Below are 72089 nucleotides of genomic sequence, written 5' to 3'. Positions count from 1 at the left end.
AAATACTGTTGACTACATTTCCTCGCTGGTATGCGAACATTTCATTCCACTAAATGAGAAGAAGGGATGTTAAAAATGGACATAGCCCTCTGTTTCCATTTTTGAGCAAAAGGACTTTTAATTGTTCGTTTTAGATTGACTCCCATACAGGAACTCTTTTGCAATATCCTAATTGCCTAATGTCAATTTTTATTTCCTTTTCTGTTAGTGAGAATTTTACATTTATTTGTTATTAGTGGAGGTATTTTTCCTTTCTCCAAAAAGAAAGTTGTCATTATATCACACATTTATCTCTATATGCTGTTAGATTTATTTGCTGTTTTTCAGTGATACATCTAGACATCAAGAGAGGCACCTACTAGCTTATTTGATCAATTTGTCTGAAGATGAAGTATCACTTCTATTGTGTAGCTTCTATTGTGTACACTTCTATGTGTACAGTCAAATCATGTTGATGCTGGGACATCTTATTCAGACCATATAAAACTGGCTTTATTTAAGGTATTAAGTGTATTGAAGGTACGATTAATTGATACATTACACGGTGAGAAACATATGCAATTGAACAAAAATATATGATTACAATTGACCTATTTTTTCTCCTTCTGAAGAACTTTATGTTAATTTTWTCTTTATTATGATATATATTTGCAATAGTTTTTCGTTTTTTTTGAACCATGAAACTTAATGAATTCTGAACTCTCACCAAATGCTGCTTCTGCGTAATAGTGTTTTTGCAAATTATCTTGTCACTKCATGGATTTTTTGGTAGTTGGATGATTTTGCTACATCAAAGCTTTTCAGTCTTAAAAGTAAACTCATGGACTATTTTAGCTAGTATATGGACTGATTTGGATATTTCACTTTAAAGTATTCTGAGCGAGATGAAAAAGTGAAGCTGAAACAAAAATCTGTGTCACCTTCCTTTATGAGAAAAGGTACAGTTTTTGGTCTCCRTATCATAACTATAATGAATTGCTATTTATAGTTTTTGCATTCTTCAAAACAATCTGCAACAGAGTTCATTGGACTAATCTTGCTCTTCAGTTTGCTCTTCAAAATGAATGCTTCTGATATGAGGCTACTTAACAGGAAGCATGACCTCATTCTGCCTCTATGCTTCTGATTGCACAGTCTGTTTTCAAAGGGAAACAAGGGACTTCATAGACCTGCCTTTCCGAAGACCCAGTGCTGTTCTGTTCCAGGAAGCTGCAGAAAGAGCACCCTGCACTTACATCCCAGAATTGTTGATGAGAAACTTTTTTGCACACGTTTGTTGATAGGGAAATGGATTTTCCAGGTTTGGAAGATTTTACACGTATTTATGTTTTAATACAGTGGTCAGCTAAGGAGGAACTAAGCTTTGGATTGATTTGCATTCTGCTGTCCAGGAAGCTTTGCATTTTTGTGAACGGTATTATCGCTACCTGCAGGGAGGGAAGACTAGAATACTCTTCAGAAAAGGAGTAATATATATGAAAAAATAAAAATGTTTCATGTAGACACTTATGTTTGGAAGGTATAAGAGAATGAAACTGGTTGCCTAGGCTTCTACTATTTTAAGTCAGCACTATATTTTGGTAGGTAATACTGTAAATATTTACAATGTAAACATGCACATGAGATTATTGGCCACCAATTGGGGGCATCATTGGCTTAAAGATTAATTTGATATTAGAGAGAAAGGTGATTAAAATAGACTATTTTGTGCAGTGACTTTATGTTATGAGACTGAATTTTCTGGGTTTTCAAGTGTTCTGAAATTTCAGAATAAGGAGTATTTTGCCTTAAGTTTTGATTTGACTTCTTGACATAAAATATTGCTGCATTTGTCTTAGATTTACTGTTAGTGAAATTTTTAAAGGCAYTGGCTTTCTGTTGTGCCTTAGTTCAAAGGTTCTGTACTGATGTTCATTTTGTGGGTTGCGAATATAATTCTATTGCTTAACTGTACAGTGGTGGTTGAGATACTTTGTTTTGGCTTACTTATATTGTTACTGTATCTTCTCGCACTATTAATAGCTCAGAAATGTAACCAAATATTAAATTAAAGCAGAGAATTTTGCAGCATTGTCTGCAACATGATATTTACTTGCTTCCTCCAGTGTTCATGTTAATCTAATTATGATTTTCAAGAATCCTATTCACTAATGTACACACCAAAAATTTTGACAATAGAGGRCAGAGAAACAACCCATTGAACTGCCTGTTAAGTACATGACTGTTTATAGAAGCTTGACATTAGCATTACTTAAAGCAGTTTAAAAGCAATTCTGTGTAAGCTTATGTCAGAGAAAAATGTTGCACTGCAAAATACAACTACTCATAAACTGTTCTTCAAGAGAGAAACTCATCACCTCCCACTGGTATATTTACATATGTATGAGATCTCTCACTTTGTATCATAAACATGTATTCTTTTTTACCTTAAGTTTTACCTCACTGGAGGGCAGCAGATAAACACAAGTCCTGCAAAGACATTCCTCACTTGCAAATTTGTGACAATTCAAATTAGCAATGGAAATATTGTGGTTTGTTCTGTCACTTTGTTGCATGTATGTCAATACTTTCTAATGAAAGCAGTATCCATGTGTGAGCTATTTTCAAAAGTTACTCCTTTTCAATGGTTGCTCCTTTGTATTATCATAACTAAGAAATTTGAATGCAGTATAATTGTTAYGGGTTTCAGCAGCTGGGAAGAAGTTTTACCCTCAGATTATTAAACAATTGTAATTAATTTAATTGATGCTGAAGCTCTTTCATTTTCAGACACATTTGCCCTGGAATCAGTATGGRTTTTACGTAAGGGAGAATATTCAGTGGACGATGGTATAACTAGAAATGTGAATTATATATCCTGATAGAAACCAAACAAAATAAAGTAGACCTGTCTTTCTTTYTGAACTGTTTTACAGATACTCTGTAATCCCAGGGTGTATGAAACACTCCTTTTCAAGATGCATGGGATATCACATGTTGTGTCAACACCAGCAGCAAGTAAATTTATGCACATTTATTTAGGCTTTTGATGAAATCTGATGTAGTGAGGACTTGAGATGATTGACAAAATTTGAGATTTTTCCGCCTTTAGTTTATACCCAAATCTACTAACCACCTGTTGAGTTCTTGCTGTATTTTCTTTTAGAGTTCAGATGAATTTCTTTTATGAGTATAATATTTTTGCATCATTTAAAATCATAACTGTGTACATGATTTTACCTAAAATAAGAAGAATTCTTTCAGGAGCTAGTTGTATGCGTAACATCAGTCTACAACATGTCAGTCTTTGAAGTACATACAGCACTCTCTCACTTTTTCTACTTTTTGCTGTGTGAGATTTTTACTAGTGTTGTTTGATCTCATTACACCTCCATCATGAGTTTTCTTCTCTCCAGACTGTTTTTGCTAGTGCTTCCCTTTGGAAGCACTCACGTATCTCACAGCAAAGTGAAATACTTTTCCAAAATGCAGGAGAAACAGTATGTATGGAARTAGGTAATAAGAGTGATCTGCAAAAAATACCCCGGAGAGTTTTACCTCCCTTCTTTGGCAACCTTGCCTGATCCCTAAACTGAGCCTGCCTATCCAGGCTATGACTGACAACCCCACTCCAAAGGAGGGTAAACAAGATCACTGAAGTGCAAACACTGATCTTTGTCTCTTTTCTTTGTCTCAGATTTTGATTAAATACTAGAAAAAAAAAAAAAAACGTAGACCAATCTCCTCTCACAGGTGAATTAATCCTTATTAATTCATTTACTAACAGTGTTGTAAGCATAATAATCAAAAGATACAGGAAAGGTAAGGTAATATAGAGAAAGATCGTATCTTTTATCATTCAGTATAAATACAGATATAGGYGGACAACTATTGCTTGCATTTCTTAAGACTGATTCTGTCAGATGCTGAACGTCTGCAGCACTTGACAGACTTGAATTTTGGTAATTCAGACAAATCCTGTTTCTCTGTTCTCGTGCCACGATATTATTGTCAAATCTTTACCGCTGTCCCTTCTCCCTATGCTTGTTGGGCCATGTCTGCAAATATCATCTGAAGAATATACTATAATGATAGTTGCGGCCCTTCCATTCCACCATATTACTCTTGCCAATGCATGTACTATTTCCAGCATGAACCAGATTTCTGGGAAAGTATCATTAAAATTACTGTAACTGTTACATGCCTGTGTCCCTAACTATTTTTGCCAAGGTAGTATGCTCTGCAGAGTACAAGTATTTGGTCATGGTTAGCTCTGATTCTGTGTTGTCCTTGTTGAGCTGCTATTAAACAATTTACTGTAAATGCTATATCTTTCATCTATTCTTTCCTCCTCCTTTTTTTTCCTTTAATCTCTCCCTTCCTTTCCTTTTTTAACTTTCTTTATACTTGTTATTTGCTTAAGGTATCTGTAAGTGAAGACTTGTCAACTGTTTGAGCTGTCAAGAGAAATGTAACAGCTTCTTGTTATTTGGCCTTTGCCTCTGCAGGTTCAAGGGTTTTTGATGGAGAACAAAGACTCAGCGCCTCAAAACATAGTTTTCCACGGTAGGGARTAAGATTAGACTTAATTAATCTTATTTTTATTTTGTTGGAGATTTCATAAAGTCCCTTCTGGGTCACTTAGGACTACTGTAGTGCTGATAGTAATTTAATTACTGCTTTAAATGGAAGCTCAGAAGTACTGCAGTGGAGCTTCAGAAGCGCTGGCTTTGCAATTATGAGGTTTTGTAGTATCTCTATTCCACTTTCCTTCTCCTTCACTGAAAGTGTGGTATGCCTCTCTGACGTGCCGTATGGGGTACTGAAACCTGCTACTGAAAMCTGTTTCAACCACTGAGTCAGTCCAGTGGCTTCCTGACTTCCATGGATGTCACTGTGTGCCCACTTGGAAATCAGAGTTAAGGAGAAAAAACTCAACATAAGTGCCTATCCAAGTTAAATAAAATTCCCATTGCAGAAAAAGTCTACAGTGTTTCAGATTCTTTCACCTCTGTCACTACTTACATCTATTTTAAATACCACATAATATATTTTTATGGGCTATGTTTCATTTCAAAATTAATTGCGTTTCAGTGATGGATGTAGTTGTCACTGCATGTAGACTTTATCCCATATAGTTATAGCTGCATAGTTTCTAGGAGCTGTGAGAATTAAAAGTCATGTACCTTTAACTCTTCATTGTGTATAGCAAGAGGATAAAGAGCACATCAATCCTGCCTTGATTCAGAGGCACTCAGGTTTACACCATGCACAATGACTCAGAGGAGCACAAAACTGGAATAGCTTTGGTGACTCCATGGATGTGGAGGTCTGGCAGTACTCCTGTATGCAGCAGTACTGCCACAGCAGCACTCCATGTATTTCTCAGTTCAGGCTGGCTCCATGCATTCATGCAAAGCTCCACTTGGTATGAAGCCCTACTCCTATCTGGGAAATGTGAGGTACATGCACTCTAGTTGACTGAGAACCTCCTTAGGTCTAGAAGTAATAGCATTATCCGTATGTTTTTTTTTTAATCTATGTTAATACCAGCCACCAGTAATTGCGAGTTGATGTAATTTATTATTACTAAATTGTGGTTTTGCGCTATCTAGATATTTGCTAAATTAGAAGGTTTCATGTCTCTCTTATTCAGTTGTGCTTGTGCCTTTCTGGATGATGAGAGTGGCGACGAGTGGTGTTCCATAAATCCTTTGACAGGCTCCCCTTTCACGTATCGCCGAAGCCCTCGGCTGCTTTCTAATGGTTATTACATTTTGACAGAAGACAGTTTTCTGTCTGATGAAGAAGGCAACATAACACTGACACCGTCACAAACAAGTGTTACATATAAGGAAAATTTAGTTCGGTAAGTGAACTATACACAGATTTTATTCAATGTTGGGAAGTGGCTCCACATCTCTAGACTCATCTAGAGATTCCTGTGTGGTTGCCCACATTTTATTTGGCATAAAATAATTTCTTAATTTTTCCTTTATTTATTTATTAGTGTTTCTTAACAGGAACATCTCAATTAATTTAGTTTAAATAGCACAGTGATTAAAGTCATTTGAATTTTGGCCATGTTACTGTTAAGAACATAGTTGCTGTTCTAGTTGGAGTTGTGTTTAATAGCTAGAAATAAGAGCTACAGCTCATTTTCCCAGTAAGGTGTTATGATGATAAGGTATAAGAAAAAAGGTGTGAAAGACAGGTTTGATCCTAGAAGCTTTAATCAGGAAAAATCTCARATTTAATTTCTGCACACATTAGAGGTCTGTTTCCTGCTCAGTAAGACTGATTAACTCTGTYCCTTGATAATGTTTCTTTTCTTCCTAGCGTATTCAGGCGGAGGAAGAAAATCCGTCGCTCTCTTGCCAGCTTGTTCAATCTCAATGCCTCTAATTCATTGCTCAACACCACTGTCCTCAGCAATATGGATTCTTCCCATGGAGATGATTCTTGGACTGATGGATGCAGTAAACTACAAGTCAGTCAGGGTGATATTGGTAAGTTCTGGCCAAGTACAAAGTAATTTAGCTAAAACATTATATTGTGTATTTAGTGGGAAGTGGGTATCTGTCTCTATAATTTTTGTATGGGATGTCTGCTCAGCTGTGAAGGTAAAGGGGTATGTGAAGGACAGAATTTTAATTGGTGAATTGAGCTAGTGGCATTCATGCCCAATGGGAATTTTTAGACTGAATTTGAATGCAAAGTCACCACCAGTGAGATTTATCCCAGTGTGATTAATAACTGGCACTTGCTATTTCTACCTGGCCATTTTTATAACTTCATCGTGTTACATTTTATCCAGTTTTGTATTTATTTTGCATGTTTTCTCCTGGGTATATTGAACCTGCCTATTCTCTACCCCAACAATTTGGAAACCTCCCTATGATTGAGTAATTTTTTTTTCTTAGCACAAATTGTCAAAGCCCTTCTTTTGTGYGTGCTAAGTTACATATGCACTTTTTGTAGGTGATTCAGATTTTTCTTCTGAATGTAATGGTCATGTATCACAAAGGCAAGCTCCATCAGCTAACGGAGCCTCTCTCACCAAAGACAAGGAGTTAATTCAGTCTGGGAAACCATTCTCTGCTTCACTATCTTGCCCCCAGTTTATGATAGATGACAGTGAAGATACCTTGAGCAGCACAGGTACGTTAAGTTCTTATCCTGATATGTATTCATACAGAGCATTCATGCAGAGCAGAATGTATTTCAAGAAATACAAATTTTAAATAACAGCTTAAAAATAATAAAATCTTAAAATGGATATTCATTTGTTTACTCCACTCCACTCACATTTTTTCCTCTCCGATTTTCAGTAATAAAATGGAAAAACAAAAAAGCAGAATGAGGAGTAAAATGGAGGAAAGGGCATGGGGACAAAACCTAAAAAAAATGCAGTTATTCAGAAAGGCTTATCTTATGAGAGCATTGGAGGGTATGGTCTTTCTGTGATCATAGTGGAAAAGGACTCCCAAGATTCACTGAGAGTATGAAAATTAGGTTTTCACTTTGAATAACCATAGGTGAATTTCTCTTAAAGTGAAGCTGAGCCTGGCCTCACAGGCTGAAGGTAATGTCTTGCAAGTACTTCCTGTTACATGTTTACTTTCGTGAAAATTCATGAGAATTATTTTCTTTATCTGCTTCTTTTTATTTTAGAATCTCATACAGTGCGAAATATCCTCTCTCAAATGGCTGTACTGATCGTGTGTTTAATCATTTCAGTATGTGCAAGGTAATTTTTATTTCTTTTTTTATTGCTATTTATATTAACACTTACTCCATTTCACCTGGTGAATAAAGCATAAATTWACGGTCACATTTGCAAAGCTCGATACGTCTTATTGTAAAAATATATTTGCACTTGGGAGTCCATGCAAACAAAGGCAAAAGATATTTAGTTCTAGGAGTTTATCCTCAAKAGCCTAGATATTTTAAAGTTTCAAATTCCAGTTCAGGTGGTTCATCTGCAAGAAATATCTCTCCTCTTTCTACTCAGTCTTCACCTATATCAATCAAATATACATCCATTTCATTTTCTAAATTTTATGGGTATTGTTTTGTTCTCAGATATTTTCTCGGAGGATTGTCTATGACTTTGTTGCTGATAATGTTGATTTGTAAGTATGGACTTTCTTTATACTTAACACAATACTTTACCAAGACACATCTGAGGATCAAACTCTGTCCTTAGATATATATCTACAGCTCTTACTGATGCTGCTAAGAGCAAAATGTGGGCATAGGGGAAAGAATGCATTTTCTTCAATCAGTTACAGATTTTTGCATTTAAACTTCACAGTTCTGTCGGAAGATACTGCTGTGTCGTCTTTCATCACTCTTGTCACATCTTTCAAAACTAAGTTTGGGTAAGTAGCACTAATGTCATGCAATGGCTAGAGGAATTTTATGTTAAAAAGAGCAGGGAGAGATTCTTTCTGCTGTTTTTATATCATAAAATAAAAGGCGTGGTCTGAAGTTACTGATAAAGGATTTAGCTTTTCCTCTGACTTACTGGTATTCATATAAATTTCCTGCTCATGTTGAAAAGCTACCTTTTTATAATTTGAAATAGCAGATATGTATTAGCAAAAAAGAAAGATAAGCCTAATTGCCATAACATAGACAAGCAAAGGTAGACCAGGGCTAGTATCTTATTTTGAATCAAGAGGTATGCGTTTGAGCCTTGCAGTGGTCTGTTCTCAGGCCACTAAGCTGTGCCTTTTTTGTTGGACTGGAAAAAGCAGAAGCAGTAAAAGTTGCTAGCCCCATCTCCAAGGACATCTCCAGGCCACATTCAGGGACTACAGAACTGATATGACTTGGCCCAACTAACCCAACACACTATTAGTTTTAGAGCAGAGCTTTGGCCTTGGCTTATACTGTAGTCTGGTAAATGTCACGGAAAGTAATATTAAATCAGTCTGAGTTGAACAAAGGTGATGATGTTGCTGCTCCAGCTGCTTTATTTCAAAGCTTTGCTTAGGAACTACAGCTTCTAAAGCCTTCTAGAGAAAAATACTTACACAGTAATGAAGTCTGAARTGTATCTCTAGAGCAGCTCGTATATAGACCTCTGTGCTGCAAGCATGTATGTAGGTGTTGGATTTATGAATTGTCATTCCTTTGACTTTCTACTCAGCATAAAACTCYTCTGAGTGTGTAAACATTTAAAATTTTGAAGAGACTAAATCCATTTGGGGTTATCTGATTTTTTGTGTTGTGAAAGAGAAGCTCAAAAGGACGTGGCTAATGTTTCTGAAACTGAGACAGGGTTCAAGAGTTTGATGTATCCTGAGGGCAACAGGTCAAATCTGGCAGACTTCTTAAAATTTAAATTCAGTATTTTGGAAGTTAGAAATGACAAAGCAAAAGCTGGAAAGCCATATTGCAACGAGTCTCAGATTTTCAATATTCAGGGGTCTTATCATTAAACACTACACCTTAAATACTCAAGGATAGTATGTTTCACTTTGTTGCTATGTCATTAATCCCAGTAAAATCAATGGCACCAAGTTTGGATGGTGTTGCTAGCATATTGCAAACTCAGGCTCCAAAGTAAAGCTTTCTGATTTCCTCAATAGCTTTGTCTTCAGTCATAAATGAAGCTGTTGTTCACCAAAGGAAAACAAATACACTGTGAGAGGTTTTTGTCACTGGTGTACAGAGGCCACTTCTTTTGTTCTTGTCACAGGTGAGAAGTCACCTGCTCAAACAAGTAGTCGTAGAGTGTAAATGCATCTGGCAAACAAGAATCTACAGTTACAGATACACTGATTATAGCACAGTGTGGTCTTAATCAGAACATATAAAAATATATGCTATGATTTTTTTCCAGGAAATAATTGGAAAGAAAGAATAATTGGTAAGTATATGTTTAAGTTGAAAAAGCTGAAGGATTTCATGCACTGTAGGGATTGTAGGATTTCATACATTKTAGTTTCACAACTCTCTATTGGGAAATAGAGCTCAAGCATGCCAGAAAGGTTCCTTGGAACTTCTATTTAAAAAAGTTTAGCTAGGGGACTCTTGCAAGCTTCCACTGTGAATTATTCCACTTTGCTGTCTAAAACTCCTCTTTGATTTCATTTGGATGAAATATTTTTTATTGTTTGATGACAGTTGCTAAAGAATGCAAGCTGTTAAACAACCACTACACTTTAGCCTAGAGAAAGCATGTTTTCAGTAACAGSTAAAGCAAGTCCTATTCTTTCAAAGTTTAAACAGAAAAGTAGGGCTAGGTGCTGAGCTGCTCTGATTTGGTACCACTCCACTGAATGAGTGAAGCAGCAACAACATGTATCAGTCCAGAGTACCTGGAAAACATTTGTAGATTCTTCTCTTTGCTATTTTTTTTCTTCAGTCAAGACTCACCTTCAGTCTCCAATCTCTGCTTATCAATCATTCTAAGCCTTGGAGCAGCTCAGGACCATAAAGCAAGACCGCTATTTCTTTGTAATGGAACTGGCCATCCCATTGCTGGCTCCCCTATTTCTCTTTTTACTTTGAAAAGATAAGAAGAAAAAAAAAATGGAGTCATGCACAGATTGGTATCYCTCATAATACGGATAAAACAGCTTTGTTCTTCAGTTCCCTGGATGAGTGCAGTTCAACTTCTGAGATGTAAAGGCAGCTGCATAGCTGCAGATGCAACCTGGAAATCCTTTGAGTTAGCCTGTAAGAAGAGGATGTTCATCCTGAGAACAAAGCATTTTAGAACTGTGTGCAGGCATTTGATCACTTCTCAGACTTACTAAAGCCTGTGATGAAAAATACATCTTACTCATCCAGTGTGCCAGACGGTGTTGCACCAGATGTGGCACTTCCTAAAGTCAGTGAGACTGTTTATATAAGGACAGCAGCACCAGAGCTGACTTGGATTTGGAAAGCCTGTATCAGTTTTAACCAAAGTAGGTATTACGGAATGGAATGCAGAACTCAGGATTGTGGCCTAGCAGGAACAAACTAAAATACAAGCTGGCACAGGATACTGTAAGACAGGACAGAGATTGTGGACAATTAGATCCCAAGCATTTCAAAATAAGCGTGTCTCTTGCYTTTTGTAGGCAGCTTAAAGGCAGAGTAGTTATTTCTGTATATTGCTATACCAGTTCACTAACGATTTTCATTTTTCCTTCTCCTCAAATATATTTTCCTCAGCTCTTCAGCAACAAACTACTGTATACCAACTTATGGCCACCATTATATATGTTCCTGTGGGGAAAAAAAATAGAATTGTCAGTGTTCTTCCTTAAAAATACAATTAATTTTAGCTTTATTTGGGTCCCTGTCAAAGTATGGATGAGGCCATTCTTCTTGGTGACTGCAAGCAGTCATGCAAAGCAGTCCCTGTAGCCTCAGTCCATTGCATCAATAAGGTGCTATGTAGACAAGCACTTTGATAGTAAACTGATGTTAAAAATTTTTGGCAATCCCAGCACAGGGCTATAAAGATGATCAGAGGGCTGGAGCACCTGCCCTGTGAGGAACRGCTGBGAGAGCTGGGCCTCTTCAGCCTGGGGAAGAGAAGCCTGAGGGGGGATCTKATCAATGTGTACAAGTACCTGAAGGGAGGGTGTCAAGGGGACGGGGACAAACTCTTTTCAGTTGTCCCGTGTGACAGGACAAGAGGCAATGGTCAAAAATTGAAGCACAGGAAGTTCTGCCTGASCGTGAGGGGGAATTTCTTCCCTGTGAGAGTGACGGAGCCCTGGCACAGGTTGCCCAGAGAGGTGGTGGAGTCTCCTTCTCTGGAGATCTTCAAGGCCTGCCTGGATGCAACCCTGTCCACCATGCTGTAGGTGACTCTGCTTGAGCAGGGGGTAGGACTAGATGATCCCCAGAGGTCCCTTCCAACCTTACCGATTCTATGATTAATTCATCTTTTGATAAATAACTGATATTTTCAAATACCTTCTGTATTATTTTTTTGTAACAACATGCTATCAAAGGTAACGGATTTGGATAGAGTTGGAGCACATGTGGTAACATATTTCAGAAGCTTTACCGTATCATGTCTGTCATTGCCTTTTGGCCTTTATGCCAATCCTTTTGTAAAGAGAATAAAGGGTAAAAGAAACATAAGAAAAAGTAAAAGTTAATAGTGCCAAATTAATGCCAGGCCAGATTATTAGAGACCAGGGAGGCACTCTTCAGAAAACCAGGGAATGGGAGGTAGAAAAGCAATGATGAACCAATATTACCTGGATTCAGGTAAAAAAAGAGACCTGCAGCTATTAACTTCAGAAACACTGAGCCCTATTTTTTATCTTGGGTCTTTGCTACTGTGGAGACAAAATTAAACATAAATCCTGTGGGTAATCAAAAACTACTATCTTGTGACTCCAAGCTTTTATCATCTGCTTCTTAAAATATCTCCTTATATGCCAGTTTAGCTAGGACAGCATGGATTTCATCTTTCCATGCATCAAAATGATGATAATGTGTGAGTATGCTATTGCCTACCAAATCATTTTATAACTAATGCTATTTCTAGTCTACTTGACCTGTGCTGTGCTAAAAGCGATGTTTGTACAGCCCCAGCTGGTAAATCAGATACGAAATATTGCCTGTGCAAGGGCCTAGTCTGCAGATGGGGTACAGTCAGACAGACTGACATAATGACAGGGACTTCAAGCTTCTGCAACGAATGCACACAAACTATAGGTTTTCATAGGAGAAAGAATCTAGAACAATAAAACTCTGCTGTCTGTGCATGTCTAACTCAGGCTCAAGCAGGTTATATATGTATTTCTAGGACCAGAAATCCCAAAAGTAAGAGAGTGAAGAAAAGAGTGCTTCCAATTAATTTAAAAAGCGTGTTTCTCTTTCGAACGGTAAATATAAGCCGGTTATATTTTGAAGCATCAAGAACTCAAGCAGGGTAATTTCACCCCAGTCACCAGTTTTGAATAGTAGCTTACTTTTGCCTAGTGCATTAAGCTGATCTCATATGAAGACAGGCCTTTCATTGTAACAACTCCATATTTTATAGTTTCAATAAATAACAACAGTAAAATGTCTTTTGTCATAAAACTTATGTAATTATAATAGTAGTTATAATATTCATACTCGTATTTACTTATAGTTACTACATTTGGGAAATTTTGTCAGTATTAAATATTTCTACTGCTTTGTTTACTAACTGTAGAATCCACTGAAAGTATGTATTTGTGTGATACTTATAAACACTTTGTGTTACCTACTTTATTGCCAGTTATGATAGGTCTTTTGCTAAATGCATTTTTTAAACTAAAGGAGTATAAAGATCATTAAAATAATTTCCTGGAAGAATAATCTGGAAATTGAAATCCCGTAATGAGAGAAAAGTCTAAAACTACAATTATRCTGCAGTCATAGAAGTGATTATGATATAAAGCAGGAAAGTCTCCTTTCAAAGTAAACTAATTAGTGCAGGTACATATCAAGTAAAGTAAAGGATGATTCAGCTTGCCAAAAATTTAATCTAAAATGAAGTGTTGTAATCTGTCTTTGAAAAAATATAAGTTGGAAATTAGAAGTATTCTAATCAGGAGAGGGGGGAAGTTCTGTGATAGCTTTGCAGTTGGGGTTGAATGGGTAAAAATGCCTAACTGTCTTTAAGATGCCAGAATATGCTAAGATCTGCCCTTAATTGATACTATTAATATATAATTAATTCATTAAGAAATCAGATTGGTTGGCTTTGACAATTCCCTTTCATATATTCCAGTGGACATAAAAGCAAAACTTGTATTGTTCTTCTGAAAAGGAGCACAATAATATGTTATATTCAGTCCTGTTGGATGAAAAATTGAACCCAATATCTGTCTGATGAAAAATCAAAGGCAACATTTTCAAACCTAAGTATTTAAATCCAGACTTTCAGAGGTAATCAATATATGCAGCTTCTGTTAACTGGAGAATAAAGCCTAGGATAATTTTAAACAGTAATTCTAGCAAAGAAAACCATTTATTGATTGTTGATTAACTGACGCATCTAGAAACAGAGGGATTTTTATATTTCYGTCCTCAATGTTTAAACTCTGACCCAATTTTAATATTGCACCTGAGTTTAAAAAAGAATTAAAGAAGAATTTCAAGATAAAGAATTGTAACTCCCTATACATTATCTCAATACCATTCATTACCATTATTTTTTATCGTTAGACTTTGTCTTACACTCTCCTATTTCTTGCTGAGTTCAGCTGAATTTCAGGGCCATTCTTGAGTATATATCATGTAGTACTTAACAGTGTGAATGTTCACATTAAATGAACAGAGGCAAGCACAATGTCTGATAATATTTATGGCATCCTGTAGCCTATAACGTTTCTAGTGTGTGAGCAAGTCTGTTTTGTATTTATCCTGAAAGCATTACACATAGAAAATCAAACTGTGGACTAAGATTTACTTTTTGAGTTAAATGTTATGGTATAAACAGCTCTGGTACAGAAAATAGCTATGGCCATTTAGCCCAGTTTTGTAGAATTTACTCCTTGATGTACTTTTTGTGAATTAGCTGGAGTGTTTTGTAAATATGTTTCTATATTTTTGTACAGTTTGTCTTGCTGCTTTTTTCTTATTATCCTTAGCATTTACATAGCCATAAAGATGTTGTTCTTACTGTAGAGTGTTGTTAATAATGAATGCAATTATTAGGAATTGCATATATTCCAATAAATATGTTATTTGTCAGCTTATGTCCTGACCTGTAGGTTGTGTACTCCTTGGGAAAAGAGTTGTTGGTACATTGATAAGAATGGGAAAGTTTGATTTTGCTATGGTTACTGAGTTCTACCACTGTAGAATATAGTGATAATAATAATAATATTTTAATTAAAAATTAATAGAAAGACATAGGGGCAGAATCTGAGTCGGTGTGAATCAGTTGGTTTTCATCAGCTAAGAATCTGACCTTAGCAACCAGCTAAGAATCTTTTAGCAACAAAGATTTGTCTGTGATTATCAAATACTATGGAGTGTGATCTTACCTGAGGATACCCTGATGCTGTGAGCATGTATTCAAAATACTTCTGATGCACTGTAATAATAATACTATAAAGCTTACTTTGTCATGAAATGGACTGATATTTTATATTGCACTGTTTTATGAATTTAACAAATAAACTTTCAATTTATTAAAATGGCAAAGTGAATTTATTTTGGGAGAGCATGCCAGATGGAACCACTTTTTCTTTTCCCTCAACTCCATTCTCCTACATTATTGCTGTCAKGTACACTGCCATGTATTTGAAAATAAATGAATTCTGAAGTCTTCTGAGAAGTTGTGCAATATAGTATCTGCAAATTTTCTTTATGTGTATTGCACTGATGTCCTACAGGCTGAACACTGTTGTATTAGGTGTATAGTAAAAGATAATCTTCATGCTGAAGAGAATATAGTCTTAATAAGGACAGGAAACCAGTGCTATTATCCTATTTTAGCATGTAGCATTGGCCCACGTATGTCAGGCGACRCAGTAGCCAGCAGGCCAATGCTGTGTCCATTTACGCGGTCCTGGTAGGTTATATGGTAACAAGCTCATCCCCATCCCTACAAAGGAGCACAGCAGGGGTGTCCCTAAAACCCACCCAGAGCCATGAGCGCCGGCCACCCAGGGCTGYCCCAGGAGTGCGTCAGCCCCTGGACCGGGGACACCGCCGGTGAGTCACGGCRGYGGCTCCCCGTCACCTCGCAGACCGAGGGGTACTGCTGAGGGGTTCGGGGCGCATCGTGGGATGCTAAGGAACAGCGTTCGGGGACTGCACAAGACTTGTTATGGGATGCTCAGGGCACGGACCAAACACGGAGAGAGGCAGGAACCGAGGTGGCTTGAGGAGAAACAAGCACGAGAAAAGAGAGGGATGAGGGGCTAAGGGGCCCCGTGGGTGTACCCAGACTGCCGGGCCGGGCCTTGCCTGGCCGTGCCCTGCGCCTCGTCAGCGCCGTCTGTCCTGTCCTCTCACTAAACTCCATTTCCAGCTATTTTCCTGGGCGAGGGACTGTTCTGCGTGCACAGGTGTGCGGGGAGGTCTGAGTGCCTGCAGCCGGAGCGGGATCCCGGGTCATGGGGCTCGTGGGCCTGGGTGCCAGAGCCCGGGCGAGCGAGGGTACGCATGGCAGCGTGCCATTGCCACTGATTAGCAAGCCGGAGCAGCCGGCGAGCAGGGGAAGTGGCCTGGGAGCCAGGTCTGTGCACGCGTCTCTGAGGAGACTTTGTAATTTAATGCACAGTTGATTTTATTTTACTTTCTTCAGTGCTATCATATAGAATCCCTGCTAAAGGCTGGAAAAATGTGCTTTTACATAAGGAAATAATTTAAGTATTTCTGTGTAATACAGCGTCGACACAGCATTTGAAATATGGGGGATAGCAAGAACAAGATTTTTTTCTCCTACTTTTTGAAATTTATTACCTTAAATACAAGCTATTATCTCAAATAAAAAATTAATAGTGTTGGTAAAACATACAGCTGTAACAGTATTCATCCCAAAGGGCCTGCAATTTTTATAAAGTAAATTAATAGGAAGAGGAAGCATTTGCAGTGTTGTTTTATCATTTTTTTTTTCTGTGGTTCTTGGGCCACAAGGTGGTGCCATCTAACCAACTGTGTAAACATGTTTGTCCTTCATGTGGACTTGCCACTTATGTGGTCGAATAGGCAAGGATAAATTAGGAATTTAAACTATGATTGTATAAACTACTGCCTACTCCTTTATGTCTCATTATCTCCACAAAACTCTGCAGCTTTAAACCAGTGACACCTCCTGTCTCTTATCTGCAAAATGGCAATAAAATTAGAAAGTTGCAGAGTGACCAGGGGGACATTCATGTATTGCATTAGAGGCACATGATTTACTAATGAATTCAAACATTTTAAAAAATAATCCTACCTTATTTAAACCTACGTGTGAATTTACTCCAGTAGAAGATGAGCTTGAGGTGTGACCTTCAGGCTAAGAAGACCTGTGCTTAGCTAACTTAAGTCTGAAAAAGACTTTATCATTGTATGCTCAAACACTATTTTTGAATACTTTTATCTGTGTTCAGCTGGACTGGTGATCACCAGATAAGGGTTAGATGAAAAAACTGTAAAGCTCGTTAGTGATGTCTTTAAATGTTTAGTCCCAAATACTGCCCAATGTCCCATCTCCCATCCAGCTTCTTTCAGGTTTAGGGTGTCACAACTTTACCAGTCGGGAACTAGTAATCAAGTATGTGAAGCCATGATACTTCGTTATATTGTCTGCAAAATAGCAACCGTTGGACATGACAATTTATGAGCTGCCAACTAACAGCGGTAGTAACAGCTGGCGCTCTTATTCTGTAGCTTTACTAGGTAAATGTAGAGTTACACTGTGGTAAATCAGGCAGGTGAGAGCTGTCGGCAGACTGCAGGGAGGTGTAGTAACCACGCGCCCGGCAGGACATATGCCCGTTTGCCCTGATCCGCGGAGCAAGGCCTGTCCGTGGTGAGAGCCCTTCGGAGGCGAGGACGCGCGCGGCAGCAGGAGGCCGGCTCAGCGAGCCCGTGTGGTTCTGTACGACCTAAAAACGCGCGCTTTTGGCCCAAAATATGACAGGCAGAGTAGGCGRTAAGTCAGCAGGAGGAGCACGAGGAAAGTGTGTTACAGACGGGCCGGAGGAGGAGACGCTTCACGTGTGGTGGAGCCAAATGAAGGGGTCCGAAGCAGGGCGACGTGGTGGGACCCCCGCTCACTCCGAGATTATAAAATAAGCCGTTTTTCGCCCTGCGCAGRCGAGAGGAAGAGCCCCGGCGGGGAGGATGGGGGAACCTCTCCCCTCGCCGCCACAGAGATGGGGGGGGAGGGGGGGGGATCTTCCCGCCCCCCCGCCGCGTTGCCATGGCAGCGCGGCGCGTCCCGTAATGGCGGCGGCGGCGGCGCGGCGCTGAGGCGGCCATGGTGCGCAGTGAGTGTCACGGGCAGCCGCCGCCGCCCCTCCTTCCTTCCCGCCTGCGCCCCTGCCCCGGGGACGGACCCCTTGGTGGTGGTGGGGGGGGTCCCTTTCCAAGGGAGCCGCTTCAGGGGACCGTTGGGTTGGGCCTGGAGCTGCGAGTGTTGTCCCAGCCCTCCAATTATGAATATCCAGCACTCTGTGGAAATTCGTTATCATTRTCATTATCATTATTATTATTATTATTATTAGGGAGACTTAGCTGAAGCAGATGTTTCATCAGTAACACAGGAAAAATTAAAAAAAAAACACAAATGCAAATACTATATATATATATATATATATATATATATAAAGCCCTTGAGTGAAGTTAAAATCCATCTGTTTGGCATTTAAATTGACCGCTATTTACGAAACTGCGATTTTTAGAGGTGAAATAGTAGGGCCCCAAAGGCCGGGGGCTCACAGGCGCCAGGCRGGAGAGCAGCTCCGGAGGAAGGCCCCTGCTCTGCGGCCTGCGCCCTGGTCTCCTTCACCGTCTGCCAGGGGCGCGRGGCCCTTCCTTGCCGGCCTAAGGAACTGCCGCTAATAAACGTCTCACAACCCACTTTCATACTGAGAGGTGGCTCGTGAGCCAAAAGTTAGTTTTTCACACATCGCATCTCAGGATCTTTGAAAACAGAAGGTACCAGCCCTACGAATTAAAGATTTTTTTTTTCTGCTAGTGATAATATTCCTTGTTGCTATGCCTGATTTGGCCTGAACGCCTATCCAGAAAGGGTAACTTTATTATAGTGTCAGTGAAAAAAGTTTGTATTTTACCATTGACTTGGAAATTCTTTTTTCGCTTTTATTTCRAAGTTACTGCTTTGTTTTGCAGACATCCTGTGGTATGTTTCCCTCAGTCTTCTTAACTAGTACTAAACAGTAWACAAAGAGTCAAATATCCATTCAGATCCCTACAGCCAGTCTCCAGAATAGCTCTCTAAAGTGCCACTGTAGCTTCAAGAGCAAAGGATTGCCTTTGCTTTGCAAGCCATCCTGGAAATGAAAGTGGACATTTTTGTATAAGCATTGCAACAATCACTGCAAACTTCTTTTTGACAGCAAAAGGAAATCTGACTCTGTCCAGAGGAGTTTGTATGAAGGGTATACAGCATAATATCTCACAGATGTATGTGCATGTGTGTGTGCAGACTATGAAACAGTGATGTTTTCTTGCTTAAACTGTTTTTGCTGTTTACACTGGAAATACTAATCTGCCACTAAACACATTAGTGAGCAGGCCATTCGTTCTGTAATTTACAACAGATTTGYGAAGTACATTGTTAGAAATGCTGATGTTTTTCGTATTTTCTGTGAAGACTAAAATATTTAGTCATGATTATTGCCACTTTCCTATTTTCTCTGTTCATTTATTCGAATTAGATCAATAGGATGTTAACAGAAAGATGGTTATTTAGATGCACTACTACTCTCCGACACTTCTCCCCAAAACGCTTATCTCTCCCAGTATGTTGGCTTTATGTGCAGGCGAGTGTCCCTCTTAGATCATTTTCAATATAGTGACGTTTACCCAAAGTACAGTAAGAGCTCATTCTTCGGAGGGATCTCTGTAATGAAAATAGTAAGCTGAAAATAAGTAATATAAGCAATGTCAGACTTTCCCCAGAGATAAGGCAGCTCTCAGCAACGTTCATCCTACCACTGTGTGGTTAAGGGAGATTCTCTAGTCCTGTATGCGGGTCATGATCACTGTTAGAAAATTCTGTAWGTCATGTGTCAGCTGGAAATCTGTCAAACAGAACTAAGTGACTTTTTAGCAAGGGGGGATCTAGCCCTGGTCATCTGTGTGTAATAAATTATGTAAATTAACCTGTTTCAGCCCTTTCCCAAAGGCTGTAGATAGAGGAGCTACATTGACACATGAATTTTGGCTGTATTGTTCAATAGAATTTCCAGCTTTTAATAGATCAGTTGATGTGCACATGTGCTGCCATTTCAGGACCAATAATAAAAAGAGGCAAATTGACAAAACCTCCCTGAGATAAATAAGCCAAGAAAGAACATTTTTTTATTTAATTGCATGGCAGGGACAATTTGTTCTCATATATCTCTATATTTATATGTGCTTTTCATTTTATTTTTCTTCAGAAWATTTTTGAAAGGTTAATCTTCCTTAGGTAATAGCATCTAGTACAAGACTAAGCACTATTTCTCACAGATTTGTTTTACCTTCCTTATACTGAAGATCTTCATTGTTTGAAAGATTTCCTAGCATTAAATATTACTACATGAAAATTATGAACCAAGATCTTTGGTGATTTTTGGCCACTAAAACTATTTTGCTTGCTGCTCATGAGTTCATAGTACCTAAGAAATATTTAGGATTAAATTTTATCCTAACACAGACAGTTATAAGCACGAATCAGTTGTGGCTTTGCCTCAGAAAAGAAAAAAAAATATCAATTTTCAGCATTCATCCTGCTTATTTCTGTGCACACGGTGGTGGTGGAAGAATATGATGACACACAGTAGCTATTTTATTTTTATTTTTTTACAGCTATCTGTGATGTGAACATCTGGCACTATGAAATAAAAGGCCATAAAGCACTCCATTCCTTGTCTACATTAATTAGTCTGCAACCTGAAATATACTGAAAATAGTGAATGCTGGATTAATTTTTGCAAGGGCTGTATTATACTCTTGTAAGACTCAGCAGTTTTCATTYAGATTTTTGAATTTTACAAGTGGCCTCGGGCTGTTTAACAAATTAGGTATACTGTGGCAAATGGGCTAAAGTAGTTGGCACTTGCTGCCTCATGTAGCACGTTTTAATTTTATTGGTGTTTTTTCTGAATACCTATTTATTATGTTGGGACAAAAAATCTAAATGATTTCATAAGATGTTCTTAAGTCAGATGTTCTCAAGTCTTAAGGAAAAATAACTAAAAGAAGATCTTTTCCAGCGACATCTAATATTTCTTTCAGTCACTGAAGATCTTGTTAGAAGACGTGCGGAACATAACAACTGTGAGATTTTTTCACTGGAAGAAATCTCTTTACATCAGCAAGAAATAGAAAAACTAGAATATCTTGACAAATGGTGTCGAGATTTAAAAATTCTCTATCTTCAAAATAATCTAATTCCAAAAATTGGTAAGTATTTTCTGGGTATGTTTCTTTTAAAATGTAATTACATACATAATTCTAAAATCAGAAAAAAAAAAAACTGTTTAGTTATATTTAAAGGACATGCAGAGAGGAAAACTGCAGAAAATTTCTTTGTGGGTCTGTTCCTACAAGATTTTGAGCATCCTTGTTCTGTATTATTTTAATAGATTGCTAGGAAGCTCAAAAATTTCCAAGAAAAATTTTAAGTGAAAAAGATTCTCCTGAGATACAAGTCACTGAAATATAAGTCTAGAAGACATTTTACAGATGTATTAAGATTAATTTAAATTAATTTAAATAAAAAAGATAAGCATTTAATACTTACCATGAACTGTAATATCAGAGCACTAGCTTTCCATATGCTCATTTTTCAATTCTGTTTTTGTACATATGGATTGTTTTTGTTAACACTAGAATAATTTCATTCGAATAAAGCAATTGCCTTTGTGCATAAAGATAACTTCTGTGTCAGTGGTCCTCCTGTACTACTGGAGAAGCTATAACTTCATACGGCCAGTGTTTTGTGGTGTCGTAGAAAAGGCTCAAGTGTTTGCTAGGTGCTGCGCAGAAAGATACAAAGGAAGACCTTGGTCTGGAAAAGCTTAGTCTCTGCAAGTAGTGTGCAGATCAAGAAGGGAAATTCAGAAGTGCTCCGGAAAAATGTTAGCATATCCTTTTAGAGTTCCTTAAGAGGAAGAAAAAGATAAAATTTTAGGGTGAGATTCAAGACTCATTGTCAAAGACTTTAAGGACCTCTTGGTCCTGCCCTACCCTAGTGAAGCTTGTCAGGAAATTTGTAGGGAGTAGCTGTATTGGTAACATCTGCGTTTCTTACAGTGGACGAATATTTCCCAGATAGAACAAAATTTTTGAAACTGTTTTTTACTGCTCTATCCCATCAGAAGAAGACTAAAAGGTGGATTGAAGTASATTGAGGTAGATTGAGGTGGATTGAGAACTAGGTGGAAGGCAGAGCTCAGAGGGTTGTGATCAGTGGCACGGAGTCTACTTGGAGGCCTGTGGCTAGTGGCGTCCCCCAGGGCTCAGTCCTGGGTCCCATCCTGTTCAGCTTCTTCATCAATGACCTGGATGAGGGGATGGAGTGCCTCCTCAGCAAGTTTGCTGATGATACCAAGCTGGGAGGAGTGGCTGATACACCTGAAGGCTGTGCTGCCATTCAGAGAGACCTGGACAGGCTGGAGAGCTGAGCRGAGAGGAACCTCCTGAGGTTCMACAAGGGCAAGTGCMRAGTCCTGCACCTAGGGAGAAATAACCCTAGGCACCAGGACAAGCTGGGGGCTGACCTTSTGGAGAGCAGCTCTGCRGAGRAGGAGCTGGGAGTGCTGGTGGATGACAAGTTGACCATGAGCCGGCAATGTGCCCTTGTGGCCAAGAAGGCCAATGGTCTCCTGGGGTGCATTGGAAAGAGTGTTGCCGGCAGGTCGACGGGGGGTGATCCAGCCCCTCTCCTCAGCCCTGGGGAGGCCTCATCTGGAGTCCTGTGTCCAGTTCTGGGCTCCCCAGTATAAGAAGGACATGGAGCTACTGGAGAGAGTCCGGTGTAGYGCTACGAGGATGATSAGAGGGCTGGAGCACCTGCCCTATGAGGAATGACTGCGAGAGMTGGGTCTGTTTAGCCTGGGSAAGAGAAGACTGAGGGGGGATCTGATCAATGTGTACAAGCACCTGAAGGGAGGGTGTCAAGGGGAYGGGGACAAACTCTTTTCAGTTGTCCCGTGTGACAGGACAAGAGGCAATGGGCAGAAATTGAAGCACAGGAAGTTCCTCCTGASCRTRAGGGGGAATTTCTTCCCTGTGAGAGTGATGGAGCACTGGCACAGGTTGCCCAGAGAGGTTGTGGAGTCTCCTTCTCTGGAGATCTTCAAGGCCCATCTGGATGCAACCTTGTCTACCATGCTGTAGGTGAYCCTGCTGAGCGGGGAGGTTGGACTAGATGATCTCCAGAGGTCCCTTCCAACCTTACTGATTCTATGAGTCTATGAAAATGAATTCTTTTTCTCTCTTTTGCTATGTCCTTTAGACACAAGACTTCATGTCATTCTTTGATAACCCTCTTATTTCATTCCTTTGGATTAGTGTGATATAGCACACTAGTTTTCAGATTAATGCTTTTTGGGCACAAGATATTTTTGGCAATCTTATTTTCAAGAGATTCAGTCTTATTCTTATGTTACTGTAATCTAACTGTAGGAGTTGGAAGAGCATATAACTTCCAGATTCCATATGTTTCTGTATAATAACTACTTTCCAAGATAACACTTCCGTAACACACAAAAATTAAAAAATAGCACTATATGAGTGCTGATGAAAAGGTTTGCTGTTGGGGATTAGCTTGCAAAGTATTGAGATTAGGAAGTAGTTCTTCCTAGTGGCTACCAACCTTTCTGTGTGGTGCACACAGCAAATGTCAGGTCCAGAAACACTTCAAAATATCGTAGTTGTATGGTTTGTTTGAGATCTGCTAGGATGTCTCTCTCTTGTCTCTTAAAAGGGACAGGATGCAGTTGTAAAGATCGGACTTGCCTACTGATCAGATAATAAATTGTAAGCAATCCATGTGCACAGAAGGTATAGTTGCTCARCTGCTATGACTGCATGGATGAGGCCTTGTTTTCTTTTCTATAAACAGCAGGAAAAGGGGAAAAATGCAAGATACCATTGGGTTAAACACTATCTCTTTCATATCATCATGTGGACAGACGCTRCCATCATAGAAATACCCTAAAAAAAATGAACAGCCAGCCTAATATAAATGAGTCCTTGCTGAGAAATTAATTTCATTATGCCTTAGTGAATTATGAAAAATATATAATTCCAAGGTCTTAGTAAACTAGGTGATAGGATTCATATAATCTAACTTTAGATATATATGTCTAAGGCAGTTACTGTAGCCTCCTGCTATAACCAGTGGAGAGGAAAGGGCATATTTTTGAGAATRGTTTGGTTCACTGGTTTTAGACATCCAATTTAAGGTAAGATAGATTGGACCTTGAAGAGCCTATTTTTCTTTATTGATTATAGAAGAGTTTAGATGACTAACTCGGCTATAGACAGGATCTGAGTTGGTTAGATGAATCTCCCTATTTTAATTTCTTTGCTTGTCTCAGCAGGGACAGTATGTACAGTGATTAATCAGTGCAGCTTGTGAATTAGAATATGAGATAAACTTTGTGATTTTGTTAGGTGGGGTTTTTAGTCAGAAGATCTTTAGAGATTTTCACCTGTCACAAGTTATACGATGCGTCTTGTGTCCAGTTAGTATCTCAGATGGGTCTTGTATCTCARATAGTATTTGCATTTTTCACTCACTTTTGGAACTGGTGTGGTGAAGTTACTTGCTGCCAAGTTCCTTCTATACCTCCTTTGTACAGTTGAAAAGGAGTAAATGTTATCTGTTGTGACAGAACATGCGGAAGTTTGCTGACCTCCTCATTTCAATTGCTCATGGTGAAAATTGTACATTTCAGATCCATATTGGGGTRTTTAGGGGGTTACCTTTGAAAAACATTCAAAAAGAGAGAAGGATATACAGAATGTTCCTGTCCTTGACTGGCACCTGTCTACTGTCTTACATTTGGCAGAAACAGCAGCCCAGTGGATGTACTGGGTTAAATGTGTCCTTGCTGGTACTCTGGTTTTATCACCATGACACTAAAGAGATTTATATTTGTATTTATATGATATGTATATAGAGAGAGATATTTATTTATATTTAAAAAGACAAACTTCACCCCCCACACACTTTGCTCATCTATTTCTGTCAAATTGTCTTAATCTGTCGGGGATGGTTCTTGGATACATTCTCTGCTAAATTTTCTCCTTGTCTCAAAAAGTGTAAAACTTTTCCTCGTGCCCCATGTACTATTCCATTTTAACTGCCTTTCTGTCCGGCACATTTTTTTCTAGGATTAAACCATACTTTCTACTTCTGTTCTCCTCTGAGAGCAAACATCAAATGGTATCTCTTTCTCTCCTACAATGGTTTCCATTTAGCATATAGCATCCTAAAGCTTTAAAACTACATTGTGGGAGGAAGTGCTGCAGGGAAGAAAAGTGTCGTTTACGTGAACTCAGTATTACCAAAATGTCACTGTAACATCAGCCCTGAGGAATCAAAGAGGTAGACCAGTAATACTTGTTTTCTAAAAYGCTAGTGCGTTCCTCAGGGTGGTTTTTCAGGTTTGTGGCAGAAAAGCAGCTTGGTTTAAGTTATTGTTTTGTTCGCAATTACTTTTAACAGAATTGTCTTTTCTTGTGTCATTGGCGTGCTTCAATGACGCTAATGAAAACACAAAAGATGGAGGAGAACCCATAATTGTGGGCCAACCCACTCCTGCTCCTCAGTTAATTGTATATTTAAGATGATGCTAGCTGAAAATGACATTACCTGGTTTTTTATTTCCTTAAAACTTTTCTAATATCAGATATTTAAATAAATCCTAAAGTTATCAAAAAAACTGAATTGCCACAAAAATTTCAGCTGAAAAGGCAGCTTCCTAAACTAGATTCTTATTATAATATAGTCATACTGTTTTACAGATGACAACTTTTAGATACAATGAGTCTGTGTTGTGTAAAGGCTTTATTTAAAACAACTTTAATTCTGCCAAGTATCATACAATGTGGATGTATTCCTTAAGTTTCTGGTATTAGTGCTAAAGACAAAAGAACTTTAAAAACTAAGTATATACTAAGGAAGCCATTTTTTTTGTATCAAAGTGAATGTAAAACAATATAATTTATAAAACTTGACTAAAATATGGTCTGATATCCCTGAATTTCATGATGAATGGAAAGTTTCACCATGCTTTTGAGCAGTCCTCTGGTATCTGTACACTTACATTTTGGATTTCTGATAAAAAATGTGTTAATAGCCTTCTTTGTTCTTTTTTTTTTATTATTTTAATTTGCATTTTTCAGAAAACTTCCCCTTTTCATCTTGATAGTGAYATTTAAGAATATGCATCTGGTAGTCTAATACATATTCTGGTTTGTGCATCACATTTTTTGCTTTATTGTTTGCTAGAAGCAAAGAAAGGCAAGTAAAATCATTGTCCTTCCAATCAAGAGAACTGATATAACAGAAGTATATTTGTTACAGAAAATGTGGGCAAATTAAAGAAGCTTGAATATTTAAATTTAGCTTTGAACAACATTGAAAGAATTGAAAATCTGGAAGGTAAGATTTTTAAACAAAATATTTTGTCTTTTCATTTTGAAATACATGAATTGCAACCTAATGTAGGAGGATGGAAGTTACCAGATACACCTACTAGTAATGATACTTAGTTAATGCTCGGAAGGAGTCTTTAAATTTAGTGTACAGTGTTTTAGTTGTGCTGCTTTCTGGCAAATCCTTCCAATGTTGAAATTTTGTGATTGCAGTTTCTTGAAGTTATTTTAATTTTTACTCTTTGCATATTCTCCCACCACCGTTGCCATCTATGACATCTCTATTTGTTAATACCTAAAATAATAGAAATTTCAAAATTATTCCTGAACCCCATACAGAATTAGTATTTCCACACCATAAAGATAAGAATAGTCTCTGATATACGTTAATTAGAATACTGTAATTTTTTTTTTAATGCTGTGTAAACTGTAAAAAGTGTTTCTCTTGTAATGTTTCTTGACTGTGTGCAGATTGCATTAGCAGTCCGGAGTATTTTTGTGGAGTTTTTCAGATTATTATTTTCTCTGTTATTACGTGAGGTCTTGTCTGTTTTATCTCTATTTAACCCTTTATCCCATCAATATAATAACATGTACAAAGATCTAGCATTTCCCATGATCAAATTCTAAGGTTTAAAGCCATCTGTAAACACATGTTGTATTATCTGAATCATTCTGACTTGAGTTCTTTTTCCTTCTTGACCTTGCTTAGGCTAGTTGCTATAATTTTTTCAAATGTCCACATTGGTGAGGGAACAATGAGAAAAAAGGACTTTTTTTTTTCTTTTTTCTTTTTTTTTTTTTTTAACATTTAGCAAACTGGTTGAAGAAGATAGATTAAACCATATGGAAAAAATAACAAAACAGGTTAAACATGAGTCTTAAAAGCTGAAGATACAGGCAATACATTACATTTATTGAGCAACTTGCATTAGTTCTCATGCCAGTAAATTTTAAGTTCTTCTATCAGGCTGCACATTTATTACTGTAATTTGTAATTTACTTAGAAGTCAAAACCTTTGGGAGCACATCTTGCAACAAATTGGATTATTTAAACCCCCTAGTAAATCATTTTGAATTGTTTATTCTCTTTCAGCTCCATTACACATAAAATACTTGCCAAATAGACCTGCAAAGAAAAAGATGTGGCTACAGTGATGAGTACAACAGTTAAGCTCGTGCTTAGCTGAACGTTTTTATTCTTAAAATAAAGGTTATTCTTGGATAGAGTCTGATAAAAGGAGAGTCTGAGAAATTTTTTTAAGTATTTTTCAGATGATTTAGCTTTGGTCCTAAAAAAAAAAAAAAAAGGAAAGAAAAGCCCCAATACTCCCCAAACTTGCATAATTATTGTAGTCAAGAAAGACAATGAATGATGGAGGAAACTTTCTGGGGATTTGAAGTTCCCCACTGACAGTTCATTCTTGTAGTTCATCTTTCAATAACCTGATTGTCCATTTTATTAGATAAGCTGGAGTTTATGTTTGAAATAATTGGTTATAAATCACATGTTCTTGCCATTTAAACAGTGATAAAACATTCATGACAATGGTTGAGTTCTTGAAGTATAAAACATTTGGAGTGAATTTACAGAAAACATAATTTCAGTGCCTGAATGATGTTAGCTAAGATTAACTCTGCTGAAACAATTAAACACTCATTTAGCCACATGGGAAAGATGCAGTTGAGGAAGGGAACCCTCCTCAGACTGAAGTTAACTTATTTATAAATGAAATGTTTAATAGTTGATCTAGTGTACAATCACTAACCACAAGGTTTTGATAGTGATAAAATTAATCATAAGTTTTCATATTTTGTATTTTAGGCACATTTTTTCTCTATATAAAAACTGTGATGTCAAAAAGTCATAGCTGTGAATCACTCTCCCACTTCTAGCTTGGAAAAGATGTATACTGATACTATGAAGTTAGTTTACACAAGACAAATGCAGGCAACAGTGTTATTGCCAATCAAATCTGTGGGTGCCTGTGTGTGTGCATGTGCRTGTGTGTGTGCATGCATGTATATGTATGTGTATGTTTATGTATGTGTGGTATATATATTTATATTATGCACAGAATGAATAATGATTTTTCAGGCTGTGAAGAGCTGAAGAAACTTGACCTGACAGCAAATTTTATTGGTGAACTCTCCAGTGTTGAAGTCCTAAAATATAACATACATCTGAAGGAACTGTTTCTAGTGGGGAACCCATGTACAGAATTTGAAGGTTATAGACAATTTGTGGTCGCAACTCTTCATCAACTGAAAGTAAGATTTTTAAAACTATATTTTATTTATGTCTAAATCAGTAACGAGTAATCATAAATGATGCATTTTCCTTTAATGATAGCATAGGCCTCATCTCAAGTCCTGTGTCCAGTTCTGGGCTCCCCAGTATAAGAGAGACATGGAGYTACTGGAGAGAGTCCGGTGTAGCGCTACGAGGATGATCAGAGGGCTGGAGCACCTGCCCTGTGAGGAACGGCTGCGAGAGCTGGGCCTCTTCAGCCTGGGGAAGAGAAGMCTGAGGGGGGATCTGATCAATGTGTACAAGCACCTGAAGGGAGGGTGTCAAGGGRACGGGGACAAACTCTTTTCAGTTGTCCCATGCGACAGGACAAGAGGCAATGGGCAGAAATGGAAGCACGGGAAGTTCYGCCTGACCGTGAGGGGGAATTTCTTCCCTGTGAGAGTGACGGAGCCTTGGCACAGGTTGCCCAGAGAGGTTGTGGAGTCTCCTCTGGAGATCTTCAAAGTCTGCCTGGATGCAACCCTGCCTGCCATGCTCTAGGTGACCCTGCTTGAGCAGGGGGTTGGACTAGATGATCTCCAGAGGTCCCTTCCAACCTTACTGATTCTATGATTCTATGATTGACTAAACATACTCATACAAAAAACAAAGTAAATGCATTAGGGAAGAATACTAAGACAACTTTGCTTACTGTCTACAGGATAGTACACAATACTGTTCACGGAATATTTCTGACCTTTTGCTCATATATTTTTTCTTTTAATTCAAAATRTATTTTTAAATTATTTTCATGACTGCAGAAAGTTACCAGTTTATTGGTACTGTACCTTTAAATCTTTTGTGAAAGCCAATACAAGGATAGAAGTTGATGGTAAAAAAAAAGCACTAGATTACAGTGCTTGTAAATAGATACTTTGAGAATGAGGTTTTGTGAAAAGAGTGAGCTGAGCTAATGACTTCCTGAAATATGGTCGCAGATTTTTCTTGGAGGAGCACTGGCACTTAGCAAACTTCTTACAGTGTAGATTCAACTCACTTTGTTGGCAGTACACTAACACAGCAAAATAATTTTCTAATAGTTTTGTAAGTGGAATCAAGGTGAGATGAACACCAGAAATGGCTCAAGGAACACCAGGAATGGCTCAGAGAAGGCAAAGGAATCCCCCCATTTAGCAGCAGCAGGCCATTAATTGACCCAACTGTTTTATGAAACCTGAACAACCATATGAACTGTTATATAGTTATTGTAAAAGATAACATATCTAAGCAAATCTTCCCATATGAGACCATTAATTTAAAGGAAAAGAATCATTTTATCTTGTATATACTGAGAAGTTTTTACACAAAAATAAAAAAGACAATAACACTTTCACAGAATATATGCTAAGAAGGGCATCATTATCTTGAGTAAGCTCTTTCTGCTGTGCATGTTTGGGAACTTTGGGATATTTCCTGAAAAATCAAATAACTTTCAAAATTTTTTTTCCTGAAAAGACAGCCTATTAATAAATATATGTGGTGTTCTCAATAGTGTGTTACAAAAATTGATTGAATTTAAATAATGCTACCAGGATGAGCAATGAAATAGTCACAGTATTTTTGAAGATGTGAAGGTTTAGGGAAAAGTGTAAATGGCAAGAAGAGAGGTCTAAATGGCAAGAGGCATGGAGAGAGGTTAGTCTACTACTTAGTCTAATTAGACAAACTGAAGTTGTTATAAAATGCGAAAAAACAGCTTTCAGGCACACAATATTATCTTTAGGCACACAGTAGTAATAGTCTCAATTTTTTTCTAATACAAGTAGAGCTACGCTGTGGATTACTTTTGAAAGGCATATTTTAGTTTTCTRAAGAAAGTCATCTGTCAAAAGCAAGCTAATGTTTAATGGATTTATTGATTTGAATACATATAAAGTTTCTCATTTACCTCTTTTTTTTTTTCTCACTGGGAAGTGTCTGGATAGTAAAGAAATAGAACGATCTGAGAGGATTCGAGCAGTTCAAAACTATCCACAAGTGAAGCAGAAAATCAGAGAACAGGAAAAAGCTTACCTTCTCAAAAGAGCCAGAGAGAAAGAAGATGCTCTAAGAAGGATGCAAGAAAGGAAGGACAAAAAAGAAAAACAAACAGAATCTAAGCTTGGAATTGACAGGTAAACAGTAACCAACAATGTTTTTAAAAAGATACCTTTCTTATAACATTTTTTTCTCCTCATGCATTTTTATCTCTAATGAAAAATATAACTAACTACAGACTTGCAGACAGTACAACAGAATTTTTGTCCCAGAATTACAAGCTAACTTTTACCAAAGTAGTACGATTGATAGTTTCCTCCAGTAGGAGAGCTGGAAATTGCTATGTAAAGCAATGCATATTTTCCAGTGGTTCCGGAGAAAGCCATGGTTCACCTGTAATTTCTATTGCTTTAGCATTATTAGGTCTTAAGAGTGAAACAGGATATTACAGATCCTTTGAGGCTATGGGATTTTGATTCCTACATTTCTTTTACCTAGTATTATTAAAATTAACTAGACAGTACAAGAATTTATATCTGGGGTCATCTTTCACTGCAGTTGCCATTCATCTTATTTTTAGTCCAATAGAGTCTAAGTTTCATAGAGATGGTTATGGAATTTACTATCATAAATTACAAACGTATCATGAATTTAGATTTAACCCTGTATAGATACAGAATTTCTGAAGATTGCTGGGGCTTATGGCTAAAGGAAAAGAGGTTCAGGTTCTGAAAACAACACTTGAGGAAATGCCTAAGTAAAAAGTTGCTATCCTATAAACTTCTGTTCTGCTGCTGCCTACAGTTGGGAATACTTAATCATCACAGGGACTGCAGGTTTTCTTTCACCTTGTAATTGTGAAGGCATCTGAAAATTCTGCCCCTGAAATTCTTCTGATGAAATATCTTTAGGCTTTCAAAGCATCACTGTAGTGTCATTTCTTAGTTGAGTTAATGAAATACATTCCATCTAAATATTTCCATTAGCAGTAAAGTTCCTTGTAGGATTTTTTTTTTTTTGATCAATGAAAGAAGACCAGAGTCTTCTATTGTAAATCTCTCAGATACTGTTACAGCTCAAGAGAAATTACACAGCTATATACATTGAGGTAAAAACAAATATTCTTCCAAGAATTCATTAGCAGCTATTATTCCATCATTTTATTAGAATAATATTCCATGTGATCTTGTATAGCCCAGACTACCTACGTGACAATGAAAACCATCGGTCGGAAATAGAGCAGCAAACATGGGAAGAAGTTGCAGATGAAGAAGACAGAAGATTTTGGGAGGAGCCTACACCGTATACGCCAGAATCTAGATTAGAAACTCACAGATACATTGAAGAAAAAAGGAGAGCTAAAGATAGTATCAGGTATATATTTTTGATATATTCTTTGACTTGAAGAAGTGGAATTTTGAAAGGAAAAGGGAAGAGGTAAACACCTATTTTGCAATGAATATCACTGAGAACTAGCAGCTTGATTCCCTGTTACTTTTGAAAATGTGCTTATAAAATAGAAATAGACTGTTCCTTTTATTTTATTCCATTTTCTAAAATATATGTATGATACCTGTTATTTTGTTTTCCTTCAAATAAATTTTTTTAAATATAACTTTTCTTCAACTACATTTTATGGACTTTAGAAATGTCCCTGTTCTGTCAGCTAACTAAGAAGTTTCTTGCAGTTTAATGCTTAATCTTGTTAAAAGCATTTATCAGGAGTGCAGATTGTATTATATAAAAGCCCTAAAGGCCAGTCTACATTTTTTTTCCCCCTATGGAAGTGACATTTCAGACACTATTTCTATGTATCTTACAATTTTTTTCACATATTTTATCAAAGATACCTATCCTGAGTAATAAGACTCTTCATATTATCTATTGGTACAGTGAAGCTGAAGGTGCTTGGCCCCGGTAATGCTTTACATTTTTTTAAGGTTGCCACTAGTTTTGGTGATCACTGAGAATCAATACATTCATTACCAAAAAAGTTATTTTATTGCTACCAAGCTTAAGTCATTTCCATAAACAAAGTAGTGTGCCCCTCTCTCCTTCTCTCACTTCCTTCCTTCCTTCCTTCCCTCCTTCTTCCCTTCCTCCCTTTCTTCTTCTCTTTATAAAGTATTTGCTCATCTTTAGATGATGCTTTTAATGTACAATTAGACATTTCATGTTACCTTTCTGTTTTTGAAATAACTTGTATCTTTAAAATCAAATATCAGGTAATACTTAGTCTATTGTCACCCTCTTCTTTCTTTTTTGCTGTTCAACATAGAAGATGAGAATGTACCAAAATATTTTTTTCTTTCTGCTTTTTTAAGGGAGTCAAAAAAGAAAGAGAAGCCACTTCGGACTTTAGTCACCACAGAAGGAAAAGCTCTGAATGTAAATGAGCCTAAGTATGTAAGGAAAACAATGCTATGAAAAAGTAAACCAATACTATTGTCTTTGTATTTGTTTTGGTCAAATATTTCAAGATATAAGACAATACAAAATTAGGAGGACCGACAGATTCTAATGTGCAGTATTATATTCCTACTGAGAAGTGATTGAACTGAAATTACATTCACAGGCTAGAGAAAGAATTAGTTTTCAGTAATTAAACTGTTGAAGGGTATTTAATTTACTATCTTCACCTCTGATAGTTGAAGAACTTGTGTTTTGTCAAAGACATAATGTATTTTACTCTTTTCCCTTCTATGGTAAGGTTCTCTTTCTTTGAGCATCTTGCTAATAGCAGAAAAAGTTTAACTGAAGTCTGACTGTTAAAGATAAATGTGTATGAGTAGCCACTTTAAATGTGGAAAAATATGTCCAAGTACTATTTCTGGACAAAACCATTCTGTCCTCTGATGATAATTAGAGACCTGGCAGAATTCAGCATGGTATGTAATTCCCTTGTTTTGTGTGAGATCCTTTCTTTGACACTGTGAATGGGGTCTGTAACAAGGGTATCTAGTGCTATGGGAAAATCTCTCAAGTTTTATTGTTGACAAAGGCACTAGGACATTCAGGTGTTTTAGAAAGAGTTTCCAGAGACATCAGCCATATGTTATCATTGGTTTCATTGGAACCATGCTTTCTTTTTCTAACGGAAAACAGGAGACCGAGTGCAGACCTTGCTTCCTTCTAGTGGCTTCCCAAACAGCCTCCTACAGGAGGCTGTGATCCAACAGTGGGCTATGAAAGGAGATATATCCTGTTTCCTGTCCTCTGAATAGGTTTTTCCATCTTAAGATTGACTTAGCTGCAAAAACTGAAGCTAAAAACATGTTTTAAATTAGTATGAGGAACACTTTTGAAATCTTGGAATTTTATAAATCCATATAAATTTAAGGGCTTCAAAGACTAGCATTATAAAATTAATGCATATTTTTGTTGGTGTAGGTAAAATTAAAGATAGTGACTGGAGAGCTTGTGTTTATTCCAACTATACCAAAATATGTTTACCATTATATTTAAGTACATTTTTTGCAAAAATGTGTTGACAGAAAGACAAAAAAGGATAATTTTCTAGTTCAAAGACAAGCATAGAATAGATTGAATTGTGTTGATAGGATTTAATTGTGATTCTAAAAAGCAAAGACATTTAGAATAAAGCTGTACTTGTTTCTTTGGAAGAAATATGATCCCACAGAGTTCATTGTTCATATCACTACTGTTCATTTCACTTGGGTCTTCTGGATTAGAATTTACTGTGTGGATTGTCTAAGTAAAGCCAGATGAGCCAATTTATACTGATATGGCTGCAACAAGAATATCACAGCTCTTTAATTCAGTGCAGTCAGGCAGTATATTAGAGACATGAATTAAGAGTTGCTACTCGGTGGATGACACTCTCCAAAATTTTTGCTTTATAGCCAAAGTCTAGTAAAGCAATGTCCAAACCACCTAATGTTCTTTTTGTAAATTAGCAAGAGGGATAACTGCCTGGTATTCAGAAAAGAAGGCTACTTCTCTTCCTTGTTTCTAGCTAAGCTTCCCTCAAGAAAATGTTACAATTCTCTTCTCATTTTTACCCTTCATGTTTTAGTGAATTCTCTTCAAAATCTGTATTGTTGTAAGAGAAAGCATGAATGTGAAACAAAGCTGTTTTCTATTCTTCTTTGCAATTTTCCATTAAGAAATATTCATAAAATGAAAGCTCCATAAGCCTTCCTGCAGGCTCAGTATATCAGAATACAGTAGAGCAAAGAATAAAAAGTATATATAGCAAATATTTATATTGATGAGAAACTTTAGCCAAACTTAACATCTCAACTTTTTTCTGTTTTTTGAACCCAAATCTAAGTATTTTAATATTCTTTAATATACCAGATAAATTAAACTAAATTGAACCTAATCCTAAAGTAACCCTAAGGATCTAATCTCTAAGTGGTTTTTAGTCTGAGATTTTCTCTGCTTTTGGGTGTTTGAGTGCTTGAGCAGACTTTGTAAGTCTTTATAGACTTTATCTCCTTACAGATAGTAATAGATGTGATTTTCAATTTATAGTTGGTAAGATTCTTTCACAATTTTAAGAACTCAGCCAGCAGATCCTAAACACGTATCTAACATGATCTACAGTCTCATTTTAAAAAAATGTTTTAAAGTTTATAGAAACAAGTATGTTGCGCAAACCACTCTTTACTTTGGAAATATATAGGCATACATTTATTATGCTATGAACAGTTTAGTTGCCATGAACAAATACGCAGATTTTTTTACAAATTATAAGGTTAGAATTACTGAGTTCTAGGATCTTCATGCTTTTTCTGACAGCATTAATACAACTGACAGATTTCAGCAGCAGGTGTCTCTCTTTCTGCATTGACAGTCTGATTTTAATTTAACTCACCTTCAGCAGTATTTTTATTTCTGTTTCTTGGGGATTGAGTGGGGAGAATAGAAAACTAATGTCAGACTGACCCTGGTTCAAATGCCAGTAGTTTTTCTGTTTGTGCAGTAGAATTGCAGCTGTTTCTAAAATGATAATACGGCATATTGTCTAAATGGTATTTATATTAATCCAAAATTACTAACAGTTTAATTTGAAGTATGCAGTAATGTCTGTTTATACACTTTACTTTTATTTATCCTGGAGGTGTTTCTTGTCTTACTAGGCTTCATTTCTCTTTGGAAGATGATGAAGAAAACAACCAATTCATCTTAGATCTTGCAGTTTACAGGTCAGAATTATTATTTATTTTTTCCTCTTCATTTTTGCTGATCTTAACTTTTGGTAGATAATATTTCAAATATAAGCCTCTTTATGCATTGGGACTTTGCAAGAGGAAAACAAATAATACAGGATGTAACAGAACCAATCTGGAAATCTTTGCCAAAGAAATGGGACTGTATAGACCAAGGACCCTTCAGACTGTTCTGTTTCCCCGAGTGAGCATAGTGTTTAACAGTTCTTTCCTGAGTTGGTATTTTCTGCAATCCATATGCAGATTACCTCTGCACTCGTCCATTTTCACTTCACAGAATCACAGAGTCTCTGAATGGTTGAGGTTGAAAGAGACCTCTGGAGATCATCCAGTCCAATCCCCTGATCAAGCAGGGTAACCTAGAGCATGTTAGACAAGATCGCATCCATTTATGTAAAATCCCTTCCATTCTTCGCTGGCAGATTAGGATTTTAGGGAATGGGGTATTATGCCAATTCTCTGCCCCTAAAAGTAGTGCTACCGTACAGTTCATGATGTTCTGGTTAAATTCTTCTCATCCTCAAGGCAAGATGGCCTTGGCAATAGTGCCTACTGGGAAGAGTCCATGGCTCATCTATTTCCCAAACCATGCCAAGGCCTTGTCCGGAAAAAAATCTGATGAACCAAGCCAAAATGTGACAAGAGATCCAGCTAATTATTTGAAGGTATAGTACTCCTAAGCAGTACTGTGGCTTTGTGGTAAGCGGTAGCATGCCCAAGGACTGGTTAGAAACCAACTAGCTTATTTACCCCTAATAGGAACTTGTAATAATAAAGCTTCAACTGGTTTTCTAGCACAGAAATGTTCCTCATGCCAGGGCTTGCTCCATCAGAGCTCATTAATTTGCCTCAAAATAGACCTTCTCTATTGTTTATGAATTATGAGTCAGGTTTGGAGCCTCAGAAAATCTATTCAGTGCAATAAAATATTGGATATGGTATAATATTCTGTGCTCTTTTGTAAGAAATACAAACTAAAAAGTCAGAAAAATTCACCTGAGAAGTAATATTTTAATGGAAAGGAAATAGAGAATACATATATTATGCTTTCACTAGGAGATCCCAGGAACAAGAATGTATGTATTGCATGATGAAGAACAGATGTTAGAGTAGAATTACGGGTCACTAACTTTATTTGACAGTATTGAAATGTAAATATACTGATTTTGTAGGAAATAAAAAGTATTTCTCTTCAGGGTTTTGCTGTAAATTCAGTGCAAAAAAGGGAATAGTAGGGTACTTTTGCAATTTTAAATTGAAAATTGATGAGCTTTCCTGTGAAGTAAAGTGTTAAGCTAACAGAAATACACAACTCACTTTCGATGAGGGTTTTGAATTCTTGGAGTTATATACTAGCTGTACTGAAGTACCAGTGTGGTAGATTTGACAGAATTTAGATATTATTTTGTTTGACAATCTGCAAACACATAGGAGGAGTATGTCCTTCTCTCAAAAACTTTAAATCCTAATAATATTTCATATAACTTAATAACTGAAGTAGCAGTTTGTAATTTACAATCATCAAAAGCATAATGAAACATATAGTCCAAACTGCTTATTTGTTGGACTGTATTGTAGATTATATTTATTTATTTATGTTTTATTCTGAAGACATTTGGACACTTCTCTGCTTGATGTTGATGTCCAGCCAACTTACATACGAGTACTGGTGAAGGGAAAGGTTAGTGTTTTCTTGCTATGAGTTATGCTTATAGTACTATTGTTATTTATTTTTATTGTTTACTTCTGACTTCTTACAGACTGTGTTCCACAGAATCGGTAGAGGCAACTTTAGATTCACAAGAACTTATTTTTGTTCATTGAAGTTTGATGGCATTTTTTTAACTGACTTCAGCAGACTTTGTATCTGACTTTCAGCGGTTACTAGTTATGTGCACTGGTACAGAAAAAAGCACTTTCATAGTTGCATTATTTTGGACCACACAGATACTGTGGAAGTGATAACCAGAAAGGGTGCAAAAGCTGAAATAAAATTTGGTTCTCTCTTTCTCACCTTTTCTCTTCTTTTTTTTCCCCTAACAGTGTACATAATTCACTTATGATGAGAGCTTACTAGTTACCCTAGGCTAGAGTTTAGCAATTTTATAATCTGAAATTTATAGCTGACAGAAAGAAATGGATGTATATTCTTTTGAAAGGACCTTTAAGGTATCATTCTGTTTTATTTCTCTTCTCAAAAGTTTTAATTTTATGTTCATTTAAAAAAATCAAAGTACTTTTATAGTAACTCAAAATCTAAACTAACTGCATAAAAAAACCCTTCAAAATTACTTTACATCTAAAATAGACTGGGTAGTCATTCTCAATTAATTGCTAATATAAGTCAAGAATTATTTTATAACCTTCTTTAGAAATGTAACTTCAGGAATGAAAGCAATTCAAGCATATACATGTACTGTACTTGTAAGTAAAAGCTGTTTAACATGCTAATTGTTTATTAGGATTAGCAATAATATATTTAAAGTGGGAGGATTTAGACCTATACTGTGCTAAATATCAAACTGTACGACAGTGATGTTTCTGCATATGTTCTGTCCAGGTCAGAAGGAGATTTTCAATATGTTACACTTCAATCTCTCATTTTCTCATAGCCATTTCAGCTTGTGCTCCCTGAGGAAGTGAAGCCAGATAGTAGCTCTGCTAGAAGATCACAAACAACTGGGCATTTAGTTGTCAGCATGCCTAAGGTTTGTAAAATAATTTGAAGAAGCATCGTGCAAAGGTACTTAATGTGTTGGGGGTAGCATCTGGCTAGCTAAAGGGATTTGGGCTAAACCTTCTCATCAGAATTTATTTCCCAAAGAAAGAACTTTCTATACAGACAGCTAAATCACTGAACCAAAACCTAAAATTAAGGATTCCCTTAAAGTAACATTATGAAAGTCAGAATTAATATAACTGTTAATATTTTGTTTATTTTCAACAAAACCAGCTTTTTATATATGTAAATATTTCCTGCAAAACATGCAGTATTGTGGGGCCATGTAAGAAGATGGATTTTTAAAATAACTGAAAATAAGCAACTTTACTTTCTTTTCCCACTTGTGTGAAATAAATAAAAACAAATCTATTTTTCAAAATATATGTATGACATACATATGTATGAAGAGTACATTTTGGTTTGAGTACAGGGATGATACGCTACTCTCAAGTCTGAGGTGGTCAGAACAAGACTTGCTTGATTCATTTCCCCTTCATGCCCTCCCTGCCTGGGAGTGATTCACTGACTGGCATACCCAGTCAGAGTGAGAGAGCTGCAGCAACCTGGTGCTTCAACAGAAGTGTGCTGCAGAGCAGACTGCAATCCTTTAAAAAGTCTGGATAGAACTCATATTCCCCTAATATTTCTAACTCTCTGCCCTTTCATGTCACCTGTGTCCTGAGGTATATGCATCAGATGTTTGCATATATGGAGTCATGCTGATCAGGATTTAAGTCAATTGAGAGTTCTGCTGGCAAGTAAGAGCARACAGGCTTAAAGTGATTTTTGTATCACCTCTTTTCCCTGCTCAGTTCTTGCAGCATAAGTGAGAGCAAACTGAGACAAGGTTTGCCAAACATGTAACTTTATATGCCTATGCTGCCTTTATTTCTTCTCCTATGCATGTGTTCCTAGGATTTTAGAAAATGTAAGAAGTACTCTGCATATGTAAATGATATTTTACTTTCATGGGATGACATAATGAGAAGGTGATGGAGAGTCAAAGGCAGAATCATATCCTATTCATTCCCACATGTCTTCCCAAAATTTAGAGAATAGAGAAGGGGAGACCAATAAGGAGGACTGTTCAAGGCGGGGGGGAGGTCAACTTACCTTACTGTAGTAGCCAGTAAGAGAGGTAATGAGTGGATAGCTGGCAGCTAGTGGAAGTTTTATGGGTGTTAGATATTAAATACAGGGAAGATGTAGTAGTGTGGAGCCAAGGGATAGGGATGAGTGGTGAATCTGAGTTGCAGAAGCATCAACAAATTTGGGGCAGCATAGGCGGTTTGCTGACAGAAACGGGAAAGCATTTAAATTGGGATTAGATATTGTCCGTTGCAGGACTATATTCTTTGACCTGTGGGAAGAGCAGAGGTGGGCTGAAGTTCTTGGGGCAAACATAGGGAGCTGGAAATTTTAGGAAGGGAGAGGTCTCACATAGTATATAGTATATAGTGGGGTTCTGGGAGATGTGAAAGAAGTTAGTCAACTTGCCCAATCATACTTCTTTATCAAACTTCAGCATCATGCTCTTCTGCCATTATGCCTTTGGAGGTTTGGGCTACTCTTAAGGCTTCTAGGACTAGGTAGTCTCTTTTGTCTTTCAGAAATAGGGTAGCCCTGCCAAAAGATAGTTGTAGGAAAAATGAAATTCTTGGTGCTCTAGTCTTACTCTTCTAGCCTCAGAATTTTCTCTGATATGTAGGAGCAGTGGGACATGGTACTACATATGGATTTGCCGTGGTATACATCAATCACAGCATTTTCTTTTGAAAGGAATATAAATCAACAATGTGATTATTTTCTCTTAATATTGTGATTGAGAATTGCCCTTACCCCATTATTAACATTATTATGTTATTAATTATACATTAATTATATTATAATTAACATTGTAATGTTATTAATGTAAACAATATATTCCTTCTGTGATACCTACATCTACGTATTTTAACTATCGTGAGAGCCTGGAAGCTGTTTCATCTCTGAAGGTCATAATTCAAAGATATTTGTGAGACCTGAGAAGAAARAAGCTCTGCAGAAAAGTCTGTTGATGCTCTGAGTTTTTCATTGGCTTGTTTCAAAACTACCTGAGTAACTGGGACACAGAGATGTATGTATGCTCTACTATCTTTGTTGTCAACGGATCCAAACTTCCTGGATCTGCTGACAAAAAATGCATATATCTTATCTTGCAGCAATCCACTTAGTAGGTACAGAGATAGAATCTGTTCCCTTTCTCCGGGACTGAAAAGAGTGCACAACCTATATTTTTGAGATACGCATCATTTTCAGACTTTGTTTATCATAGCAGATGTATTAACATTAATAAGAGGTATTCTAGGAAGCTAAGTCTAATGATTAAAGATTCGCAACAACTGGAAGGCCAATAGGTATTTTTCTTCCAGAACATTATGACCAACATTATCATTAGTATGTGAGAGTGCTAATTTGATATTCTCAACTCAGTATTCATTCCTTTTAGCTAGATGATAGAAAAGCGGAGTTCATGCAAGTTCTTTCAGTATGTATCAGTGATAAGACAAGCCTAATGACTCCATTCCACTATGTTTAATCTTTCTGTTCCTGATAAACAGTTATTCTCAAAATAAAGTTGTTTATAACTAGAAAAATGGCATATCTCATTCCTTAGGTAACTGAAATTTTAAGAATATTGTTAACTTAAAAATAGACTCCCACGTTAGGCTTCCTGCAGTACTATGAAAAAACCTCTTTCTTATCAGTAATAGACCAAAAGCTAACTAAATTCAATAGGAATGTTTTTTTTTTTACTTCCTTTAGTGAGTTTCTGATTAGGTTGCTAAACCTTTCAAAATTCATCTTCCAATCTAATTATAGTTTCCTATTCTTTAAAATGAGAAACAAAATCTCTTTTCTTTCCTGTGTGATGACTTTGCTATACTATAGATGTTGAAGATAGTAAATTCCACATGAAATAAAAGAAAGCATTTCATTTTCACTTTTTTCCAGAAACATTTTTCATAAATATAATACTTATTGCCCAGCAGATCATTGCAGAAATAGCTGTCTTGTTAAGGCAGTCTCTACCAGTGTTTTTTGGAAGGTCACAGAATCACAGAATCGGTAAGGTTGGAAGGGACCTCTGGAGATCAGCTGGTCCAACCTCCCTGCTCAGCAGGGTCACCTACAGCATGGTAGACAGGGTTGCATCCAGGCAGGCCTCGAAGATCTCCAGAGAAGGAGACTCCACAACCTCTCTGGGCAACCTGTGCCARKGCTCCRTCACTCTCACAGGGAAGAAATTCCCCCTCACGGTCAGGAGGAACTTCCTGTGCTTCAGTTTCTGCCCATTAYCTCTTGCCCTGTCACATGGGACAACTGAAAAGAGTTTGTCCCCGTCCCCTTGACACCCTCCCTTCAGGTACTTGTACACATTGATCAGATCCCCCCTCAGTCTTCTCTTCCCCAGGCTGAAGAGGCCCAGCTCTCACAGCCGTTCCTCATAGGGCAGGTGCTCCAGCCCTCTGATCATCTTTGTAGCCCTACGCTGGACCCTCTCCAGTAGCTCCATGGCTCTCTTGTCCTGGGGAGCCCAGAACTGGACGCAATCCAGTCTGGAAAACGCACACAAAGGATTCAACATTTAGTGAAATGAAATAGTGTAACTTTTCAAGTGCAATGTTTACACTATAATAATCTTAATCACCTCTGTAGAGATTTCGCATGACTAAATTGCTGATCGCAATTACATTGCACATGCTTCAGTTTCTGGGAAAAACGTTTGGGACATGAAGCTTTTCAAACTTTGACCCTCTGTGCTCTGGCTGTGCTATATTTGCAGATGATGCAGGGAAAAAAATGATACTTTCTTTAATAGAATTTGGCCAAAATCAGCATAATAAATAAGTGATTTTTTAAAATGTTATCAGTCAATTACACCAATGGCATTTTAATTAATCTTTGTGAAATGGCATTAAAAACAATATTTTTAGGAAACATGGCATTTATTTAGGATTCTGAGACATTCTGTGCCATGTTTTACAAGGTTAAATAAAATATAAATCATCAAAATAAAACTTTACTTTCATTATTTTTGTTAATCAAAGAGCAGAATTTAGATATTTTGATTTCTACTTTATTATATAGAGCCACAAGTGAATTCTAACAGTTTTTAATATCTTAGGTTCTCAGAAGCATTAGCAACTTAAAAATCAATGAAAGTTAGATTCTATAAACGTTTTCAAAATTGTGAGTTATACAAGTCAACATATGGTTTATTTGACAGAATTTCATTATATAATTTTCACTTATCTAGGTATGAAATTTTGGTAATATTTCATTACCATCAAAGACATGTTGAGACATACAGCTGTGGAACCCTAGAAATCTACTCATCCCTCATAATAAATGTTTTAGAGAAACCCTTTTACTCAGTTGTATTCACCCTGTAGAAAAAGAAATCCACTATAGGAAAAAATCGCAGACTGAAAAGATGACTCAGCTTAAAAATACTGTTTTCACAAATTCTTTCTGTTTTCTCAAATATATTCCAACTTTTGTTTAAAAAATCAATTTCTAGAATTCTCTGGATGACGTTCTTAAAAAGACTGTCCTTTCTATTTTCCAGTTAATCCAAATAGTTATAGTTTTATAGAATTAATGTCAGAAATCTTTATTTATTCATGTATTCTGTCTTCTTGTATATCACAGGCCTTAAATTTTATTCAGTTATTTTTCTACTGAGCCCAAAGTCTTATGGTTGGCCACAGTTGAGGCTATGGAAGTTCTGTTTTTGAGAGATGAATAGTCAACCACTGTCCTGGTGAAGCTCACATATCATTGTTGCATATGGGGATGTGTTTCAAAGACAAGAAAAATATGAAAATATCACTTCAAATTTCTCTTGGGTCACAGCAGGAGGACATCTTTTGAGCCAAAGAGATTTTGAGTCAAATGATTTTGGATAATTGATAATACATGTTCTGGTAGGCAAATCCTAATCATTGCCTAAGTCCCAAGATTGCTTCTGGTCAAGGAGCACTTTCTGTGCAGAATCACCAAATTCCAATAGAACAGACTTTACTTCAATCAAGTATATACAAAATCTGATGGGACCAACTCCTTGAAAAAGCATTTGAGAAATGAACTACAGAAACCTCTTGCATGTTTTGGAACTAGAAAATTTATATTTACAAGTGTGTTGGAAGAGAATATCTCTAAATCAATTGTACCAGAAAATAGTGAATAAAATGGACTATTAGGTACAGTTCCTGTCCTCCTCCTTCCTTTCAAATACTTCTTAATGAATACTTCTCCCATGATATTGCCAAGAGGGAAACAGATACCCTTTTGCCGCAGGAGTGGCAAATATATCTTTACCTTTACCAGCCAAGGTCTTGGACATATATTTTTGTGAGAAAGGGAATTCATTTGGACTTTAAACTTTAGATTTTGTTTTAGCAAAAGAGCTGAGGGAGGTTGTGGTCACTCAGGTCTTTTGTAAGGAATGAAAGAGGTTCATATTGCTGCACAGACTAACAGATTATTTTCTTTAATAAAATGAACGAGCACAGGGATGCCAGAAATGAAATACAAGTGTGAACAAGTTAGCTACTGAGGGAATCAGTGAAGTGCATTATTACATGGTACTAAAAAAGACAACATATATTTATATACTTGTGTGTATATGTATGTATATATATACACATGTGCTCTGTATATATTTAAATATAATTTCACTGAGATCATTTGGTTAAAATTGTCTTATGCATGTGTTTCATACTGAGTGAGGAAGCACCAGAAAGTGTTAAAATTTTCTATTTTTGAGAGATTATTTAAATGCTTATGAGACTAAATCTCAACTTCTTTGCAAGAACTGTGGCTGTGTATTTTTATTTCAGGCTAAAGAAATAATCCTGGCTAAGCAAAAAGCATCAACTTCAATTAAAACTTCTGACAGTAATACACTGCAAAAAAATGCAAGAAGGTAATTCCATTTTTCCTTTCCTGTTAGTTTTATTCTTTTGTACGTTAGTTATTCACTTGCCAGAAGTATGCTGCCTATTGAGTAAGTTACTGTTGAAAGTATGAAAATATTGATCTGTATAGAGTAAAGCTACGTATAAAAGCTTTGGACTAATAGCCTGTCAGGTACTGTTTATAAAGTTATCTACTCCAATAGCAGAGCCAAAAAAGCACTTATTTCTGCAATCGGTTTTGCACCATCAACACTCTCAGATTATTAAACTAGCATACACTAAATCCAAATCACCTACTGTGAATTGCCTCTGCAGAGCTCCTTACTGTGTTGCCTAAGTCTTTATTTAGAAAGCAACAATTTCGAACCTCTCTCATGGAGTGGTCACTGCTAAGATATACTAATTGAGCCATTGCACTAATAAATAGGATCAAAAAGCAGTTTGGCAAGGTTATATAACATAGATCCATCCTATTAAATGAAGTGTAAGCTCTAGCTTTTGGCATCTTTCAGCCACTGACTGCCAGAGGCAAGCAAGTCTTAAGGATGCGCTATTTGTTAGCAAGTGTTATGGGCCATTGCTAGAGACAGACACTAGGGCAGATGGGCACATGATCTGAGCAGGTACAGATACTATGACATATATTCTAAAGTTTTTCCTTTTTTTCTTGCTGTAAGCGATGGCATTCATACCAGAATAAGCTATAGTAACAGTAAAGTTTGTTAAGCATTAATGTTTGAAAGGCTGTATTTTTTTCCTTGTTTGGTTTCATTATGGTGCATATTGGTGGAAAAGCTAAATAGTCAGTAAAAATTAGCATTATGGATCATGCAGGTTCTTCTTGGTCTCATGATTTAGGACCATTAGTCAAGTGGCTCTGCAAGGGTCGCTTGTGTCATTATTTCTGTTTTTTTTTTTAATTTCTTACTTTTAAAAAAGATCAATTATGTCTTCTTTTCTTGAATGACCTGCATGATGAGCAGGTGATAGAATCTGTGAAGATATTGCTAATAACACAAAAGCATTGCACCTTTCCTTAGGCAGCAGTGATTATGACAGTGCCCCTTCTTGATTATTGAGGATTTCTAATATATTTTAAAAGGTCCAAGCCAAAGTAGTGGATACATACTTTCCAAAAGCAATGGCTCTTTCCAGCAGAAATACAGCTGAAGGCTTAGAAATGTTTAAAGGAATCAATTAACAGAAATGTCTCAGTTTTTCTCCAAAGGAAAACTAGATCTTCCTTCTTCAGATACTAGACAAAATCTCTCTTCTGAACAGATTCTACCAAACAGTAAAAGCTCTGTCAAATGGTAGCTGAGGGATATATATTTTCTTAGTACCCTCTCTGAGCCTTCAGTTTTGACTACACAGTAAATAATTAAACAGAAGTAACAATGGAGACAAGTCCCCTTTCCTGCTAGCTAATGAACTAAAGCTACTCCATTGCATAGCAGAAGGACAAGTTATTGTGTTTGACTTCAGTACAGTTTTGAGTAATTATGAATTTGCTTACTGAAGTTTTTGAAGCAAAAATACAAATTTTACTGTTACATGTTAGAGGAATATACAACACAAATGTTGACTTATTTAGCTGGAAAGTCACTGACTAGCCAGATGTTAAAATTTGTTGAATAGTTGTCTCTTAGATTACAGAAGAACATTCATTACAGTGATTTCACTTGACAGCTCCAGATATCTTAGCTAAATCTCCATCAGACATAATCTACTAAACTATTATTCAGTGCTTTAAATATCTTTGAACTCTTGTTAGCTAGATTGCATGATGATGCTATCATTACTTCTGCCACGTAAAAGAGATTTCTTCAGTGATTGTCTTCAAAATTGTATTTCAGATTTTCAAAGAGACAAGGAATTCGACATACTGATTTACAAAGCCTCTATTAATATAGAAGCTGCTAATGCCATTGTCTTTAATGTACGTGTCCTCACAACTCATCTGTGAGGTATCAAAGTTGAGGTTGTCACAGTTTCACAGGCAAAACTCAAATATAGGAAGGAATTGACTTTTCAGTCATACTAGAAATTTTAAAAGTAGCAATTACATGAAGTTGATAATACTTATCTTATACCCTGAGCATCAAACTATTCTTCCTTTATCATGTTGGAAAAGAGAAAAAAAAATAAACTTAAACTGTCTAAATGTAAATTTACACACGCTTGAATTTTGCCAGTAAAGAAAGGGGCAAAATATAAGAGATTCCTTATTCCTTGTTTTTTATTGTAATTCTTCTTATGCAGAGGTAGAGAAATACAGCACAAGTGTCTTGTGAGTTCATTTAATGAGACACAGAACTAAAAATAATCAGCAGGTTCTGATCTGTACAGGGCTGTTGCAATGAATGATTGAACATGTAAAGCAGAAGTAGTTAAAGCGTTGCAAACCTTACTGTTATGTCTTTCTACTCTTAGCTAAGATTGCACTGTTTAACTAAGCTAGCAGCAACTATAGACAATACAGCATAACCCATTAAGTTAGAAATGTGGTTTACCTTCCATTAGAATAACTTCTTAGTGGCAGAGTGTAATTTATGGCTTTTTTGTTTTTTTCTTAATTTTCTAAATTCTTAAGAGGGGGAAAAATCTTATGTTACTGGAACATCCACCTGTATATCTGCTAGTACATCCACAACTCAAACAGGTTATCCGATTTCAGGCAGATTTGACTAGTTGGGAGAGACATCAAATATATAAAATTTCTGTAGCTTTCATTGAACCCAAGACCAGGAAAAAATGGATATTTTTAATCCTTTTATTAGATTTTAATTCTAACCTTTGTCTAAGAAGCACTTCATCGTAAGGCTCATTGATAGAACTTCTTTTATGGGTTATGATTTCACAATGATGTACAAGAATTAATTTACTTACCTTGGAGAATTATTTCTTATTCTTAGTTCAGCTCTTTTTCATTTATTGACAAGCCAAAAAAAAAAAAAAAGGCTGATTATTTCAAAAACTCTGTGCAAGTCTCTCACTGAAGATCTAATAGTGTCATTGGAGATAAGACCTTCTGAGAAGCCCTGATTTACTGAGTGACCCTGAGCTTGCTTCATTTTGGTGGAGAGGATGTAAAAAACAAATCTGTTGGAGAAAACCATAGATGTAAGGGTAGGAATCTTTTTTTGTGTATGAGGAGTCGTAATTTGACTGCTTGAAAGAATCCTTGCAAAGTGGAGAACTGCTCCCATCTCTGTCCATGGACTTAATGGCTGAGGATCTCTCTCCCAGTCTTAGATTTTCTACAAGTAATGGAAAGGGATAGAAATATGACAAGCTGGAAAGGAGAGAACGTGATATTGCAAAGGTACAAGCAGTAGAACAAAATGAACAATGTCTCAAGACTGGGAAGGTGAGATAAGGTGAAATCAGTACTTGAGTGGAGGCGTAGACAAACACAGCTGAAGGAATGTTAAGAGGATTTACCTGATTGTTCAAAACCCCAATTCACCATCCCTTCTACTCCTAAACCAAACATGGACATTTTAATTTGAAGAAAGCTTAGTGTATCTGGAATTTGGCCTGCACAAGAGATGGATAAATATGTGGAAGGACCACAAATGCCAAATCCGTTATGTGCCCTACTGACATATAATGTGTTGTCTCTATAAAGACATGGCAGTATATTGCAAAACTGGAGAGTTGAACAGCATTACAGAAATATCTTTTCAGGTTATATAGTTTGTTAACTGTTATGCAGACATGAACTTTTGCCATGCATTTTATGTTGTCTGAGAAGGGAGTTCAACTGACCTCGTAATCAGGAAGTGGAGTCAGGTATGACTAAGCAACATATTAAAAAGGCTTTATACTCAATTAAGCTTAAAGTATAGTTTCATTTGCATTCTGAAAAAAGCCCAGAGCTAATCCAGGTAGAGGGAATACATCTCTATCATTTGATTAATGAGGAAGATGAAAGGTGGGGCATCTAAGGAATGATTTGAAAATTCATTTGCACACACAAAGATCTGGTAGTCCACGAGGATTTAAAATAAGGAGCGCTGTTCTGGAAGGTAGCATTCTCTAGAATACTGTTGAGTTAACCTTTGATTAATACAATTTAAAGTAATCTTGAATAGCCTGTACCTGAAAAGGACAAAAGTTCAAGGGCAGATATACTTTAAAGTTTCTTTGCAACTTTCCATAACTTTGTAATCAAAATCTTGATACCTTACTAGAATAAAGTATGTTTGCAATGTAAGCTTTCCTAATATCTAAACTGGACTCAACTGTGACTGACAAATTAACAATGCTTTAATTTTTCTGAGATAATGAAATAGTGATAATAAGTTGGTATTATAGACAAACCCAGAAACTCGAGGTAAATTCAGGAATTGTGGGAGTTGAAGGTTGTTTCTTGCCAACAGCCACGGTCAGTTTTAACTTTAGTATCTTTAAGTGACTGTGAAAAAGAAGGCAAGGGGCAAACTTGAAAATAGGTAACTCAAAAAAAAAAAAAATCCGTATCAACAAAGCGTATATACAGAAGCTATAAAGGGGAATTAATGTCAAAGCCTCTAACATCATAAAATTGCTTCTGAGAAGCTGCAGGTTGGTTTTGCTGGTGTTGCTTAATATTGATATTATCACAGCCCTAGTGATGTTATTTGGGACAGTGGTCCATTACAGTAGGCACAACAGACATAGAGCAGAAGTTATCTTTTCTATTACCTGCAAATTGTACCTTTTTCATTTCCTGTTCAGAAACAATATAATTTTCTTGCTCTAATCCCTGTGATATGCAAGGTTTCTGCTGTCCACAGAATTCTGATCATGATCAGTTTATGAAAGTGAGTGTGTGCTCTGATTTCCTGCAAAGATAAGGCACTAAACTGAGGACCAGAGAAGTTCCTTCCCATCTGGTGTTCTTACGTACCACCTTTCTAATAAACGGTGCTTTGACCTCCGAAATTTACAGTCAGGAATATAAGTTACTCAAAAGATGATGAGTTTAGAAGTTTATTTTGGTTAGACTTGAAACCTTCACATTGACAAAGCAGGGGGGAGGTCTAGATGATCTAATAAGATTCCTTCAGGTTTTGTTTTCTGAAAAAAAGTTAAATCTAGAGTTCTAGTTCAGTGTATTCACCTCAGTAGTGCCAAACATGAGTCTCACAGTAGAAATGAAAACTTGGAAGTTACAAGTCTAAAACTTCCACTCATCTCTAAAATGTCATGAATTTTTTTTCCAGTCAAACTTTTCAGTTTTCAGATGACAAATTCATATGGTAGCTATCATGTATATTACTTAGTGAATTCCCAGATTTGCATTTCAGATCATTATCCTATTTAATATCATCTCAGTAGAGATGAACTCCAGAAGCTGTATGAGTACGGTTGAAAATGTCACAGTAATTATAATTTTCTTTGTAACTTTTATGCTCTTGGAGGTTGGTATTGCACATGTTCTTAGTCTGATGATTATGATTATGAGAAGTATTTGTCTTTTAGAACAGGATGGCCTGGACATCAACAGCATTTTGTTTATCAAAACTTTTTGCTATTGATTTGTCAGTTCTTCTTGACTGTAGTCTAGTCCTCAAAAATTGAAGTTAGTTCCACCAATCGCTGCACACTTATTTCTTCCCAAGATTCACTGATTCTGAAGACTCTGAATTTCTACTGAAAAGTTGAGGAACTTATTGCCATTTCTTTGTTGTGCAGTCTTTTTATTTTCTTTTAAAAGTCATTGCTAAACTATGTAAAACTATAAATAGCCTTTCTAAGAAAAAAGATATGATTTATATGTCAAAGCTGCAATGACCTCAGTATAACTGAGTGTTAACATCAGCTAAAAATTTATATCATCATAGTACCATGAGGCTATATGGTAAGTTTGGATACCAAAGAGCTACTCCTTCTACAGGAAAGGAACTGCTTGCTTTCATGTATGGAACACAACTTGACCCTACTTCTGTGGGGCAGTGTGTTGTTATATAAGGGTAGTATATATTTCTACTCTGCTGTACTAGTTTTCCATTATTATGGGGTTTGTTAAGAACTCTGTATCAGTCGCACAATTTTAGAGCTCTAAACAGTATCCAAAGCAGCATCAACTCCTAAAAACCCATCTGAACAGTATACATTCAACTCTGATGTCAAAAGCTATGATTTACCTATCTCCTTCCTTTTCTTCACCAAGAAAATCTCAGCCTAGAAAAGAAACTAGTCCTAAATTTTTTGCAGGCCGTTTCAGAAAGATCTCATTTGTCTCATGCTGTATTAGCATATCCAAAAATGATAATCCAAAAATGCAGTCTTCCACAAGTAGTCGAATTAGAAACAAATATAGAATATTTGATTCTCTGTATATAAGTACATGACAATAACATTTTTTTTTGGATACCCAAATCCCATTACTTGATTCTCAGTCTTGCCTGTTGTCAGTCGCTAATAGACATTTGTAGATAACATGCACTGATTAAATTTTGAGAATGACTGATGTGTATAATCTTTTCATAGCTTATTGACATGGCCTGTTACTAATGACACTCACTTTTAATTAGTTTCTTGTGTATTTAAGCATATTCTTCTAGTAAGCAATAAGCTATTCAAACTCCATAAAGTTTATTGTATTTTCATGAATAGTAATTTGTAAAATTTCATAGCTGTTGAACAAATGCAATATATCACTACTAATTAAAATACATCAAATCAAGGAAGATCTTTTCTACCGTGTGACTGAAGCACATACTAAGGCTAATGCTAATTAATTTTCATATTTATGCTTTTTTAGCTTTTTCTGAGGTGCTTCAGAGTGATAAGTTGACACATCGCAGAAGCAGAGATAAGATTCTGGACAGAGTGTGTTCTTTTTGGAGTCTCCTCAATAACTATTAATAAAGTGATTCAAGGTCACAGCACATGTCACAAATTACACAAGAAACAAAAGCATGTACTGCCTCTTGGGAATGAGCATTTTCTAGAATGTTGCTACAAAATGAATCCACTTTTATTTCATGAAGCTGTCTAGTAAAACAACCATATGAATTGAAGAACATTCAGGGTAAAGAAGTAGGAAAAGTTGTATCGCATCTGTGTTCATTACCACTAAAATTCTCCTCTGAGTAGTTTTTGTTTGTTTGTGCCATTTTGGGGAGAAGGATATCCAGATTATTAAAATAGGAGGCTTCTCCAGTTGTCTCCTGCTCAGTAAAATGAGCAAATAATTCCCTTAGCACAAGAAAAATCTAGTGGCATAAGGCTGACAGAGGTGTGTAGGCTGATTACCACCTCTTCTGCCAGTCACATTTCCCTCAGCATTTCCCTCAACATTTGTTCCTCTGCATTTCTCCCCTACTGGGACAGAGTCATGCACACAGATGTGCTCTGGGATGTCTGTTCAGGCCCCGTAGGGTTTTGATGGAGCAATGCTCCTTTTGGCAGCTCCCTGGCAAAACTCTCTCTTTGTTCTGACATCTAAAGATAGTGCACTCCCAGATGTTCTCCTCAGTAAATATTCTATTCAGCTAAAACCTTTTAATACAGTTTATTTTCATATTTACATCAAAGAAATACATTTTTTTCATCCTATGGCTTTGCTGCTCTTTCCTTTATTCTAGTCCTATTGAACCTTTCTGATTCCTGGGCAAGCATGTAGTTTTCTCACATCTTTGAAGAATGATGTGCTTAGTGCCTTTTGCAACGCTGAGCTTACAACTTTGACCCAATGTAGCACACAGTATAACAGAAAAATTACTACTGGGATGTACAAATCATGTTGGAATTTGCAGAAATTAGAATATCATTATACAATTACATATCCATTTTTCCATTTTTCCTATAAACAGTTACAAATTACTTGAAAATGGATGAGCTTTTTCCATGCAAGTGTTTTAGCTCCTCTGTTATAAAAAACGGAGGCTTTACATACTGCAAGACAGAAAGTATAGGAATATTTAAAATTTCTCATTGTGATTCAATATATGTTGCCTTATTGAGTGAACTGTACACATGTTTAAGTGCAATTGAATATCCATAATATGATTTGAATCAGGAAATTCTGTTATAATTCTGAATAATTTTGAAGGTTTAATCTGTCATGTAGAGCTTAATAAACATGTCCTATAGAGGTACTGAGCTAAAAATGAGCAACAAAAAGAAAGGAAATACAGTTAAGCTCAAAACCTGTCTTACATCAGATGCCAACCATTTATAATATGATGTCAGCAATCACCTTGTTCTGAATTAAAACAAATCATAGATGCCAAAAAATCAACTTTCAGTATTGTTAGGCTAAGGTTTCTTTTCTACAAAATCTTAAAATGAGTTTACACTGACTTTCTAGTAACAGTCAATTTACAATTAAAATCTTTAAGTCCTTCTTTAATTGTACTCAGCAACAAATCTCATGTTGAAGTCAACAGCCTGCAAAATAGTGTTATTATATTTAACACTGAAATTAAGAATTTGCCGTTTATTTCCCTCTTGTTACAGAAGTGGACAAGTTGAGAAGTTAGAAGTGGATCCCAGTAAATATTCATTCCCTGATGTGACAAAGATAATCCAAGAAAAGGAACAAATTGGACAGGGACCTATTAGGTTACAACCAGGAAAGATTACAGAGGCTCAGAAGAGTTATGCTGATGTTGAAAATAATGAAGATGTTCCACCATTAATTTGAAATGTTCTCAAATTAGGCCTGTGTGCCTGAGCTGTTTTCATGATTCTATATGTAATGTAAGTATAATGTAYGCTGAAGTTGGAGAATATTGCTACAGTTCTTGTCATAAACTTTGTTAATCTTGTGTTTTATGCTGCTTTTTCTTTTAATGTATTGCTTCTATAAATTCTTTTTTTCTAGACTGTTTACTTAGTAAGTCTCAGAATAGGGCTCTATAAGTCAGATACTGTCATTGCTCTGCAGAATTTACTGTCTAGCTTAAAATATAACATATTACTGTAGAAAAAGAGAAAAGGAAGGAAGGAAAGAAGTACTTATTATAAGATACATAATTATTCTGACTAAACTGAAGCTAGTTAAAATCTCTATGGATTCTTCCAGTGTTTTCTTTTTTTCATGAAAGATAACAGTAAAAGAAAACTGCTTTCTTGGAATGAGAGACATTGCTGTAACCTAATATACATCAGTGAATTTTCCAACATAACACAGAGTTGCTGGGTCTGGAACTGGTACAACAATGCCTCTCCTTGAAGATGCTGGGAGAGGTTAATGCTGAACCAGAGATCTGGCACCATAGTGGAGCTGGGAAAGATCAGCAAGACCATTTTAGTTACTTCTCATGCAGCTTTGTAAAAGGTTCCAGCTTCTTCAGGCTGCTTCAAAAAAAGCAGTGATGTTAGCTGAAGTCTGTAATCAGTTTTGGGATTAAATTAGGATAAACATCAGGAATGGCATGAGCAGCTTGTTCCTTACCCTCTTACCATTTTTAGCAATTGGATTCCTTTTTTTTATTTTTTCCGCTTCTTCTTCTTCTTCTTTTTTTTTTTTTTTTTCTTTTTTTTTTTTTTTTTTTCCCCCTCAGCTTCTAGATTGGCCTATGAATGAAACAAGCTGCATCAAGGAACAAATATATTCTGGGATACCATTTCATGGGGAAATTATTGCAATCTGATAAGACAGTTTATTTTATTTGTGCCTGATTTCCTAAGGAAAAAAAAAAAAGGTAAATATTGAGAAGATAGTGAAATTTTGCAGATGGAGGATCTCACCAAATATTTTTTTGATTGAGTGGTTGAAATGAAGAATATATAGGGGACCTATGACTTAAAACAATATGAAATTAAACTTCATTAGCTCCATTGTCTAAAGAACAATGTGTTTAAGCATATTTGTGCTTGAATGTCCTTTTTTGGCCTGTTAGTTAGAGATTTAGCATAAATGCTATAGTAAAAAACCCTTTGTTCATTTTTTTGTTTTTAAAATTTTAAGACCATTATTATTTAAAAAAACAAAGAGAAAGCCCAAACCAAAAATAAATAAATAAAAGGGAGGGAGGGAGGGAATCAGACTGATGTACATTGCCTTGTTAATGAACATGAAACTCTCTATAAAGGAAGACTTTTTTCAGTCCCATGTAATCTAGAATTTACTTAGTCAGGATAGAGAATGAAAGTGCTCCTGATTCAAAACAGTGTGGAAATGTAAAAAGCAGCTTTTGCTTCTAGCCAAATGGGACAGTATGAGCAAATTAAACTCAGGAAAAACCATCGAATATTTTGTGGTTGTGTCTTATTCTCATCTTTAAGGTGGAAAATGAATAAACTGTATTTATAACAGAGGCACTAAAACTCTACTTAAAATACCTTATTAGAGTAGCAATCTAAATTCAGATAGTACTTGCAATATCCCTCAGTACATTGTAAAATTCATGATGTTTTCTTTGATACTGCTRTATCTCTAATTGTGTAAAACACCATGAAAAAACTTCAGTGGTTACCAAGAAAACATTGCTATTGAATTCTGTTGTTTTTAGCGTCTCTGAAGTGCTTTCTGGCTCTCTATAGATGTTTAGTATAACATAAAAATAAATGGTCTCTCTTAAAGTGCACTGAAGAGAAACAGAATATATCCATCAACTTAGGCTGATGGATTTTAATTGATGCATTTTCTTCAGTTGCAGTTTGAAAAGGAGATGAAATTTAAAAAAAAACAGTTTCATACTACTGCTACATATACAGAGAGGTGAAAAGAAAATACATATGCATCAAAGACTAACAAAAGTTGATTTGGGGCATTATGTGATCTATTATGGTATCAATTTTAATTTTTATTTTCCCATCTTGTGCATTGACTTAATTTTTCCAATTTCAGAGTAAATTAATCCGTGATATAAACCTCTCAAACCCTGAAATCTCCTGAGTCAATTCTACTCTGATAACTGGCGTATAAAAATGTCAAATTCTTTTCCAATAGACCACTATTCTCTGTAAATTCCTTATTATTCCTGCTGACTAAACTGTGAAATAGGTTTATTATAATATCCCTTTACCTCTTTTTGGTGTCATAGAACATTTATATATCCCTAAGGACAAATATTTTATGCTTCACACATCAAAACATGTAAATCTGAGATGTAAAATGTTAATGTGCGAGTCAAAAAGGACATTGTTTCACTTTCAGATCTTTGGCAGAATTTTCCTTATTGGTGGTAACAGTGATGAGAGGAGAAACTTGCTTGCTTTAAAAAGTCTCAGTTTTTATCATAAATTGTGTGATATGTGCATTATTCTGCCTCACCCTTTTCACTTCATTGTAGTAATATGTGGATTATAGCCACAAGAAATTGTAAAGTTGATGCTTTCTTATATAACTTTGTAGCCCTCAGAAGAAAAGTGACAACTAATGTAATTTTTAGCATTCAGCTAGCAACCTTAATGTTTTAATTCCTTTCAAGAGTACTTCCTTTTTTTGTGTGGAGGTATGAATTTGGCTCATCTGGAGACAAGTGAAGAGAAAAGACTCCAGAACCACCTTAAACACAGAGATCAGTAGATTTGTTGCCAGCTGATCCAAAAATGCATTTTCTATGGCTTTTTGATGTTCTGATGTTTCTAATTTGGATGAACCTGTCAAGAGGTTCAGAAATTATGGAAAACAAATAAAACATCCATACAGTCTGATCATTTAGGATTGTTTCATTTTTCCTAGGTAGAAAATTATAAAATCTGCCATCAAATATGATTATTTGATCTAATATAATTAGAGCTTTCCCCATTTCAGCATAGTTCTCTATTTCATCTAGTTTCCACTGGATAAATAATGCTTCCTTTTGGAAAAATATCCATGTTGAGTTACAATTACATTTCAGGGGAAAATTGACTACTGAAGAAACAGCTGGTCCCATGATCTTGAGATCCAATTTGAGAATGAGGTGTATTCCGAGAGTCGCTCCAATTGAATTATCTACGTGTAGGGGGGCCATCGAGAACGCAAGCATAAACACAAACCACAAATTATCAGTTACTGTCATTAAATGCAACCTTGAGAGCTGGGTAAAAACAGCTTCAAGGCATAAAAAAAAGAGAACAAAGAGTATGTAGCTGGCATAGATAAAATAACCTCTATATGGTGAAAATCCGAAGAAGATCATGAAAAGGTATAAAAGAGAGTCACAGCTTCCACAGGGATAAAGGAAGAACGAAGAAGAATTAATTCCAACATTGTCTCCCCCGGTTAAGGATGTGACACCTGATCAATGCTGTGGATTTTCAGTGAATCTTCAGCCCCTTCACTTTCAGCAGAAAAAAAAATGCTGTTTTTTGATTTGCCGTTTGCCTCTGCAGACTTGGCAGCTGTGTGTATTACTATATAATTGGGTTGAATATTTCAGAATTGTAAGGTGTACTCTCCCCGCCTCTGTGTGTGTGTGTTGCCATCATTCACCTCTAGCTGGATGGCAGGATGAATCTAAGCAGCTTGCAGCAGATGGGTCTATTCATCATTCAGTATGCAGATGATATATGGAGATAATTGCAATTTCTAGTAGTATTGAGAGTAATGACTATGTACAGGTTCGGGAAGGACCTTGGATTTGCCACAGAATCTTCTACTGGCTCCAAAGCTGGGCGATGGGATACAATTTTTGGCTTTGCTTTGTCAGAGAAAGAGTTAWGCTTTTKATACACAAGACAGAAGTAGTCTGTKTCCTCCCAGAATTAGACTGAGCCAGGAAAAAAAATAATAAAGCAGAATGCAGAAAAAAATGTTATACAATGTTTGCAAAAAATGCAAAACTATACTGCACAGCTTTAGTGTACAACAGCACATTCTAAAATAGCCAAAGCTTGACTCACAACTGCCTTTTGTCTTGTACACTTAGTTTCTCAGTGTGGATATATGAATAAGATCAAGGATAACTTCACTGGACATGCAGTGTCTGCTTTCCCACTGCATGTTTCTAACGAGAATTTCCTCAAGGGCAAGCCGGTGAGTAGCAAATACATTTCTTACTGGTTAATGAATTGTGAAAGAGAGCCTTAAGGTAGCCTGAGCATTAATTTTTTCCTGAGCAGTTGCTAAAGACCAGCTGCTAGCTGTCAATGCTGTGCTGTGTTTGTAGCTCTAACCTCACTTCTGTAGTCCTGTCTACCCAAACCTGATGAATCACATTTCCAGAGGGTAGCATTTATGGCTAAGCTTTGGACTTACTTGCTAGGCTCTTTCTTTTAAAATACACCCTTATCAATGCCATGGTCTGTTTGGTGGTGAAGCCTGCAATACAGCATGTAAGACACTGAGAGAAACTACTGTGATTGCTAGCATCCTGACTGGACCTCATGAAGGCCACAGTCAGAGTAAGTTTTAGAGGGAGATGGTATGGTGGAGATACGACCAAAGAAAGAAACACTTGTGCAATTGGGATCAGAAGTGGCATGCATGTGTATGGCAGGGAGAAGATCCCATGTACTACATGGAGCTTGTTGAAAGGCAGATTTTCACACAATGATGGAACAGTGCTTTTTTGATTGGAAAGTATTCACTGCAGCTGACATCTGTCCACCATCCTAATTATCTATACTCCCTTTATAGGATAAGGTACTTCAGCTTAAGCACTGACTTGGGTCCAAAAAGGACTTGTTTTCTAGGGAAAGGAAGACTTTCCCTTGGTCRAGGAGGATCAGGTTAGAGATCATTTAGGCAAACTTGACACCCAGAAATCAATGGRCCCTAATGGGATGCAGCCACGAGAGCTGAGGGAGCTGGCAGATGTTATTGCTAGGCCACTCTCCATCATCTTTGAAAGGTCATCACAGAATCACAGAATCACAGAATGCTTAAGATTGGAAGGGACCTCTGGAGATCAGCTAGTCCAACCTCCCTGCTCAGCAGGGTCACCTACAGCATGTCAGACAGGGTTGCAWCCAGGYGGGCCTTGAAGATCTCCAGAGAAGGAGACTCCACAACCTCTCTGGGMAACCTGTGCCAGKGCTCCGTCACTCTCCCAGGGAAGAAATTCCCCCTCACGGTCAGGCAGAACTTCCTGTGGTTCAGTTTTTGCCCATTGCCTCTAGTCCTTTCGCATGGGACAACTGAAAAGAGTTTGTCCGCATTCCCTTGACATCCTCCCTGCAGATACTTATAGACATTGATAAGATCCCCCTTCCATCCCCCCATGGAGAACTGGAGAGGTGCCTGAGGACTGGAAGAAAGCCAATGTCACTCCAGTCTTCAAGAAGGGCAAGAAGGAGGAGCCAGGCAACTATAGGCCCGTGAGCCTCACCTCCATCCCTGCAAAGGGGATGCAACAGCTCCTTCTGGATGTCATCTCCAAGCATGTGGAGGAGAAGAAGGTGATCAGGAGTAGCCAGCATGGATTCACCAAGGGGAAATCCTACTTAACCAATCTGATAGCCTTCTATGGTGAACTGCCTGGCTGGGTAGATGAGGGGAGAGCAGTGGACGTTGTGTACCTTGACTTCAGCAAGACTTTTGACACTGTCTCCCATCACATCCTCCTAGGCAAGCTCAGGAAGTGCAGGCTAGAATGGTGGACAGTGAGGTGGCTTGAGAACTGGCCGAAAGGCAGAGCTTAGAGAGTTCTAGTCAGCAGTGCAGAGTCTAGTTGGAAGCCTGCAGCTACWGGTGTCCCTGACCACCTGAATATGAAGAAAAACTTCTTCGCTTTCTCTGGRGATATGCAAAACTCACCTGGACATAATCCTGTGCAACACRTTTTAGATGACCCTACTTGAGCAGGGGTGTTGGATTAGATGATCTCCAGAGGTTCCAACCTCAAACATTCTGTGATTCTGTGACTCAACAGCTTGTGGGAGTGGGTTTGACAAAGAGGAAGGCTAGAAAACCATATTTTTGAACCTAAAAGACAAGGTAGATGGTACCACGCTTTATTCTACCCTCTGACACATAGGTTTTGTTAGTCATTATTTAGCCATAGATGTTTGAAAATAAACGTATTTCTTCTGTTATGGACTCAATTGTAGCATGCAGGAGCTTAGCTCTTCACACCATGTGAGTAATACTGACATAATGTATAACTGTCGCCTTCTAGGATTAGAAATGTTTGTGTTTTAAAAAGCAGAAATGATCAAGCAGAGTATTAATAGCAGCAATTCTGCTATTAGCTGCACAATAGCATGCAGGAGGTGCAATCATCAACCGGGATTTCTCTGAGCTAGATTTTGTACCAACTGCTCCTGCACCAGTCCCAGCGTTGTTAGAGCTAGAGTACACTAGGCTCCAAAACAGCTTACTGAATTGGTTTCAGAATCACTTTACAATTATTTAAAGTGGTGCTCACTTTTAGCGTTAGCATTTAACACTGATCTGTGTCTCTACTTCTTTTTAACCATGAATTAGCTGAGCTGCTTTTAAAACTTATTAAAATCAGAAGAAGCAGGGAGGGAAAGGAAATCATGTCCTCCGCTGACCCAGCCTTTGTAGATGTTACTTCTGTTTCTTACTTCCTCTAGCATGAAGACAGTCAGAGCAGACCATCTCTTGTGTTCTGCCTTACAAGCCCTTCCTAAAGACAGTGATGACCACAGCCCTTCACAGAACACAATCTGTCTTTTACAGAAAGCTTCCATACGAGACACACATTCATTCAAAAAAGCTCTACCCCTACGATAGCTATATAGAAAAGTCCTGCCTTGGAGGGAAGGGCCAGGGATCAGGAGTCAAAAAAGCCCCTTCATTCAAAGAGATGATATATTACAGGACCAACACCTTCCTTCTTCTGATGTATATATTGATATACATCCCGATGTATATATATTGATATATACTGATACAATAGTTTGCCCTCAGGTAAGTTCAGATCTTCACAGAGTGGCAATTTTTCCACACAAGATACTGTATGGAGGTATCTCAACCTGTAAGAGATCCTTCTCCTTTTCACAATAGCATTTCTAGCATAAAGCATAGAGATATTATAACCAAGTCCACACTAGGATTTGCACTGCTTTTACCAGGAATGMGAATTTCCCCGAATCTCTGGAATTATAGCATGCATCATATGAACAGACGTACTGAAAAGCTCCATGATGCTGAACTCTTAGCATCTTTCTCCTCAGAAACTTAAAATATATATATACATATATATATATGTATATATATAGAAGAGGAGACTGGTGAACATTTGGTTATAAAAATGTGGGCTGTGGCTACACTTTCACCCTTGTTTGTCTGCTTCCAATGCTAACCATCTGCAAGTCTACCAACAGGATAATTATGCCTGTTTTACAGTGTACATAAATTAGTGTTGGCTCCTCTGGTGTTGCAGCTAGGCAGACAGCCATCTGACTTTTTAATTAAGTATTTCACTGAGATTGATAATAAAGTTCCAATATGCTTCCAGATTTAAATGAAAATGCAGTATAAAAAAAAATTCAAAGGGAAAATATCCACAGAGATTTTATAGTCATCTGTGTAGCAGAGCTGAAGTGAAGCATTATGTCAGCTACGAAAGAAATCCAAGCTTTCTGGTACTCATGCACAGAGCTCCATTCTGCAGTGTGAATCCTCAAAGGGAATAAAATTAATTTTTCATATTATTGCCTTTTATTTTATTTTCCACTAATCTGAGACTTTGGATTAGACTTTTGAACATTTAAGGACACTGGGATCCTGTGGGATTTTCAGAACTTTCTATACATTTATCCTCAGCAGCTAGTTACATCTTCAGATGTTTAAATGCTTTCAAAAAAAATCATCCCTCCCTTATGTCTATAGTAAAAGCTACACTGGTTTCACTAAAATATTTTTAGTTACTCTAAATGAAAAACTCATCTGTTTAAATTTTTGCATATAATTTATCTCAGTCTGGAAATTCATGAATGAAGCTAAGTCACTTTTATGGATTTTTTAAAACTTTTTCAAATCTGTCCCTACTATAGGTCTACAGCATGTTAGATGGATCAACTCAACTAGACTTCTTCAATTTGCAGACAAACCTTGAGATTCACTTTGAACATCCTTACAGTGGTAATGAAGCATCAACGGCTTCTGAGCTATGTTAATGWGTAACTGGTAGATGTGAACATGAAGTCAGATTACTTCATGCTAACTGTGTTAGGGTGATTTTTGTGAGGGTAAAGGTAATTTCTCATGCTTTATCAGCTGTGATGGGATGTAACGACATGACTGTGATCTGTAAAGCAAATTCTCCATCCTTATCAGTGTTTGACAGTGGGTGCTTAACAACCTGGCTAATCAAAACCAGATTATACTGCTAGAATTAAGATGTTGAAAAGGTTTAGTGACTAATGGAAGCTTTTTAAAGCTGTTCCAATGGGATTACTTGTTTTAATATTTGCTTCTAGTAGTAGAGAAACTTTTGGCGTACAAGTTATTCAGTCAAATGATTTTCCCTGGGTCAGCTCAACCCTGATATCTCATCATTGACTCATCCTAGTCCATATTCTTTTGATAGACAAGCTCTTTCTTCTTTCCTGCAGTATCAGTTCATTTGAGGCCATCATTGTACCAGATTCAAGGTCAGCTGGCAAAAATGACCATTTAAATCAGATTGGGATTGAGGTGGAAGGGATGAGAATAAAATATCTATAATGTCTGAATCACAAGATTAAAGCCAATTACTAGATATAATTAGAGACAGAGATGTCTATCTTTTATATGTTGTACTGCATTAGTTTCAGTCCCTGCTAACTTTTGAGATATCAGATCTTAAATTTGTTTCTGGGCTAGTCACTTAGGAGAATAAATACATATCTGGRGTCACACAGGCTGAGATTCTGGGTTTCCTTCCTTGACTATAAAGACCTGGCATAGCATTCCTTAGCCTGAAGCCTTTTTCAGGTTGGGAAAGAGGATCTGAAACACTGTTCATTTTGTCCAAGGAACAAGCACTTGTGTATAAACACAAGCATAAATGTTCTCCCCACTGCCTCTTCTGGGAAATGCCTTCATGGCTTTTGTGCTTGTGCATACTGGGCACAGCAATGGGTTCGCGTGGTTCTAGGGTCTGCCTCATTCAAACAYAGAAAAATTTGCCTGTGCTTTGACGTGAATGTAAAATGGACAGAAGAAAATCCCTCTGATGCCTCCAACTTCATTTCAAGCAGATGATTTCTCCTGAGCTAAACAGAGTGTAAGCTTTGAGCAGGTTCAGAGGATAAATGCAGCACAAAATACATCAAGCCTAGCCTGCCTCAGGAAGACCACTGAGAGACCACCCAGGTCTTTCTTGCCTTTTCAGAGATGAAGACTGATAGCTGTTGGCACTGTATTCCTCAAAGACTGACCTGGGCTCAACTAGACTTACAATCATCCCCAAGAGTTTGTGTTCATCATTTGTAGTCTCTCTCATACCTGTGTCCCATACCTGTGTCCAATTTCATCCTGTGTACAGTAACTTGTGACAGGATAGCGTGATCACTATATTCCCATTATTCATTATTCAGACCCTTGTATTCCCATTAGCAGTGGACTGCATTAGGTGCACTCCATGTTCCTCAAACACATTTCCCAGCTCAGTTTCATCCAAAAGGAATCAGTCTGCACACATTGAAATTGCTTGGCTGTGCAGACAAAGGCCCTGCATCTCAGACCCTGCAAATTYCTTGAAAGATCTGAGCTTTACTAATTTTTATGGCCTTTGCACGCTTCCTGAGAAGGCCTGGAAGCTTTCCACACATAGCTTGGCTTCACTGACATTTAAATTTTCCGTGAACCAGAGAGTYATAGGCATATCCTCATCTTGCAGGTGAGTAAATGAAGAACCTTACGTAAAATGACATACTTCAGTCATTTAATTCAGCAGTTCAGAAGTCGCTTACTTGAGCACAGCAGACTCAGCCATGCTAATAAATTTGTTACGCACTGGCCCGTAGCAATCTACGTTAGAAATGACAGACGAGGCCAGGCCAGGAGGCTATCTAGTCCAAGATGTGACTCACTGCAAAGCAGGCCACTTCATAGGCCAACACAACACAGAAACAGTCCATCTCTCCGTGGGTGGAGCAGTGACTGTGTATCCTGACCCTCTAGGGGAGGACACACCGGGACTGCAGTTCACTTGCGCACTCCAATCCAGCCCTGTCCCTTCTTCCCTCTCATTCCAGGGGAGGCAGAATTCAAGTTTGCTTTACCTGCTAGGAAGTATTGACCCATTCTGTATAAGAAACATAGAAATTACCAATCTTTCCCTTATACAATCTCAGACAATCAGCAAAGGAAGGATATTCTGGTCTAACAGAGGCCTGAGAGGCATGTCTGTGGTGGAACGCTCCTCCGTGAATTTGTCYAGTCATTTTTTTGTGCTGCATAAGATTTTTAATCTGTTATAAACTTCMATTCTACATCTTATAGCTATGTGTTTTGCAGCTTAATTATATACCTTACAARTATTGGTCTTTGCACATTTTAACCCTATCAACTTTTTGAGGGAGTTCCTAGTTTCTTTAATTATTCCTACTATCTTTCTCAAAACTTTTTCTACTTCTATTACGTCCTGGAATGGCCAGGACAATATACAAGAAGCGAGTGCTCTGCGGTTTTACAGGGGCACGCAATCTCTCACTTTCCTACATGTTTCTTGTGCTCTATTACCTTTTGACTACTGTCAACCACTGGGCTGATATATTTAGAAAATTATCTACAAGGACTTCAAATTTTATTTCCTCGGTGCCAGTAACTAGACAAGAACCAATCAATAGATCAAGCTGCTTTAAGTAGGGCTATTTTCCCCTTTTCATTTAGAGACACTGAATTGTGGCTTCGTTCAATCACCCAACCACTCAGGATTTTGAGAAATTTTTGCAACTCTTCTCAGACAGTTTCAGATATGGCTGCTCCAAGTACTTTTATTGCCTTAAAATTTATCTCAGCAAATGCTGTCATCTCACTATTCTTCTCTTTTCTGGACCGTTTGAGAATATATCGAGCAGYTCAACTCTGAGTACATGTCTCTCGGGGGATCCACAGATAACCCCCCTCCATTCTGAAAACTGATCRTGTATTCCTACTCTGTTTCCTGTCTTTTAGTAATTCTTAATCCATGAGATGACATTCCTTCTTATTCCATGACAGCCTAGCTGCCTTCATAATCTTTCAACCTTGTCAAAAGCTTTTTGAAAAACTGCGTGCATTGTATCAACTAGAACATCCTTCTCCACACGCTCGCTAAAAATTTTTCTGTCAGTTGAAATATTGACATTAAAACTTCAAAGTAACTAGTGATTTCTTTTGCTTCCATTTTTGATCTCTAATCTGAGGTGCCTCGAGAGGTGTTTTTTCATTGTTTTGCAGAAAGTGCTGAGACCCTACCTTTAGGAAGGATTCAATTTCCTTGAAAGAATTTAAACTTGAACATATAGGATCATCAGTTCCTGCTTAAAATCTTGGTTTAACTATGTAAAAATATACAAACAAGAAGTGGAATACAGCAGAATTTCTTATGATGCTCAGCGCTAAAGCTGATCCTAAAACAAATTAGTAAGGAATTTCAAAAAAAGATTTGTTCCAAAAAGTATAAAATAGACGTGTCTTACTTCCCATTTGACCTTTTCCACTTCAGCAAAGGTAAGTGGTTTTACTTATACAGGTAGGTAGGATGAGCTAAGACTCTACCACTGCCAGAGAAAGCAGAGAGCCAGAGTGGACCCGAGGAAGATCCTCAAAGGCACGATGGTACCAAAATCCATCACGTTTTGTCCATTTCACTTCTTGATAGTAAATTATTGGGAAGGTTATATGTAGGCACCAGAGAACTGCCAGAYATCTTCATTTCCATGGAAGTCTGAAGGCAAAGTGTTTTCCAAAAATTTCACTTTCAATTGGAAAATCGTTCTAGCAGAAAGGTTCTCCTACAGTCAGCAGTGTGGATTTTTAAATTTACCTTTCAAGACCCATTTTAAAATTCTTTATTTTTTTAAAGGTAAGGGAACTCTTATTCTAYGCTAGTGTTGAAAAGAAGTGAGTGCCTTCTTGTGCCTTTTAAAATTAAAAGAACATGGCATTTTCATGTCAATAGTCTGGAGTGTTCATCTTAGTAGACCCACTTTGCTCATCATTTGCAGTAGATCCACTTTATACATCATTTGCATGCATTTGACTTTATGGCAATTAACAAATGAATATCTGCAGATGATGCATCCTTCTGGGAAATGGTAAGATGTTAGTGAGGACCTTTACCATATTCATCATATTACTGGCATTTTGGGGAGAGGCAATTACAGTGGCTCTACTAAATTTATTGCTGCAGTCCATCAGATGATTCAGACTTTTGACAGTTTACCCTTGGAAACCCTGATAGGGTAATATAGAAATATGGTGGCCCATAAAAAATGCAGTAGTTTTTTAGATCTTAGTCAAGAAACTCACTGTAATTTTCATTGTAAAGTACTTTGCATTGATGTATGACTGAAGTCTAAATATAGCCTTTCAAAAAGCAGTAGAGAATATATCAGTGAACCTGGGAACAGCAGCTGGGAGGAAGAGCTGTGTTCTGAATACAGGATATGTGAATAAATGCTAAGCCTTCTTCCACCAAATCCTTATGAATTGGGCAGGTTTTGTTGGTCTCCTTCTCCATTCCTGCATTTCAAGACAGGAAAGGTTCAGCAGTCAAGAATCCAACTGCATCTCCATTTAAAACTGAGAGGTGAACAGAAAGGTTCTGGTCCCCTCGAAGCATCATGACTTCCATAGGTCAGATTTTCCCCGCATAATGTCTCTCATGGCATTCCTACAAACTTCTCCCATCTATCCTTGGAAATAAGGTCTGACAGCTAATACATCTATTCATGCACCACTAACCAGTGCTAAAGCTGTATGCGTCAAACCTGGAGCAAGTGGGACATTATGCTTTCATACTGTCCCATGTCACAAAGCAGAATTTCTCAATTGGTGGTGCAGGGTACTGCAAAAAGCAGTGGGGAGACTAGAACTTGTAGCACTGAGAAAACAACAAAAAAAATCTCTGTCTTCTCTGCTCGCCTTTGGACCTACCCATGTTTCAAGGCACACTTCATTCACAACAACACTACAGCCAGCCCTGAGATCTTGCAGCTGCACCCTTGCATGAGAGCTCACCCACTCAAACCTAAACATCAGTCTAAGGAAAGCAACAGTGCCTGGCCCAGCTGCAGTGGGAGGCAAAACTATAGTAACAGAAGATGAGGAGAAACAAAATAGTCTTCCTGTCTGAAAAAGAGGACCCTCATTCACTTTCATAGATCCATGTAGTGTTTAACTGAGGACAACAGCTCTGCAACAACTTAGAAAAGCAGAGTCCAGCTTGGGGAAGTCTTAGTCTGTGCTTGCTGCTCTATCTTGAAAGTTGCATGAGCCGACAAGAGACAATGTCAGTTTGTGTCCCTCCTCTAGTCTTCAGATGAAGTCCTTTCCATGCRTGCTCCAGGCCTTAGTGGCAAGCATTTATTTCTGCCATGCTTGTGAAGAGCAATATTCTGACCACAGATATTGCTGTGGCTATTTACTGTGCCAACTATATTGCCTTTGTCCTCACACTGCCTCTCAAGCGATTAATTTAATCTGTAACATGGTCCAGGAAGGAGAGGATTGCTGTTTTTATCTCTGTGAGGCAAGGCTTCTTGTCCCTCTGAGGGTCTCGGAGAGCATGCAGAGCACAGAGAACAGCCCAGTGGCCAAGATCACTCTGCATAGTGCTTTTCTGGCTGCTGGCCTGAGCAAAATGTGGTGTTAGATGGGTAATCCAACCTGATGAGCTAAAGGTCTCTGTTGACCTTCAAAGCAATGCCTATATCGCTCTTAAAGAGTGGTGTGCAGGGAGAATGAGAGTATGACATGCTTCCTGGACTGCCTGCCTTTGCCTGTATGCTCCTCACGGACAGACCAGTTTGTCTGGGCAGGAGAAATAGCATACACTCCCACTAGGGTCCTTTGCTAATACCGGTTGGATTCGTTGTGTGTCCAAACTGCTCCCTTAGTCATCAGAGGGGCTTTGCACCAGAGACACAGCAAAGGAAGAGAGCTTATGTACAACCCAGTGGGGATCAGAGAACAACAGCAGAGAGCATTGTAGTACACCTATTATGAGTGTCCGTCAGTTCCCACTTCAAAGCTTCCTCGGTTTACTTTTGGATGAAACATAGTCCCTGAAGTTGCAAAACTACTGCAACACAGAAAAGTTTGCATGAAATGAAAATTGTGTCAATAGTTTAACATGCTGCTTTTGAAAGTGYGACTCGTCATTTGTTTTGCTCTCTAAGTCCAGCATGCTCCACTTTTTCCTTGTTGGAGAGTTTTATTTTTCATTGGCAGAAGGAATTTTTTTGTTTGTTGTTGTCTATTTCTTTTTTTGCTATTTCTCCAAGGGAAGCTTATGCTCTTTACAAGTAGCCATAAGTTTGGACCCAAACAGGGTGCTGTATGTGTTAAGACACAGATTTAACACCAAATGTGACAGTAGAATGCCAAAGTATACAAAATTCATGGTCTAGGAAGTGCTGGCTCCTACCCTGAAGATCTTAAAATCTCCAGGGTGAGACTTGGTTACTTGGGAAAAGTGACTGCAGGTACTCCTTGAATCGATGCCGTTCTGGTTACTCCATGCAAAATGTCATCTAGGGATTGGAATATAGGCTGTATCTCAGGCACATTACCACAGAGTTACTGAACTCACTGCATAAATTACTGAAAAGTAACTTTCCTGTGAAGACAACTCATTTATAGCCAAGACAGAGATAAACAGACGTAAAGAAAAAATGTGKTTAGAATGCAAGTTTCTTAAGTGTGAGCTTAAATCCCTGCCCCACCTCTGGCTCTGGAGAAAATCATTGCTCTTTCAGAGCACAAATGAGTGTGGTTTATGTTACCTAAATCTAAGTGACATGGCAATGGTTCCTCACACTCATAGGCAGTGGCAAGAGATAGGAACCTCCAGAAAATTTATCTCTCCGTAAAGTTTCTCTGGGGTAAACAGGCTCCTAACTTTGACACTTCAGTAAGAATCTGTGTCTAATTTCTTAAAGGGACAAACCCAGATATTGTGTAAGTGAATTTCTTCTGATAGCTCCCCACCATTTTTACCAACTCATGAAGTTTGCTATGAAAATGTCTTGGAAATTTGCAGGTGTGGCCAAGGGTAAGTGAATTTGGAAGGAAAGAAAATGGAAATGGATTTTCTGAATTTCCTAAGATCATGTTACAACTACAAAATGAAATGAAATGGATTAACTTACTGCATCTCTTTCTGATATTTCCATGTTTAGCTAAATAAATTCTAGTGCAGAAGAATGCTTATAATTATTCYTCCCTATTCATTATCTTACAACTTTTCACTAGGAAAAAGGATGAGCCAGTACTTAATATATTTTAYTTAATTTAAATCAAGTAAAACATTTACTTAATATATATTCATACACCAAAAGAAAGTTTTATAATTAATACAGTTGTTTTTCTCTACTTCTAGCCGTTACTTCTCTGCTATTAAGTTGAAGCATTTAAAAGTATGGATAATATTCATCATCAAACTTTTCTGTTTGAGACATAACAGGGGTTTAGGGTGTGGAAATATAAAAAGAAACATATTCATGATCTGCTTTGGTTTAATGTTAGCTTTGTGCTGGGTTTAATTTGTGAGTTTGAAAATAAACCATACATCACAGGAAGGACAGGTTATTCTTTGAAAAAAAAGCATCTCCTACAAGAGTACAGAGACCAAAAAAACAAGAAGAAGGGAGGGTCTTATTAGAGATGATCATAAAGACTGAAGAACAAGTGGGGCAAATCCAGGGAGTCTTCTTGTAGCAGTGTAGAGGATGGGAATGTACAGAAAGGCTGCGAGTAAGATGTGTGAATACTGGTTTGAGCATCTCCAATTGGTCCATATTGGAGGATATAAGTAAGATACAGCTTTGATTAAACATTCATGGCTTGTCACAATCCTCCTACTGCGGTGTCCATAGGATTGGGCTCCGATAATGACACTTCACCTTCTGGCTTGGGGTTGAATGAATGCTTRTAAAGGAAAGGTGAGGGAAGTTTGTAGCATGCTGGTTACTTGTTACTTGTAGTACCTGTTAGCAGGTAGTAACCAAGGGAGTCTCAGAGAGCAGGTGCCTCATTCCAAGCTCTTCAAACAGTGGGAGTCAGCTGGTGTGCAACACTGGAGGGCTGAAGGCAGAGGATCCACAGTGTGCAGCACCCACTCACTGTTTTAGCCTTGCCCTTTGATAGAAAGGGAGAATTCATAGGAGTTTTTGGTGAAATTAGCTCATTGAGAACAAGCCATTGTGAGTGTAAAGCTTGTTAAATGCTTGCAAAACTGTTGCTTTGCTTATTTCTAACTAGCTTGGGATTTAAAGATATTTCTGGGGGAAGCCAGAGGGTAGGGGATGCATCATATTCTGCTTATTTATCACTTCTTCTTTGTCAAAATTGTGTCACATACGTTAAACATCTTATTAACCAGAGCTTGACTTTCTGACATACARAAATACATCATCTCTTTGAAACTGAGATGCGTAGATTATGGAAGATCCAAGACACATTTCTTCCAGCCTTGTAATGGATTAGGCTATATTACTAGCTCAGCGAACAGTGACATCTTTCATGTTTGATAGCTCTGAATATTTAGTTGCTGAGCAGAGGTCCCAATTTCTTTGCACTCTGAGTGCAATGCCAAGGCACAGTCCAATATCAAAGCATTTCAATGAGGTATTTTATGGAAGCATCTGAACTTGGCTACACCTTCTATKCAGTCATCTCAGTTGACTCTTGTTAATTTTAAGTCCTAAGGAGTCTTTAAATTAGACATGTACAATCATTCTATTTWAACTGAGGACATATATTTTTCAAGTGCCTGTTCCTATCTCTGCCTAATTATACTTGCATGAAAYGCACTCGCAGCAGCCAGCTTTTCGCATATGCCTCAGCGTATCCTTTAAGCTCTGCTGTAGAGCTGTTATGCCCAGCTCAGWCTCATGTCACACCCAGCAAGACACTACACAGGGTCACTTCATCAGTTTGTTCATCCCATGTCCCCATAGCTCAGTATTTTCCAAAGGCTGAAATGTCTGATACATGCATTAACATAACTGCTACTCTTAGAGTAGAAGAATTTGCAATCTCCTTTTTGCTGGGAAACTGCAAAGGAAGTTCATTGCCATAGTTTGGAGCTGTTGTAAGGCCCACTGATCACTGCTATTGTGCAGTAACAACAGTGAGGTCTGCACTAAGAGGAGCCTGATCAGGAGTGTTGAAATGCACCCTCCAAATCACCAGCCGTCTTTGACAGATGCCCACAAAGATTAAGAGTCCTCCTRGAGACTGAGCGCTGAATATGTGCTGCGGAAAACTCGTCAGAGAGACCTAGAAAAGGTTGCAAAAATTATACATTGAGTACAACAGTACTTGGAGGGGCGTTACATGTAAAGGATAGACACTTTGCAAACAGCACATGCAAGGAGAGACAGATCTCCCATTCACTGTGTCACTGGTAAAATGCCTTCCAGCAGCTTCCATCTGTGGATCTGTAAGTGCAGCCAGATATCGTCAATTTATCCGCAGAGCCTCTCTACAACTCTCTGCAAGTAAAGCTGATTTACTTCACTCCTGTCCACACACTTACTCTAGTGCAAAGCAAAGTGTAATATCACCATGACCATATGGTCTTGCTTCCTTTGGATTAGTCTCAGGTGCTTATGGGAGGTAAAAATAAATAACTAAATAAGGCAAGTCTGAAGGAGCTCAGGAACGATGTGGTTGTGGCTGATGATACCATCTAGAGCACGCGCAGGTTTTGTGTGGTTGATGGAAAAGGCAGCGGTGGCATTCACCCAGTGAAAGCAGTAGAACCTTTTCATGGCTCTGATGAGCCTGAGAGCTCACTGTAAATTCTGCGCTAGCTCCAGATGCCTGGTTAGCTCCAAATTGCTCCGCAAACAAAAAGCCACAAAATATGCAGAGAAATGAACGGAACATTAACTTTGAAATAGCAAGGACTCCAGACAAAAGGAATACCAAAAGCCATGGTTCTCTTCAGAAAATCCTCTCTCCCTTAGTGAACACCTGGTAATTTTTATTCAGTCTTTCCTGTCTTTATAAGGAAAGAGAGAGAGACTGAATATATGTATAATTAAAAGGTAGGGCTGAATTTGCACTGAAATGAACCCTCATAACTGTAGAAATTTCTGAGTTTTTATGTRCCTGAAATATCTTAACACTAATTGTTAACACTAATGCTTGTGTTAATTTTATTTTTATTTAATTCTGAAAAAATGATTTAAACTCCAGAGATGCCTTGAAAGAAATACCAGACAACTCTCTGCTCCTGCTTAATATTCRGAAGAAAGAAAAAAGAAGCTGTTAAAACTATCCATGGTCTGTGCCAAAGCTCCAAATGTCTTCTCTAAAAACTAATTACATCTTGGCATACGAAGTCCTGGCAAAAGTGTTGCAATAAAAATAGAGGACAAGAAAAGAATTAATTCTCTCCATTTTTAAAGAATAATTCACAGAGCAAAACTCTTTGGTCTCCTGCTGCTTGCAAGCTGTTAATATACAGCAGAGAAGAATGTTTCCTAATTTAGTATGGACTTTCTTCTAAGAACTGCAAATCCTTCAGACGCCCGAGGAGAACTAGAGCAGTGGAGCTGTCCAGAATATCCAAATYGTAATTGTTTTTGTCAGTCTCTGCTGCCTGTCTACGGAGCAACTGGCAAGTAATCCAGTTAAAACAAGCATCTCTTATTTGGATACTTGAACCCTATAAAGAAAACCAGACTGCGAT

At 37.3% G+C, this 72089-nt stretch overlaps 2 protein-coding genes across 2 annotated transcripts; both read left to right on the top strand.

The window, feature by feature from the left end:
* Positions 1-1130: 1130 nt before the first annotated feature.
* TMEM71 (transmembrane protein 71) lies at positions 1131-11624 on the top strand. The gene is made up of 10 exons (XM_085319001.1): positions 1131-1300; positions 2916-2997; positions 4488-4545; positions 5636-5848; positions 6319-6488; positions 6961-7140; positions 7654-7729; positions 8065-8114; positions 8297-8363; positions 10358-11624. Exons 2-10 carry the CDS (start codon positions 2958-2960, stop codon positions 10509-10511), a joined length of 1008 nt encoding a protein of 335 aa, XP_085175127.1. The 5' UTR covers positions 1131-1300; positions 2916-2957; the 3' UTR covers positions 10512-11624.
* A 6243-nt stretch (positions 11625-17867) lies between these two features.
* On the top strand, positions 17868-53053 carry DNAAF11 (dynein axonemal assembly factor 11). Its single transcript, XM_085318893.1, has 12 exons — positions 17868-17909; positions 20887-21054; positions 26192-26269; positions 28361-28533; positions 30470-30669; positions 31727-31906; positions 32857-32934; positions 35638-35703; positions 37339-37408; positions 38340-38435; positions 44335-44420; positions 52867-53053. The coding sequence occupies exons 1-12, from the start codon at positions 17900-17902 to the stop codon at positions 53051-53053; spliced, it is 1392 nt and encodes a 463-aa protein (XP_085175019.1). The 5' UTR covers positions 17868-17899.
* The last annotated feature ends 19036 nt before the right edge of the window (positions 53054-72089 follow it).

Source organism: Rhea americana, unplaced genomic scaffold (genome assembly GCF_003343005.1).
Source record: "Rhea americana isolate MKP2758 unplaced genomic scaffold, rheAme1 scaffold_0, whole genome shotgun sequence".
Taxonomy (NCBI): domain Eukaryota; kingdom Metazoa; phylum Chordata; class Aves; order Rheiformes; family Rheidae; genus Rhea; species Rhea americana.
Note: the sequence above shows the minus strand (reverse complement) of the source record. Positions and strands in the feature narration are given on the sequence as shown.

Bases quoted from the DNA above. Each gene is read 5' to 3' on its own strand.
- TMEM71 (XM_085319001.1), top strand. From the start codon at position 2,958: ATGCATGGGATATCACATGTTGTGTCAACACCAGCAGCAA. The intron at 5,849-6,318 runs GTAAGTGAACTA...TTTTCTTCCTAG, and splicing joins TATAAGGAAAATTTAGTTCG to CGTATTCAGGCGGAGGAAGA. The intron at 7,730-8,064 runs GTAATTTTTATT...TTTTGTTCTCAG, and splicing joins ATCATTTCAGTATGTGCAAG to ATATTTTCTCGGAGGATTGT.
- DNAAF11 (XM_085318893.1), top strand. The intron at 31,907-32,856 runs GTATATATTTTT...TGCTTTTTTAAG, and splicing joins AGAGCTAAAGATAGTATCAG to GGAGTCAAAAAAGAAAGAGA. The intron at 32,935-35,637 runs GTATGTAAGGAA...TTGTCTTACTAG, and splicing joins CTGAATGTAAATGAGCCTAA to GCTTCATTTCTCTTTGGAAG.